Below are 69215 nucleotides of genomic sequence, written 5' to 3'. Positions count from 1 at the left end.
CAAGAAAACTGTTTGGAGTATTTCAAGTTTTACTATATTTTTCTTACAAACTCACATGGTCGTATGTGATGAATGTTACAGGAACTATCAAATCTGTTAATTTGTAAAAAATTTGTAGTAAATTAAAAGCTGTAATACTCATAACAGCACTCATTTATCAACGCACAACACGCGTACAAGCTAAGAGGCAAAAACACACACACACACACACATATATATATATATATATAGAGTACTTTTGGTCTCTCTTAAAAGGCAGCTTAATTAAGAAGTACTTCACTAATCAGCTTTAATTTATCTTCAAACTGTTTTTGGTATTTCAGCGCCAAGAGCCGTGGAGAAATGCAGGAACAGAAGCTAAACTAGTAAACGTCCACAACCTGCTCCTTTGATCTCGTCGCAGTCACCGCAAACACCAAAAAAAAAAAAACGCGTGCAGATGGATTGAGCAGGATGTATGGGAGTTTTTATGATCATTATATATGGTTTTTATATATTAGTGTGAGATTTTGAGTACTTATTGTGGACAGAAACAACAATAGTAACTCCTATATATGTTCCTAAGACTTGACTTTGTTTTGCTTGTTTAGTATTAATGCGCGCTTGCTTAATAACATAAGTACAGTAATGTACCTGTTTGCTGTGTTAATTGCGTGTTTTAATTTCTTCCTTAAATTACTTAATATTATTCTTCTTTTCTTATGATATTTATCTGAATCAATCAATGCATATATATATATATATATATGCTCTCTTTTTATTTTTTATTTTGTGTGTGTCAGTGTGTGTGTGAAAGCTAGTAGTGAGACCACGTACGTACGTGTCTTAATTGCAAATGTTTCATGGGCAAGGTGAAAGAGGGAACACGAACATGTGCATGTTGATGGAGCATTTATGCATGGCCATTTGTTTTGGTTAGATGAAATTATTATTGTAGATCCATGAAAGAGATTGGCAATATTATTTGGGCATGCTACAATGAATAGCGAAAAGGAAATTAGAGTAAGCATGCAGCTAGCAAAGCAAGTGTGCATGTGGGTGGCCGAAGGAAGGTGCCATCACATCATGATCATGAATTTGTACATTTGACCAGTGAGCATGGTCCCCTATGTGCCTGGAACTTTGCGATGATCAAGGACGTCGTTGCAGCCACTTGCAATTTCATATTGTTTTCGTATATCATCAACGTGATCATCCATGTACTTAAATATATATATATAGTTTCTTTCTTTTTCTATCTCTCTCAAATATTGGATCTGATATATATATATATATATATATGCTGGCTGCAGAGCTATGCATTTCCGCTAATGGAAACCTGGTCATACAAAAACACACAATTCTGGGGGAGATCCGATACTGTTGTCCCCTTTTAATTACTTACACGATTAATGTGAACGTATCCAGAAATGATCCTGATCTTCAATTAATTACCCTTAAGTAATATGGAGAAAGAGAGAGAGAGAGAGATTATTCTAAGACATAGATCGAGGAAGGATTAATATTATTTGGTGCATGCTTCAATGAATAAGTCCCAGCATGCAATTACATGGTTTAAATACTTGTTATCATCTTCTGTCTCTCACCAAGATGGAACGTACCCACGTTAAAGTAGGAATTAAATTCACAATTATTTATAGAAAATGATACAAATTCATTCCCTACTTATTTTTTACTCCTCTCTTTTTTAAATTCACCATTAGATTTGTGGGACCCAATATAAGTCTCACAAATCTAATGGTGATTAGGTCCCACAAATCCAATGATGAATTTAAAACTTAGTTGTATGGAAATGGGCAGGAGATGAATGTCTAACATGTCCTTAATTATATTAGCTAAAGCTTTTGGGTTGTATCATAGCAGAAGTCATGAATTAAATTGAAACTATGTCTATGTAATTTACTACTCGTTTTAATTAAATATTTCACTTGTTGGATCTCACTTATATATAATTAATGAGGAATGAGAGTGTTAGATTAGTAGTAATTGAATAATTAAATTTTGAATTTTCTACCAACTTGAGTTTTTGAGATAATTGATGATTTAACACTAATGTAATATATATATATATAAATTAATGGCGCTGAAATATGTTGGCATGCATGCATAGATCGAGGATCGGTGCAAAAATGACAAGATCGAATTGGTAGAATCATGAATGTGTAATTTAAACAATATCGTGCAATATATGTGAAGTAAATCAAGCATTACTTTGGCTATAAATATCAAAATCACGCATAAACCCCTAATCTGAAAAGCTTTTTTCAGCATGCAGTCATGGCCACAGAGCTACTATTTTCAGGCTCAAAATCCATTATTTTTCCATTCAAAAATTACTGTTTTAAGTTATTTTGTCATTTCAGGAAATATTTCATTTATAAATTTAGGAAGGTTTTTAATTTATTTCCTACGTATAATTATGTAGACTCTGAGACGCATTTGTGAATAATTTCTTCCCAAGACAGAGTTATCATGAGACTAATCATTTGATCGAATTCGAGACTGTAAATCTACCAATAAAATCATGCATGCATCCTACGTACCTAGGAATTGATTCTGCTTACAATTAATTGAATCATACCACAAACCTACGTACGTGTATTTATTTAGCTAGCACTCATTAGAGCATTTCCAATTAAGCTATTATGTTTATTTATACTGAAAGCATACGACATTTTTTTTTTTTTAAATATGACAGTTAGAAAAAGAAAAATATTTCAAAAATATGACCGTTAGATAAGTTAAATAATATTCAAAAATATAACTGTTATAATAAGACAAATATTTCAGAAATATGACCGTTAGGAAAAGACAAACATCAAAAATATAAATGCTAGAGAAAGAATAAAGAAATCTTCGAAAAAATAAAATTAAATTAAATGGAATAGTGAAGCTGGATAGATAAAATAGTAAGGCTGTTGGGGTGCTTTAAAAATGTTAATAAGTCAAATAGTGAAAAGTAATTTTACCTATTTTGACTAGTAAAATCTAATAGGTCCACTAGAAATGCTCTTTTGGGATACTTCCAATCTGTTTAATGAGCAACCCTTTCCAAGTTAGTACCATCTGAGATTGAAGGCTTAAGAAACAAAAGAAAATTGGGCATATGGCAGTAATCGGGCCTAGGCCCAATAAAAAGTTCAGTCCAACAGCCACGCCTCCAGGTTTCAGCCCCGTGACAACTCAAATCCAGGCCAGCCCGCCATGCTATGCCAATGGCCCAATCAAAGGGCAGGATCACATGCATTTTAAACACCTTGTTTAATGGACTAAATTAGACTAAATTGAAGGAAAACTTTATCCGGACCACGGAAGGAGACCCAAGCACTAATCATGTTTAGTGCAATTTTGCTTTTTTCTTCTTATTATGTATATTGCCCTGTTATTTACATAGTGGAAGTAGCTGATAGGCAGGATGAAAGCTACTAGTGCAAATGTGGGCAGCTCCTAGGACACAGCTTCCTCAAAACTGCTTCATGCATACCTTTCTGCAATACCAAACAGCAGCAACAGATACCATTGCCTACTCACCATCTCACTGGTTAATCCTTTCATTTCTTTTCTTTTTGCCAAGGATAACTCGAGGAGATAAGGGGAGATTTTCATTATGATAGGTAAAATGTAAAAATTCCCCTCAATTTTATACCAGTTTCCAAGAGTGCAACATTTAAGCCATTTTTCAAACAAAGATGAAACGTGGCCAGTTTCTTCCATTAATGAATTCAATGTATGCACATACATAACGAAAACAAATATATGATCAACTTTGTATGCTTTCCATCTTCCCCTGTTTTGCATTAACTTGATGCAAAACTGATCTCTACAAATTACTTCAGGTATAGAGCCACTTGATTTCACCTTCAGAAGTCAAGCGATTTGATTACTAAATCTACATTCTTCTTAGACTTGATTATAAACTCTGCATTAGGCCGGTCATTGTAGTCTATCTGCTGGATGAGTGTAGAGTTATATGCAATTCACCACAGAGGCAATTGAAAGAATCCACTTAAAATTTACAAGTTTGAATTTCAAAGAAAGTGAGGCTTACCCGCCATTTAGCAACATCTGGGGGCTTTCCTGTAATAGACAGAACAAAAAGAAAAAGAAAAATACAATCATAAGGCACCATTTCTTTCTATTGTCCCTTTTGGAGGAAAGTAGCTGGTTAAAAAATTAAGGACCACATACCTGTTGAAATATGTCTGTTTAGGACTCGTCGCATTGATGTGTCAATATCAACCTCAATGAACCTTGGAGATAAAATCATCATTGTTTTAAACAATAATATGTGCAATGCAACTAAATTGCATTTGTTATGTTAAAAGCAGTTTATGAAAGAAGAACGACCAAGCAGTAGGAGCATTGTGAGGCGTAAGATTCGAGCATTGTCATCCCTAATTTTGTTCCATTACTTTGTTAATATAACTCTAAATAAAAAAACCAAAGATCTTCATCAGGATGGCAATATAAACTCACCATAAGATTATAAATGAAAATGAGGCAACAGCACTGCAATCAATAATAACTTCAAAACTACAGTGCAGGCTAGTGGCCCAGAATCTATAGAATTACAATTAAAAGTAAAACTAATGTTAATTAGGGTTGAAAGGATTATCCTTTAAATACTTTAAAATGTGTATTTGTGTTTGTGATTTGGCGGAGCTAGGATCTTCTCTTTGTGGGGGTGAGACTATGGCTTGGGCGAGGGGCAGGGAGATGCAGTTGTTGGAGCAGAGAAGCAGCGGAAAGAAATTTCTAGAGAGAGAGGGAGGAAAAGAATGAGTGCGGCTGCTGATATTAAAACAACGTCATTTTCATAAGCAAAAAAGACAGAAAACTAATATATACATAAATATACGAATAAACCTTATTTTATAAAAATAATATAAGTATTAGCGAGTATATATTAGGTTGCTAATATTAAAGCGTCATTTTTTTTAAGTAAAAAGATAGAGAACAGACGCACGTGAAAATTTTATGAGATTTCTTATTTTCCATGATGGTTGTTGTGGATATTATCAAACGACCTCTTTTATTTAATTGCACTCACAACCGAGATCCAGAAACTCCCTTAACTTCTATTATTTGACTATTTGTTGGTTACATAGAGAAACTTCCTAAAAGTCTATCATACTTCACTCGTTCTCTCTGTGAAGGAGAAACTCTCTACAATACTCCCTTAAAGATTCTCAGAGCATTTTCCCTTGACCACAAATTCGAAGTAAAACCCATTGGTTTTTTCTTCATTTTCTGTGAATTTTGTTCAACTGAGTCACAAGTCCGACTAAACACATTCATAAAACTGAACAACCAAGTTTACACAAAGTCCGAAGATTACTTACTAAAACTAAAACCACTAATTCCAAGCACAAAAGTAGTTTTGGTACACAATTAGCTAAGTTGACCCACTTACCAAATATCCCCTAAAGACAGTATGAATCTTCACAGCAGCCCACCTCTCTTGTCCACCACCAAACACAGTGCCCCCCAAACTACACCATTTTTGCCAGTCTCTGCCAGAGTTGCCAATAGTGATCCTCTGTCAGTTTTATTTCAATTGACTTCATTTCACTTTGTCAACTACAAGAGACTTGGTGGGTGATGGGTTGCCACAGTGGTGGTGGACACATTGGCGGCACACAATAAGGAGGAGGAGGAGTAGAAGAAGAAGAAGAAGAAGCAAACTTTTGCAAGGGTAGATTTTTGCAATTGCAGGGGCGGGCCTTAAAACGAACCTAAGAAAAAAAAAATTCCAAATTCCCCCCCACCCCCCAACCCCAATGTGTAATCCAAGCACATCAAATGTAAAAAACAGTGCCCAGAACTTGTCAATACAAATATAAAATGTAAGCACACATAAGTTCTCAAGATCAATTTTCCACCATTTCACACCATGTAAAGTGAGTAGAATGAAACTAATATACTTCAACATGCAACTGATGACCAGAGATTAACAATATCCTTGAAGAATCCAATACTTACCACTTCTCATCAAATGTAGATGATATGTCTTTCCAAACTCCATCTTCCATGAATATATAATTTCCTTCTACTATAATCACTTTGTGCCTGAAAAGAGAAAAAACTGGGCTAAGGACATTTAGGCTTTACTAATAGAATATATAGGGCTTTTCTTTTATTAGTAAAGTAGCTTATATTCTACACATTGATAATAGCATCTTATTAGAGTGTGGGGATGAATGTGTAGAATATCTACTAATAATTAGGATTTATAAAAAATATATATATATATATAATAATTTTTTTAAAAAAAAAAAAAAATCAATAAGCCACTTATGGTAAAAACATTATCTGCATCAAGCACTAATATATTTTTAACGTTTGATTAGATCGGGAAATCATTCAAACTAAGAACAGATGCTTGTTGCTTCTTTTTTTTGTTTCCCTATAATTGGAGCCATGGGGCTCTATCAATTTATTCACTTAACCCTTCCTTTTTTTTTTTTCTTTTTTTTTTTTTGCACGTCAAGAATTCAAAGATGATTTTGGATTGATCCAATAAGATAAGAACAAAATATTCTCAGAATTGTCCATTAATACGACATGTTGCTTTTTCCATTCCTTCCTTTTAGGGTCAGTCGTGGCCAAAGTATAAACTAGAGGGTGCCAAACTCGACTAGGAGATTAAAATCATGGATATATTATAAGCATTAGATTTATAAAAGCGATTTCTCCATTACTAAATCAAACAATAAAGGATAGTGATAAAACAAAGAGAGCCTGAGCTCGATTTCGCATATTGATAGGGGATGCCAAAAATACGATAGTATAGTTCTAAGAAAACTCACCCATTAAGCATAATATTCTTAATGTTCAAATTTCCTATCAGCTCATTTACATCAAATTTAGCCTTCACAAAGTTTATTGAATTTGCTAGTTCAGTGCATAATATTCTTAATGTTCTAAATGCTGATCAGCTCGCTTACACCAATTTAGCCTTGACAAAGTTTATTGTATTAGCTAGTAACAAGCTTCATATTTCCAAGAAAATTCTTCAGGTGAAAGAAACAAATTACTCACTGAAAGCCCACAAAGATGTCATCCTCCACTGGATCTCCAATGCCATGGTCAAATGATGGCACGAAAACTGATCCCTGAAGAAACAGTCACTTCAGAGTGCAAGTTGAGTAATGCACTTATGCAGTTCTCTCACATACACACATGCATTCATGCACATGACAAAAGAAATTCCTTATTATGAAGAGTGAACAAGCTGGTGCACTAATGAACAAACTTACAGATTTGCAGTAAACAAATTAATAAAAAGTTTTCAACACCAAAAGCCAGTCACCTGCTTTCTTAAAGTCTGGAGACATGAAAGTAGTCGTGCTGGATCAAATGTCCATGGAGCTGATTCATCAATTAGAAAGATTACAGCTTTTGATGCTTACAAGGTTTTTAAATCAGTGATTACAAAATACAGAAACCTCACCTCCCCTTCTTGCATGGGCTTCCTTTGGATTCTACAATGAAAGAACATTACTCGAATAAGAAGTTATCAATATTTTTTCATTAACACAGAAGTCTGATTTGTGAATTTATGAGTATAACACGCAAGGGGGGAGGAAAAAAAAAAGGGAAAGAGCAGAATTTAGCATCTTATTTCTCAAATAAAACGCCTCAAGGAATGCTAGATACAACGTGTGAATCAGTTCAGGGAAAAGCTAGATACATTGTGCAAAATCAGGTAAATCAAATACTTATTATGATCCATATTTACATAACCAACTCGTGACTTGTCACCCAAAAGCTTAATTTTTTATAGTTTTACAGTCAGAAGCTTCTTATGACATTAAAACTAGTTCGAGCGTGTTAGCATGTTTCTCTAATTTCTAGGCTTTGCTGATTTTGTTCATGTTATATTTTTTATTCTGTTTGAAGCTATGACAGGGCTGACCCCAAAAGTAAAGCAAGGAAATGCTATGTAATCCATAAAAGAAAAAACATAAAGATTGAGTCTAGAAAGAAAGGCTAACCTCCATCTTGTCCAGCTGAGAACGATGGAGATGAAACCCATCCATGGGAAGAACCATAGCTACATCTGGAGGCTTAACTTGGGAATCAAGTGATGAAGCTTTCTGGGGCCATAATTTGTTTACACGTCGTGCTACTTCATTTGCTAGAGTGCTCTTTCCAGAACCAGGAGGACCAGCCAAACCCACAATGTATCTGTATGGTATTTTAGGGAGGTGAATTATTTTTAGAGTAATGGGCAAGACCCAAATCAAAAGAAAAGATGTTCTTTATATGAATGCCAAACCAACAAGACAATACATACAAAATAAATAAATACAATTAGCTTTTAGAAGCTATTAACTATTCTCTGAAGGTGCCTGGTCCCTGGACTACGAGAAACACACATTGAAAGGTGGAGACCCCATTTAAGAAAATATCATCAAAAAGAGTAGTGTACGGATATATACGCACACAGACGTTTTCATTCGAGCAACCAAAAGCCACTTGTATATAGGATATCGTAAGCTTTATAATAATTCAGAACTTCAAAAAATGTGCTCACTCTTTGTATGTGATTTGTCTTTGCCACATCTAGCAACACACAATTAGAAAACACCAAATTTCACAATTTTCTTTTCTGATTCGGGAAACTAGAACTTACTTCAACTTGGGATTTGATGCTATTGCCGCCGCAGTAGGAAGAAGCCGCTGGGCTAAAGCATCGTATATGTCATCAATACACCTTGAAGAAATAGAAGCAACAGTTACTACAGTTAAACAGCAAAATCAGAAAAGTAACTGATATGCATAAAAAAATATCACTTTCCATCTAACAATTCAGCGTATTAAATAACTTGTGACACTTGCAGATACCATACCTGCCCTCCACCACAGGAATTTCATCAATACACCTTGAAGAAATAGAAGCAACAGTTACTACAGATAAACAGCAAAATCAGAAGACTAACTGGTGTGCATAAAACTGGTGTGCATAAACAAAAAAAAAAAAAAAAAAAAAAAAAAGATCACTTTCCATCAAACAATTCAGCGTATTAAATGACTTGTGACACTTGCGGATACCATACCTGCCCTCCACCACAGGAATTTCTCTTATTTGACTGCACAAAACCTGCAAAACAGAAAACGAAGGTATCAAAATAGAATTACCATATCAAGAATAGGCAGAACCAAATCTCCAGATTCCAACTTTGAGCTTTAGCAATCGAAAAACCTTCACGTTGTTGGGCTTCCCAATGGGAATTCCAGTTTGAGCAAACAAAGGTGGGACAACTGCTCTGGTAGATGAAATGGACACTATACACCGATTCCATAAAGGAAGTTTCACCCTTTTCTGAAGCAGCAATGACTCTGCAAATAAATAAATAAACATTACAGAAAATTTGTTGAGCGTGAATCAAAAGAAATCAGATAATTAAGAAAAAAAGAGGACCCAGGTGCAAGAACTTTCTTGGGTGTTTATGGGTCCGTTTGGAAACAATAATAATCGTTGATAAAATTGGATCCAAATTGAACCCAATTCATTTCAACTGATTTACATGTTAAAAGAATCATCTCACTTTCGAATTGGATTGGCTTGAGTTTTGATTGAGTTTTTCATCATGCATGCATGCAAACACACCTGAATAACCTCTTGTTGTCGTCAGAGACAAAGAGACCTCCATTTCCTAATCGCAGAGAGAGAGAAAACAGAAGTTGATTTTGCCTTAAAAATAAAAACAAAGAACGAGGTAAGGAAAGTGTGCGAAAAAAGTAAAGGTTGATGGGGAAAGACACCCTTTGCCTTTTGCATATTATATATATAGAACTCTTAAATATTGGATTAAGTGCGGATAAAGATATCAACAGAGATAAATACAAACGTAAAACGTTCCAGCAAGGCACGGCATCACAGCAAGTCAGCAACTCAGCCTTATCCTTTGTAATATTTGACTTTCCTTTATATATATAATATATATTGTATAGTCATGAGTTAAACGTTATTATAAGTACAAGTCATGCCACATTCCCACGCGTATTCAGTAGAAAGTATTGCATCGAATACAATTGACTTTATTATATATTTATATGGTATCAAAGCCCAAAACCGACGACGTCGTTTTGATCCAATGGCAGTAACATCCCTCTTCCAGTCAAACGTCTCCTTCTTCAACTACCTCCGCCACCACACCTCTCCTCAACCTTACTTTACTCATCACATCAATTTCAAACTATCTTTTATGGAAGGCACAGATTGCTCAATTCCCTTATTTTCAAGGCTAAAGTCTGTTTGGCTATGTTGACGCTTCAACGCCATTTCTCTCGGACTCTACCACAGAGGTTCAATGGTCTCAACTAGCAAACCCTTAAAATATTATTCAACATTATACTATCGAAGTAAAAAAAAATTCATATTCAGTACTTGGGGCTTCATTTTATTTGAATTTAGATTTTGGGTTTCTAATTTTAAGTTTTCTAACACTATAATCTTTAGGTTTTGCTCAAATATAAAATTGATAACTCTTTCACATTACCATTAAAGTTAACGGTTTGTCATCTGCGACATGTGTCTCATTTGACACCTCAGTATCCATATCAGTACCCAGATGCAATGACGCGTCAATAACTGCTAAGGCATTCAATAACATTAACAGAAATACACGCAAAAAACCAACAAAAACCAACCAATCCGACACGTCAAACTTAGAGAAACACAAAATTTGGGAGAAAAAGAAAAATGAAAAAGAAACACCTACTTGCAACTTCTATATATTTTATTGTCCGTCGATAAATTATTCGACTACATCTTTCATCTACCTCTCCAACTTCTCATCCTACAAGTAGAATGAGGTACGGAAGATATGTATGAAAGATGAAGGAAAATAATTTCTAATTGTCGGTCTCTTTTACTTACAAATGTAATAGTGGAGAGACAAATAAATAAATTTCAAAGAAAAATGACTCCTGCACAACAGTTGTGCACATGTTGTGCAGGAGTGTAGACACATGGGTGAGACTCATGAAGTGAGTCTTATCACATGAGTCACATTCTATGTGTCTACGGTTGTGCACATGTTATATATAACTGTTGTGTAAAGATTACTGCTCAATTTCAAAAATCAAGTCACGGCGAAAACAAGGCCTTCAAAAACAATTAGAGCCCACAATCTCGTCATACCTTCTTTTGCATTTGTACTAAATTTTAAAGAAATCAATAGGCATGCCGCATGCGACCCTTCGTGCATAAAAAAAAGAAATCAATAGGCATGCGACCCTTCTGATTCTGTTGAACATTTGTCACTGTGGGTTTGCTATTTTAAGTTCTCATAAGTGTTGCATTTCTCTAAATTTCACACAACAGATCGATTGGTTTTGTGGTTTTTCTTTTTTTATTGGGGTGGGAGAAAATATAATTTTGGCCCCAAAACTACCGCTCATTACTGTCAAATGCGCTACCTAGATACGCCAAACTACCGTCTTTCAACGCACCAAAAATAAAAATAAAAAATAAAAAAACAAAAGAAACACCTTCGTCAACATTAGACGCCAAAATGTATGAGAAAGTGGTTTTAATATTTAAAAAAGCACGTAGATATTAAATAACGAGAAATAAATTTTTTTAATATTTTTTAAAACCAGTTTAATGACATTTATTATATACGTGCTTTTTTAACTAGAAAATTTTCTTTTTCATACTGAGATGATGTCGAGAGCCCAAGCTTAAACAGTCTATATTAATGATGTTGGTCGTTCAGGCGTCTCAGTCTGTACCAACAAGATGCCAGACACCCAGGTGCAAGCAATATATACCAACTGGGTGGTGTCACGTGGCCCAAATTACTACCCCAACCGAAAGCTGCCGATGACCCAAGTCATTCCCTATAAATAGGATCCCACTGTAGCAAATAAATAACCCAAGCCTTTACCATCTTTACAGCCTTATATTTCTCTAATTCTTCACCGACTTTGGTATTAAGTGTTCCTGGTCGGCTCCTCAATGAATCACTCTTACCTATTCCCTGCCTTTACAGGTGTCCTTGACCGAACTTATCTGCACACAACCAACTGTAATGACAAAAACAAAATACAATATTAAAACCCTTACTGCTACGCCTAAAAGCATAAACGTTTTATGTTAGGTTTTCACATGCGAAATTCTGTTCAAATCCACAAAAAAGGGTGTAATTTTCTCTGAGCCAGTTTCCACTGCATGGGACTTTCTAAATAGTTATGCAGCAAAAGGATCAAAAGAGAACCGGCATCAATCATTTCGCGACCACAGAAAAATTCTCTTCAAATTTAATGTATTACTTCCACAAACTCCAAGTCATGGGTTAATAAAAATTCTAAACATTGGCACTGGTAAGTTAAAGATATAACTTTATTTCATAGATGAGGAACTGATAAATCCCTTGCATAATGACTTCAAGTTCGAAACAAAAACAATTGGGTTTTTCTATTTTTTTTTTTTTTTTTTTAAGGGGAAGGCAATTATTCTACAAGGCACCAATCCCTTGCGTAATTTTGAACAAAATTACAGACTGTTTGAATACATGGGAAACTAACATAACAACAGACGAGATTGAATCATGTATAGAAGTCCAGAGAACATGTGTGATCAGTTCACAAGAACATTACACTGCCGTCTCTCGACCCTCCTTTGCTTCTTATCATCATCATATGACTGTAAAAAGAAAACATGATCATCGGTAAGATACCAAAATCCACCAAAGCAGTCTTTACATAATTAAAAGAGGTATTTTAATTTATCATCTAAATAATCTTCTAACAGCAACTTAGTATTTCAAGGAAATGAGTCACTTTATTCAAGCAGTAAGGTGAACAATAAATAAATAAAGACTATCTTTATTCTTTTTAATTCCTAAAACCAATCTCATGTCAGTTCCCCCTATCCAAACATTGGTTGCAGTTAAACACGTTTTTTCAGCTTTACCTGTGCACTGAGAAAATGAGGAACACGAACTCTTTTGGAGCCATCAGCTAAACGTTTACAGGGTAATAAATTTTCCATAGCAGAAAAATCATCGCTGACCTGCAAATAATTGCAGGTAAAAATTTAAGCTATAGTTTAACTCTACAACAGGATTTAGAAGATTAATTAAGATCATAATTTAAGACAAGAATCTTAAGTTTTACTTCCAATCTACCTCAAAGTCTAACTTGTGATAATTATGTCTCAAATAGAACATAAAACATTAAAGAAGATTGTCAATGCAAAAATGAATTGTTTCCTGCATCATGAGTGTGATAGAACTCTGCCCTTGAGAATCAGAGATTAAGAATTTTATAATATAAGATGAATGCTGCACGAAAATGAGCTTATCTCCCTAAAAAGAACCGGCATTCATTCTGCAGAATTACAGAACTTATTGTCAACATGAAACTGCAATTTTGCATGTTTTGTACTTCAATTATATGCAAGAGAAAATGCTTGCTATCAGCCTATTTCTACTATAGTGGTTTACCAACTTCGCTAGGAACCAAAAATGCAATCCCTCATGTTGGACGATCAGAGAATTTGACAATAATAAAGTACAATAATGCTGCAGTCAAGTTAGCTATGAGAGCTCTCTAGATCTATTTCCCAGATTCAGTTTTCTGAAATACAAAACAGAGCTTGTACACAAGCTGTACTCAGGTTCTAACTTACCTGATGTTCAATGGTTCCAATCAACAACTCTTGGCAACCTGAAGCATGCACACTCTCTAAAGTGGGGCACTGAAGCAACAATCTCTCTGGGAATGTAAACATAATAATGAATTTCATGTTATTTAATAACTTATAAATCGCAACAATGACCAAAGAGATCATTATCTAAGAATGACGCATCAAATAACATACCTGGATGCAAATTCTTACAGGAGTTTAGATTCAGATCATTCAGTGCAGGGCAGTTTAAATATAGAGCCTGCATTCAGATTCACAAACTAAGAACCCGAGATAAGACCATACTGATACAAGAACGCAATTTACTTTTAAAATTAGAGTCTCACATCTAAGCCAGAACAACCCCACAAACTGAGTTTTTTCAGCCGGTTATGCTTGATAATCAGCTTCTGGTGAATAAGGTGTAGTTTGGTGTTCGAAAAGTGCTTTAATTCTGAATCACTGCTTTCATCAGGGATTGGATTCTGGGAATTGGGATCACAAATGGTCATGCCACAATCCATGAGTTCAAGAAGAGGCAATTGAGCTGTGGCAAACTGAATGCCACCTGAAAATTATAAACGACAGATTAATGAACAGAAGACAATGTGAAAACAAATAACTAGGACATATATAGATCCAACAATGAATTAGATGTAGAGCCTCGAATAGGTAATTACTTGAAGTAATGTTAGGACAAAGAGCAAGAAGGAGTCTTGAAAGTGTTTCAGGAAACACATTGCAGATCATTCCAATGCCACTATCACTGATGCTTGATCTGAAATTAGGAAGTATGCGTCAAAATTCAAATCTCTAATATGAGAAGTGAGGAAGCTATCATCGTAAAGTACACATTATTTTTCCATTTTTCACTTTCACTCAAAAGCCTACAACTGAATATTTGAAGCCAACTTGAAACAGAACTCGGTAGACAAACTATGATGCAAGTTATATGACTTGAAAGTTCAAAGATTCCTCTAATAAAATGTTATTCCTCTTTATCCTAAAACAAAATTGTTACCTTCAAAACCTGGTGTAAGGATATAACGAGACTCATTTTTATTGTTATTCTTTTTCTCTTTTTTTTTCGCTTCCGCATGAAGTGCTTACAGTGCAAGCCTTTCTCCAGTATCAATTCAGACAAATTTCGCAGTGCTTGCTAATATTGGACAAGCATGTTATATGCTAACACAATCAATTATGTAACGACTCAGGGAAAGCACTAGTCACATATATGATATCACTCTAAAAGGACTATACGATTTAAATCTTCTCTATAATCACTTATAAAACTCAATTTCACTTAATAAGTAATATAAGACTTCACACCCATAAATGTTTTTATAAATCCCCCACTTTATGTAAATTACTCATGTTCCCAATGTGAGACCGAAGTGATACCATCTCCTTCCCTTAATTGTTTCCGCCAGGACTACATCATACGGTGCTCTAATATCACATGGGGTTACTAAGTGGGTCTGTTACCATTTATAACAACTCAAAGAAAATGACTAGCCACATTTACGCTATCACCCTAAAAAAGCTAGTCAATTTGAAATTTCCTTTGAATCACTTATAAAGCCAGTTTTACCTGGTAAATAAGTAATGTGAGACTTAGAACTTATTAAAATCTTTATAAACCACACACTCTACATGGTACTCATCTTCTTAATATAAGACCGGAGTGTTACAAATTAACTATGGTGTAAGTAGTTGAATAATACCAATTGAATAATTTATATTCAACTTTTTATGATATTTTGATTAGTTCAAAATAAAATTAAAAATAAAAATAAAAAAATAAAAAGGGAGATCAATGCAGCTGGACTTGGAAGGAAAAACATACCCACTCAAGTCAAGCAATTCTAAGTTTGGATTGCTTGAAGCAATGGCAGCAACAGATGCATCAGTGATTTCAGATCCGAGAACAAGTGAAAGCATTCGCAACCACCTGAAATTTTTTGAAATGAAACAATCTTCATTGAACTTCTTATTATTCTCCAGTGGTCAGAAGAAATTGTGATATTGTGAGGAATGTGGAAATTGACAGAAAACATAATTGAAGTAAAGAAAGCTAAATAGTACATTAAAGATGGCATAAACCATGGTCACTTGACAGACCTTAGCTGTGCAGCCGTAAGAGCAAGCACAACAGAGTGAGAAAGCCGAACAGATGCAATGTGTATGTTTTGCAGCCTCGGGCAGTTCCTTCCCAAACCATCAACCATGGTAGCGAGATCGGTACTATCATTTTCTTGGCAAGAAAATTCTAGGGAAATCTCATTCAGATTTGGGCAGTTGAAAACCTAATAGGTGTGAACAGGTACAACAAAATTAACTCAAATGTAGAGAAATCTCACAGCTTAAGTAAATAATAGTAAAAAAAGAAAAAAGCAATCACCGTCTTAGAGAGCGAGTATAGATCCGAAAGCCAAAGTGTAGAAAGACTGGACGAACAAAGAACAAAACCCCCAAGATTAGAACACCCTTCCATTTTAAGGCTTTTGAGACATCGTTTATCCACGACAAAACGACCCAATTCATCACTGCATTTGCAAAATCATAGACCCAATTAATCAATCAATTTAAACGAAGTTTTATCACCTCAAAGAAGAATGGGAATTATACCCAGTGATCCGATTGATCGCAGTGTCAGATTTCAAGATCTCCATAGATTCCAGATTAGGACATGAGAATGCAATGCAAGCTAGCATTGTTGCATCCACATCACTGCAACACCATAGAAAAATTAATAATGATAATATTTGGATTAAAAAAAAAAAAAAAAACAACAACAACAACAACAACAAAAAATAAAAATCCGTTTTGATCCAGTTTTGTTTTCTTTCAAAACACTTGTACTCTTTGAAAGCGAAAACCGCATTGATCACTTCGAAATCACAATCAGAAGCACTCAAAATGCTTATCGATCAAGCAGTAAAACGTCATTCATCGCACTGATCTTTAGAGATCAACACTGCGACGTCGTCTCAACAACAAAATCATAGAAAAATTAATAATGATAATATTTTTTTAAAAAAAAAAAATAACAACAACATCAAAATCAAAATTGGTTTTGATCCAGTATTGTTTTCTTTAAAAACACTTGGTACTTTTTGAAAGCGAAAACCGCATTGATCACTTCGAAATCACAATCAGAAGCACCTCAAAATGCTTATGGATCAAGCAGTAAAACGTCATTCATCGCATTGATCTTTAGAGATCAACACTACGACGTCGTCTCTCACACCGATCTTTACAGATCAAACGACATTTCATTTTTAAGTCATCGTTTCTTCTCAAAAACAATTGTTCAGTTAGTTTAAGAAACTTTTCACGTTGTTTAAGCTTAATGTCCATTAGAATAACCCGATCCGTCCGACGAAACCTTAGATCTGATAGTGTCCCGTGTCGGAGAACCCTAACCTTTCCATTCTAAGGGAGAGCCTAACGATCCCCGGGCATTTCTGCAACACCGATCCAACAAGCCCGACCTGAGCTCTGGCCGGAACCCTAAGCCTGAGCTCCTCCGCCGCCCTCCACAGCCTCTTCGCCGTCTCCCTCCACCCTTTGCACACGCTTGCCGCCGCCAAAAGCCCCGCCGGCGGCAACCTCCTCAGTATCTCCCACAAACACCCCGCCGGAAACCGGCCGGACTCCGGATCCGCCACCGGATCGCCGAGGTCCAAGTCGTCCTCATCCTCCGGGAAGCCGCCGTTGACATCGCCAACATCTTCATCGAAGGAGAGTGCCCGGCGGAAGTGGCGCGTCGGCGGAGGGCGCGTGGCGGAGACGGCGACGGACGAATCGGGTGCGTGAGTGGGCGTGCTGGTGATGGGACTGTTGGTGTCGGTGGTAATGCTGACGTAGCAGGAGTGTCCCTTCTTGGGGAGGCCACATCGACCGCAGGTGTAACTCCCGCGCTTCTTGCCGCGCTTAGGTTCCGAAACGATAATCGCGCCAGCACCACCGGGAGTGGTGAGTCTCCGGGGGAACACATGTGATTGGCTCTGGTGGCGACGGTGTTGCATTGTGTGAGAGCGAGCGAGAGAGAGTGGATGAGAGACTGAGGTGGCCAAGAAATAAATGGTGAGAGAGAGAGAGAGAGAGAGGGTGAAAGAGATGGAGGGAGGGGTCGGAAAGGCGCGGGAGATTGAGGGTATTTTCGCGCCCTATGTTTGAAATCCTAAAAAAAAAAAAAGGAGGAGGAGAAAAAGAAGGGGAGGAGCCTGCCATGTTATCCATTCTGACCAAAATGTCCCTGGCGCGGTGAAACACGTGGGATTGATTTGTTTCCGATTTAAGAAAATATTACCATTTAATTTGTTGCCTATCAATTTGGATTTTGATGGATTCTGAAAATTATTACCTAAAAATTTGCCTCCTAAATTCCCTTTAGTGTTTTTACCATTTAATTTGGATTTTGATCGATTCCGAAATTATTGGTGGGTGTTGGAAATGTAATAAATGTGGTAATGAAAACTCGGAATTGTTTGTGAAAGACAAGGAATCCATTTTAATTTTATTTGCTGGATGGACGGTCCCGATCGAGTGTAATGTGTCTCATTCCATCTCAGATGATCAGAGAAAAACATGATGACCTTTCCATATGCAAAGTGTAGATGGTCAAGAGACAAGGTAGCGCGAATATCGCAGTTCCGGAGCAAAAGAGGGTCGTTGTTGACTGTTGTAGTAATTTCAGCCAAACAACATCGTGGAGTCCCCTCTGATCCCAAAAAAAAAAAAAAAAAAAAACGTGAGTCTTTGATTTAAATATTAATTTCAAATATTTTTTGCAATTCTTTAAACAGATAAAATGGACTTATATGATTTATAAATTGTTAATATTTAGTGTGGCGTTGAGAGAGGTCATTTAAGATCACATTTTTCACATATATTCGGTATGCCAACCTTGATCGGCTATTAAATGCATATAAATAATTAAGGATGTCTAGAGAGAGAAAAATCTGAGAGCTTCGTTCATCGAGAGGAGGCTTTGCGTCTCCTCCTCCTAGTGCTAGTGGTTTCCTCATGGCCTTTAGGGCAATAGTGGTTTTTGTCTCCAAACCTTTAGGCTGTTGGAGTTTTTTATCCTCCCGGTGCTTAAACCGATGAAGGTTGTTGGATTTTTATTTTTTTTTCTGTAGTTTTCTTGTTGCAAGCAGTGATTTTCACATGCTGGCTCGTGAAGAACGGTGGGTGTTAGTAGATTTCTAGTGGAGATATGTTCAAAGTTAGATCTTTTATCCTCGGCTGGATTTTCCCCAACAAGAATTGTCAAGGTGCGGTACTCAGCCTTTTATGGTTAGGATGGTCACTTAATGAGGTCATGCGGTTCGTCTCTGGTCAGTGTTTAACACGCACGCACCGGCGGTTTAGATCTTATATTTCATGTGCGTGTGGACTACAGTTGTTTTCTCCAGTATCGGAAGGTGCCGATCTAAGCTCGTAAAGGTCGTCAATTGCTAAGGGGGTTCCCAAAGAAGGCGCATGCTTTACACACGCCAACTCCAGCCATCGTTTCTTTCTTGGAGCCTATATGCTGAGTTTTCTATTTGCTTTTTGTTTGTATATTCTTGTTTGTGTTCACAGTCTACTTTTTGGTAGCTGATTTAAGTCAGTTTTTTCTTTATTTTGTGGTTAGAGAATATGTACCTCTAGTTCACTACGATGGCCTTTCGGACTCTGTTTCTCAATTTTGGGCGTTGTGATTGTATTTCGTGCTTTGTTATTGTATCATTTTTCTGTGATTGTATAACTCCTTTAGGGAGTATTTCTCATAAATGAAGAAGAATAAGGCACTGTGTTAAAAAATAAAATAAATTAAGGGTGTCTTAAAAAATAACTAAAAAATAAAAAAAGAATTAAAAGTCGACTTACTTTTTAGTATCTTTGGTTTAATGCGAAATCAAACAGACTCTTCAGTTCTAAACTATTGCATACAATACATGTGGACATTTTATAAACATATTTGGTATTTCCGTCCAATAATTTAACAGTGTGTCACGTCAAGTCCAATTACAATTTGACAAGTGTTCTATATATATATAATTGTTTATCTTCTTTTATTTTTAAATAATACTTATGAAGCATATAGGACACATGACAGTCATTGAATGGTTTGATGTGTTGCGCAGTTAAATTATTGGACAAAAGTACCAATTGTGTTTATCATTTGTCTAGAAGTACCATATATGATACTTTTTTAAAACTGAAGGGTCCGTTTGATTTCATGTTAAATCGTAAGCCTATGTGAAGGATTAAACCCAATATATTAATTTTGATTATATTCAACCTTTAAATATTATATTTGGCAGCCGACCATAGACTTCACCCTAGAGAAAACATATCTTAAAGGAGGAAGGAGCAGATCTGTCTCTCCCTTTCCTTTCTATTCCCCGCTCTTACCCACACTCTCCCATTGTGGTTTTTTCTTTTGTTTGTAGGTGTTCTCCGACCAAATCATCAATTTTTGCTTATCCACTATGGATTCGTCCATCTATTTCCGTGATTTGCCATTCATCTCTTCCTTGGCCGCTGTTGCTGTTTGCTGGTTGTATTTTTGACTTGAATAATAATTTTATTCTCTTTCTATATGCCCTCATGGGCGATTTATGTGATGAATGTTAGTCGAGTGTGAGGAGTTATCTCTTACGGCCTTGATAGTTTGGTGTGAGAGGTTATCTGTCGACTGTCATAGTCGGTTTAAATAAATTTTTAGGATATTTGGTTACCATTGTCTTAGATCTAGTATTCTCGGAGCATATTTGCTATTTAACTTTTTTCTGTACATGGGTTAGCGGAAGATGAAAGTCATAAATAATATTTTATTTTAATAATTTTGTTTGTATCTATGACTATGTAATCTCATAGCATGTGGCTATAATTTTGTTGAACTTTATGCTTTGTAATGTAATAATTTTATACTCGTGATCTTTGATCAATTAATGAAATGAAATATTCAGAAATTCAAAAAATAATAATAATATTTGTCACCCCCTGCTTTCAAACTATTTATATTCGATTCTCTATTATAATTTTTTACTTTCATTTAAATATTTTTGATCAATGATTTCGTTATTATTTCATTGTTATTTATTATGTGGAGAGACAATAATAGAGATTAAAAAAAAATGTTTGTTTTTTCATTTGTTGACCAAACAATGCTCACAAACTTTGTTGAGCACTAGTACCGTAGTAGCTCACCAAATATTTATGTAAATTACTGAGCTAGATGCAATTCATTTCGTTCATATTTTAGCATATCGACTAGCCAAAATAACATTTGGCTAGCCCGATGAGAATGCTCACAAATTGTATATATGCATTTACATCCAGCCGGCTAGTAAATTTGCTATTTATTTTAGCTAAAAAGAAAATCATGTTTTCTATACAAATCGCTCCACCAACTAAGAACGGCCATGCACCATATATGGAAGCAGAGGAACGACCTTTTGCACAATAACACTCCACGCACGAAGGAAACAATTTTGACTCGTGTTAGGTGGGAAGCTCGAGCGAAGATTGTAGCAAAAGGGAAGATCAGCCATTTCAGGAAGTATATGAACCTTGTTGCTAAATGGAATCTGCATTTTCTGGAGTGATGGGATGTTGTGAGTCCTATGTGTCTTTGAGGATTGATGGGGGTTTGATTTCTTTGTTTTGATCTTGTAGATGGGTGTTTATTTTTTGGATGATTGCTTTAGTTGATTGTGTCTACTAATAGCAGGTTCTGGTGGTCTTTGTATTATGCTGTTGCTTACTGTGTTCTTGGAAGCAGTAGGGTTGTCGTTGTTGTTTTTTTTCTCTCTCTTGGTTTCCTAACTAGGGGTTTGTTGTCCCTATGCAGGAGTTGTTTCCAGTTTTCACTGGAGTGTATTGGTTGCTGAGTTGAGCCTTATAAAATCTTTTATTCATCAAAAAAAAAAAATCATGTTTTCTATTTTAATTGCCAACTTTTTCAAAGCACTTATATCCGACTCTCTATTTTAGCTTTCACTTTTTAATATTCCATTTAGATACTATTTATCAAGGATTTAGTTATTCTTTATTGATAGGAGAAATAATATTAGTTTTTTATTTATTTATTTAAAAAAAAAACACTTAGTTTTTACATTTGGTGAACACTATAGCAACTCACCAAAATGTTTCTCTAAATTACTAAGTCGAATGTTGCTCCATTTGCTTCAATTTTAGCATACGGTCTAACCAAAATAACAACTGATTATCTAGATAATAATGCTCTAATTATTATTTTTTTTCGAACGGATAAGCATGTGCTACCCATAGATAAAACAGCCCGAAGGCGTACATGATGAGAAATGAGGGACAGACCCCTCACACTCTAAGCCAGGAGGATCTGGCTTAAAAACAGCTGCCAAGCAGAATCTCAAATTTCACTAAAATTACATAAAGCCCCCCAACTAAAATATTATAGTAAAACTTGAGCCACACAAAGGCAAACTGTACATAGAAATAAGAAAAAATACAACACAAATGCAGAAAACCCTAAAAAAAGTCGCCGGCACTGGAGTATGGAGGCTGCTTCGTCGGAGTGACGACGCGTGTAGAACACGCACCGCATCCGGACGCACCCGGCTGAAGAACCGACGCCGGAGACCTTAGACGCCGCCAAGCACGGCCAGAAAGTGCGGAGCGTGGCCTACATGCGCAGATAGGAAACAAAAACGCCCTGGCGCGTGAGGGCCACGCGCCGAGCTCCGGGGACCTGCACGACCGCAGCTTCCAGCACCTAGGGCGGAACACGGCAGGGGCCTCGGCTGGGTAGCGCGTGTCCATCAGAAGTCGACGGACATGCGTAGATCTAGCTTCAAAAATTAGAGAAAAAACCAAGAAAATCCGACCAGAACACGCCGTCGACAACACCAAAATCGGCCTCACTCCACCTTAGACTTCTTAAGAAGAGTCATCTGCCAGAAACAGAAAGAAAAACAAGAACAAAACAAAACCACCATAGCCAAAAGAGCTAGGGGCAAGACAACCACCACTGGTTTAACCGGGGGGAACCAAACTCTACAGTCCTAAAGACTGAGAGGAACAAAAAAACAGCCAGAAGGAGGGAGGTGGGCCTCCCTTCGCGGCAAAACGGTTATGCAACGGGGAGGCTCTATGGGTTTTTCTTGAGGAGGAAATGGGGAGAGAGAAAAGTGTGTTTTAGTTAACGGTAATAATGCTCTAATTATTTTATGTCTTGAGAACGCCAAAAGTTAGTCATAGCAAAGTGATAAAGATATCAACAGTGTAGTGTTTTTTCTTTTTCTGGCCATATGTCGCTAGGGTACGTACGTAGTGAAAGTATATAGGAATAAGTGGAAGTATTTATTAGTTTCAATTATTTTCATTAAAAAGAAGATTGAAACGTAATAATAAATATAGCTATAAGCAATATTAAACCATTGGTGATTCATGCTATGACAATTCCGATCGAATCCGAGCTATACGAGACCAACGCAAAAGGTTTTGTTTCCATCCTTAAGGGGTAGCTCAATCGGATGGGGACCACGCCTTATGAAGTGTAGGTCACTAATTCGAATCCCCTTCTCTCATCTTGTGTAGATATGTCGAAAAAAGAAAAAAAAGAAAAAGAAAAAAGGTTATGTTTCCACCATTAGAGGGCAAAAATCACGATGCTATGAAATAATAGTGTGAATTAATACGGTTAATTACGAGGGTGATAGATATAAAGTGTGATATTCGAAAAAGAAGTACAGAAAATTATATAAACTTAGAGTGGACATGCAATATTGATCGATCTCCACCATTTCGCTTCAAATTAAAAGAAATTATTTAATGATCAAATTTAATGTTGTTGTATCTGATGGTGTAAATGATAAGTGACACTAGAAGGGTTTTTTTGTGTTACTCTTGCATGTGTCCCTAAAAAAATTAGGTGGCTTTTAAAATTACCATTGGACTTGTGATGAGTAATTCTATATGTACATTAAGTGTTTATAAAAAAATAAGGTAGCTTTTAAATTCATCATTTGATCAAAATCATCATTTGATCAATCACACGCACAATGGTGATTTTTAAAAGCCACCTAATTTGTTGATAGACACTTAATGTACATATATAATTAATTGCTTATGATTGATCATTATTGAAATTTGATTAAATGATGATTTTAGAAGCCAACTCATTTTTAGAGGGACACGAGAGTGAAACATGAGAGACTTTTATAATTACTCGTAAATGATGGATAAAGATCCCCCGGACATGTGAGAGAGTTCACATGGGACCCTTCAGTCCAAATAGGTGGCCGAGTAATCTAAAATTTATTTGAATAAATAGATTTCATATAGATTATTTCACAATGTGCTAAAAAAATTATTAGAAATCTCAATATATAAATGATGCCACATTATTTAAATTTTTTAAATAGTTTGTCAACATATTTATTATGTGACATTGGCTATGTTTGATAATCACCATCCTCACCCCTCCCATAATTTTCACTTATCCAAAAAAAAAAAAAAAATCAACTTGACAACTTCAAAATATTATTTTTTATTTTTTTACTTTTTATATAATATCACTAATTTTTTATTATTATTTAACTAAATAATTTTAGTACAAAACAAACTTTTTTTTTTCCACTTTTTCATACAATTTTTTTTTTTTTTTAAAAAAAAATTTTATATCACATCAATCACTTTTTATTACTATTTTTTTAAAAAAGATAATTGTACTACTAGTCCCTACGGTTGGCCTAAATTACAAATCACTCCTTGAACCCGTTTTCTGTTCATCAAGTAAACAAAGTCTGTTAGTAGATTACAATACAAATGATATTTAGAGATTGTCTCACTATTTATATGGCGTGACAAACTAACAGATTCTGTTAACTTGATGGACGAAAAACAGATTTAGAAAGTAATTCGTAATTATAGTTTACCATAAGGATCATCTACGAACTTTTTGTACCATATAAAGTGTTCGTAATTTAAGTCAATCCCAATACTGATAGTGCAATTATTAAAAAAAAAACAAAAAAACAAATACAACAATATTAAATTTAACCATAAAATATTAACACTAAGTAACCATTGCAGTCTCAAGACTCCGGCTTAAAGAAGTAATTTTTTTTTTAAAAAAAATAATAATAAATTATGAAGCCCGAGTCATGAGCAGACTAACATCATGACATATAGGCTGGATTATCTGTGTGAAAAATAATTGGGAAACGCAATCTCGTGGCTTACCTAGATGGAATAAGCATAATTAATTAGAGAACATATTCCGAGATTATGGAGATCGATGCCTCATGCCACCATCATAAACAACATTCAGTTCCGGCCAGCTTTTTGGAAAAGAAACGCAGGTTCCTTACAAGTTGCTGTCAAGCATATGCGCGTAAACTCAGAGAAAACTTTTGATGCAATGAACTTTGTAGAGTGATTTCAAGCCTCCTTCAAAGGGATCTACGAGAGAGAGAGAGAGAGGGATTTACAAGTAGGAACAGGTGAATTCGCTGCAACGCTCAAGTGATCAGTGAAAATAAATTAGCGAAAAAATTAATTTAGACAGAATTTGACTATGGTCAAAATTGCATACCTGACTGATCATTCATTCTTTCTTTACATTATATAGGCCGTCGCCTTTGCGCTCTGCCTTTTCTCTTTAGGGTTATGGATGAATGTGCACTCGAATTTTGGCAGCAAGTTGGTTGTTGGCTGCTGCCTGCCGGATCTTTGGTGACTCATGGTTCTCAGTATTCTTCAAAATCTGTTGGGCCCTTTGACAGATAGATCTTTTAGTGCCCGTGGATAACCGGTTCCTCGAAAAATGACTTCTACCTTCGGAAAAAAGTGAAAAGGACAAAAAAGAAAAAGTACATATATTAAAGAAATATTTGCAATGTCCCTTCAAATATTTAATTTGAGTAATAAGATTTACCTCATACTTTATGGGGTTGATTGTTGAAGGGGAAAAAAAAAAAGAAAAAAAAAGTACATATATTATTAATTTTGTTAATCTCTCTCTAAACTATCGAAATTGGTTAATGTCTCGTCTAATGATAAAAATACCCTTCTTAAAATTATTAAATTCAAAAAAAAAAAACTAAAAAAATTATTAAAAAAAAACAAATTTTTTTTTTTAAAAAAAAAAATCATTTATTTTTTAGTTTTTTTTTTTTTTTTTTTTTTTAAAACTTTAATTTCGTTTTTTCTTTAATTTTGTTTTTAAAAGTTTTTTTTTTAGTTTTAGGTTTTTTTTTTTTTTTTTTTTCGTATTTGTAAAGACAATTTTGTGTTGTTGAAAAAATAATTAATTAGGGTCATTTTGGTCTTTTGGTTGGTTTTAGGGGAGACATTGACATTTTTTGATAGTTTGAAGGAGGAATATATATTTACTTTTACCAAAAAGAAAAAGAAAAACCTAAATTAAATTAGTGACTATCTTTCTACATAGATTATAGCTTTGCCTTCATTGATATATATATATATATATATATATATATATATATATATATATGCACATATATGACTTTTAAGAAGCACCTATTTTAAAGTACTTGATTCTCTCGTTAGAAGTCTATTGTCACAAGTGGTATAGGAAAGTAAGCTGAGCGAAGCAAAAAGGAAGGACTTTGAATTGAGTTGAAGGGAAGAAGAAGCTGCATGAAGATAAGATATGTGGCATCAAGAGAATGATGCTTAACAAGTGGTGCGAAACAGCCAGAGGCAATTGGAGCTGATCGTGTGTACAGCGGGAGATCGACAAGTTAAAAGGAATTAAGCAACGACGTGTTGAATGAAGAAAACAGTACGTACGTTTGACGGAAGGCTAGAGAGTAGAGAATAAAGTATAGACGATGTTGTATCGTTTTACATTTAGTAGGGTGCGTTTTGTTTACTTTGGGTCAAAGTCTGGCTGATTCAGCCTGATTGTATATATGGGCAACTAATGCCCCAGCCCGTAGAATAAGGCAACTTTTGAATTGTATTGTTCTGTAAGAACTTGGAGTGAAGGCATCATCGAATTTGCCAAACAATTTCCAATTCCATTTCGTTCATTAATCTATTCGATTTCACTAGTTCATTCCTATTTCTATTCCATAACCATTCCTAAATCCAAACACAATTTATTAAATTGTTACACCTATGCAAGGGCGGAAAGCAACTTGATAGCCATTTTCTTATTAACAAAAATGAAGGGTGCGTTTGGGATTGCGCTTTCGTAGAGAAAAAGTACGATTTTAAACCAAATCCCAGAAAATAAACAGTTTACGAACTGTGTTTTTAAAAAATTACGATTTAAAAACGCAGTATTTTAAAAGGTGGCCAAAATACTACGATCTTGCTAAACGCTTAATTGCGTTTTTAAAAATTATTTTATCAAATCGCACATTTTAAAGTCGCATACCTAAACAGATTCGAAATATAACAACACGCAAACATTGACATCAACATATTACGATGGTCTAGAATCTTTCTATCCATATTGTAAAAACTTTTATTAAAACTATAAGAGCCTATGATAAAATTCATTTGTCCGAAGAGAAAATTAACAGTCTAAACACCAATTGGGACGAGCAAACAAACCAATCAAAAATAAATTCAGAATTGTCTGGTTCATTGTAGAGGGCAATTAAACAATGATCACCCCCACCCCCACCCCCCTTTGAGATAAGTGGTCGTAAAAAGATAGGAATTATGAAAAAGAAAGCAACCAACTTTTTCCATAACTAGCATCCTAAAAGTCAGCCGCCCAACACCATGATTAAGAAAGCGAGTGACCTTAGACCATATGAATAAGTGCTGATAAAAAGCTACGAGGTAATGAAAAAGAAGGCAAGTTACCACTTTTTCCATGATTCATAAAAAAAAATATCAGATTTTACGGTGCCACGTAGTAAATATTTTATTATATTATTTAATATTTAAATAACAGGACATCATGTATATTGTTAAATATAACAAAATCAGTTTAATAGACAAAATAAGAAGAATTATTTTGGATTTTGCTTAGCTGCTGTTAAAAAAAAATTCTGGACCGTTGAAAAAACTACCAAAAAAAAAAAAATGTTGTAATATCTTTTTTTCTGGCAAGTTCTCCTTTGCGGGTTTAAGAAAAATTTTAGGGTTAAATGCTTTTAAAAAACTATCACATGTGGTATTCCGCATACATCATATAAACACAAATGATAATTTTTTTTTTTTCTTCATTATTAATGACATTATCACTACTATAAAAAGAAGAAGGTACATAAAATTTAGAGGAAGAGCTCATAAAAAACGAAAATTAAAGGAGATTCACATTAACGCTTTTCACCCTCATTTGGTAAAAGGGTGGTTTACTCCCTTAAGTTTTATTAATTTTTTTCACTTGGAGGTGACTGCAAATTGGTCATAAATGCTAAATGGGTGCGGCGGAACCACTCAAAATGCCACTACCTTTTCTAAAAAAAAAAAAAAAATGCCACTACCTTAGTTTAGCCATTTGAGAGTAGTTGAAGTATTATTATTATTATTATTTTTTTAAAAAAAAAAATGTTTAAATAATATTAATAATTAAGATATAAGAAACATGTATTATTAATAATTAATTTACCCCTTTTTTACAATGACCCTGACAGGCGACAGCTAATTATTGACCACCAGCGCTTTGTCCCTTTTTTTTTTAACGGTGACAGTGACCGTGACAGCTAATTATCTACCACAAGCGGTGATCACATGCTTCTCCGTTGCAAAGGGCCCATTCCTCAATAATAGAATGGAGAGGATCTTGTCCGTTTAGTGTAACAGTGATGTGAAAAGATAATTATGTTTTCACTGTTATACTAAATGAAGAGGTTTCAAATCCAGTAATTTGAACCGCCAATCCCAGAATCCCAGAATTTTCTTGTAATCATGAAGAAAGACCAGGCCCCTTTCGGCCTTTGATGACCAGACTCCCGGAGTCCCAGACCAAGCCCACATGAACAACGCGAGCATTAAACTAATTAATCATGATTATATAAATAATTAAGATAGCTTCATAGGAAATGGAGACCCATTTTCTATTCAATTATATCTGTCTCTAAATATCTCGATACCACCCACCTTCTCCCCCATCTTCACTATTTCACGATCGAACTTATTCACAGTCTCTTCAATGGCGGCCATTTCCCTATCTAACACTCTCCTACCCAATCCCTTCCCCATACGCCGGCACACCCTCCTCCAACAAAAATCCCAGCTTGGAGTTCCAAAAGTAGCCACAAAAACACCAACAATATGCAAGGTACTATCCAAAACCAGCGACTCCCTATCGACCGCTATCACCGAGCAACTAGAAGAGGACGAAGAAGCTTGTGACATTACTTCCCAACCGGAGCGCCAACTAGCCGATGCCTGGCGTGAAATCCACGGCCAAGACGACTGGGTCGGCCTGCTCGATCCAATGGACCCGCTTCTCCGATCGGAGCTAATCAGGTACGGCGATATGGCACAGGCATGTTACGACGCCTTCGATTTCGACCCCTTTTCCAAGTACTGCGGAAGCTGTAGGTTCATGCGCCGCGATTTCTTCGACTCCCTAGGAATGAAGTCACACCAGGGCTACGACGTCTCTCGCTACCTCTTCGCAACCTCAAACATCAACCTACCAAACTTCTTCAAGAAGTCGCGGTGGCCTAAAGTGTGGAGCAAGAACGCCAACTGGATCGGATACGTCGCCGTTTCCAACGACGAAACCACAAAACGTTTAGGTCGCCGTGACATAACCATAGCATGGAGAGGCACAGTGACACGGCTGGAGTGGATTGCAGACCTAATGGATTTCCTCAAGCCAATCTCTTCCAACAAAATCCCATGTCCGGATCCAACGGTGAAAGCCGAATCTGGGTTCTTAGACCTCTACACAGACAAGGACGAGGCCTGCCGGTTTTGCAAGTACTCAGCGAGAGAACAAATATTAAGCGAGGTCAAAAGGTTGCTTAACATGTACGCAAGCGAACAAGTGAGCATTACCATCACAGGGCATAGTCTAGGGGCGGCGTTGGCCGTTCTAAGCGCGTACGATATCGTCGAGACGGGGTTGAATGTGTTAACGGACGGCAGCGCTGTGCCGGTGTGCGTGTTTTCGTTTGCCGGTCCGAGAGTAGGGAACGTAAGGTTCAAGGAGAGGCTTGAGACGTTGGAGCTGAAGGTGTTGAGGGTGGTGAATATTCACGACATGGTGCCAAAGTCGCCGGGGCTGTTCTTCAACGAGCAAGTGCCACCGATGGTGATGAAGTGGGCCGAGGGGTTGCCGTGGAGTTACTCGCACGTTGGAGTCGAGCTTGGATTGGATCACAAGAACTCGCCGTTTTTGAAGCAGACCGGCGATCCGGTTGCTGCACATAATTTGGAGGCTCACCTACATTTGCTTGATGGGTAATTATTATTTTTTTATTATTTTGTTTCTCTTTTAGTTTGCTTACAGGCTTTGCTAGCTCGGTAAAGGTTTAAGATGCTTTAGAAATTGTGGTTTGTAAATAAAAAATGAATCGTTTAAAAATTAAGTAATTAAAAAATTATGATTTAAAATTGTAGAAAAGTGTTTATTCAAATTACAAGTGGAGAGGGTATTTTTTAAAAAATATAAAATTTTAAAGGTTAACTTATAAAAATTATAAGATCAAATTGCAATAATTTCAAACACTTAATTATATTTTTAAAAATTATTTTTTTAATTCACATATTTTAAAATCGTTATTTTTAAATTACATTTCTTATTACTATTCAAAAACAAAACTCACCTAAAAAGACATTTACCAAACAAGCCCTACCATTTTTCTTTTTCTTGGTGAATGCGTCAATATATAATTTTAACTAAATTAAACAACATCCGCACCATTGCATTAATTAATTATATATATATATATATATATATATAAACAACTAATTAGGCTGAACAAACGTGACAAGAAACTATAAGTTAAATGTATGGAATCTATAGGACTCAGATATGTTATTCAAACATGGAGATCTCTTTTCATTTGTATTAAAACTAGAACTTGCGTGGAAGTCATTAAAAAAAGAGCCAATTAAGATGATTAATTAATCACACTAGTTTCTATCGTCAATAGTTAATTATGAATGGGGATGGTTGTGACACAATATATAATATATATAAGATTCTTACTAAAAATACTAGACATTATACTATAATTAGGATCGTAGTCAGAATAGCTTACAATCGATTAATTTGATGCTAGTTGATTATAAAGAATAGTGGAGGTGGCCCGTTAATTTCTTTCTTTCGAGTCTTTAATTAGTTTAAGGAACAAAGTTTTTATTCAAAAATATTTTGTTTTTTAGTGTCCAATTTATTAAAATGACTTATATTCAAAATACATATGATTTTGATATGTACTTTTAATTATCACATTCATTTAAATTTTTTTAATAGAGCACATGAAAATTACTTGTAATTTTAATAAAATATATGAGAATTACTTGCATTTATTTACGAATACATGCATATCAAATTGAAAGAAAAAAAATTCAGACCCAATTAAATTTTTTTAAAAAAAATTGTCCACATTAAAATGAACCCGTGTATGCCTAGAAAAAAAAGGGTTCGGGTCTCAAACTTTTCATTAAAAGGAAGGTCAAATCTTTACCGCTCATGGCAACCATTTTTTTCTACTCATAAGATTCATGGCAATCTGTCAAGTTCTTTGAATATCGAGTATTTGTCCATTCTTGTTAGGTGGACTTTGGATTCAGTGGGGTCTTGGAACGGGTAGTACACCCCTACATTGGAAAATGTCCTAGGAACTTAAATTGACGAAATAATTTATAAACAACTGTATAAATAAGAGATAGTTGTATATATAGCATATAGACTTATAAATTATAAGGTCGGCATCTGAACTTTTAGTAATTTGTTGTCTGAATTTGGGTAGCGAATGTGAGATAGCTTCTTCGTAGATAGGCTGTCCGAAACTTGCTCGAGCATACTAGTAAACTCTATTAGAGCTCTCTCATATTTAGTGTACGAATTGCTAGCAATTTAAACAACAAAATTGGTTTGAATGGAATGGAGGAATGGTGGTGATTAATTTAAAGATTTGTAACGAGGGATCCTTTAATTTGGTTGAGTTATATGTGCAGATACCATGGGAAAGGGCATAGATTTGTGCTAGCAAGTGGAAGAGATCCTGCACTGGTGAACAAGGCGTGTGATTTCTTGAAAGACCATTACTTGGTCCCGCCTTACTGGAGGCAAGATGAGAACAAGGGCATGGTGAGGAGCAAGGATGGGCGTTGGGTGCAGCCTGAACGCCCAAAGCTCGATGATGATCACCCTTCGGATATCCACCACCACCTCAACCAACTACGCCTGACTTCTCATTAATTAAACTTTTTCTATTTGTATATTAATTTTATTTATTTATTTATTTAGAGGTATATTTTTGTAATTTAAAATAACTATGTCATGGGGTAGTTTTGGTCAACTTGTGGATGAATATTATTACAAGTGTTTTGAATACTTTGCAATTTTGGTAATTTTGCCATGTGAAGAGGGAAGTTAGCGTTGTAGTTGATAAACTAGCTAGATATTAATCAAAGGTTGGATGAAAGAGATTCCAAATTGTGCCATTGATTGGGTTTGTTTGGTAAAAAAAATTTGGAGTAGTTTTTTATTTATTTTTTCTTAGTTGCGATGTGAAATAAAAGTAAGAGTAATTTACGAGTATTTTGTGTTTTAAGCGATTTATTAATACTTTTTATTTTCTGCTAAAAATAATAAAAAAAGAATTGTCCTAAAAATGTTACAAAGCGAGCTCAACATAATAGCGATGCTAACAATAAATTGTTGAAAATTTATATCGTAAAATTATACGTCGAAAAAAAAAAATTTTATTGGAAATCATGGTTAATTGAATTTTGATTGAGAGTTAGGGTTTTGGAATAACTAGTTGTTATTTAGAGCTCTATGAGAGGGTATAAGGGTCGATAAATTTTGACATGAGTCGCGAATTCGACATGAACACGATGCAAATTTATAGGGTTTATGTAACACGCAGATTACTGAAATGGAAATTGAACAAGGAAAATGGAAATGGAATGGAAGAAATGTAATATCAATGAAAAACAATAAAATTGGAAAATGATATTATACTGAAATTATGCAAATTCGAGGATGCCTAAAACCTCCGTGAGTGATTCGAGGTACTTCCCCTCCATTTTCAGCCAAGACTGAATTACAACTTGAATGCCTAAAACTATTTACTGGTCTTGTTTATATAAACCTATTTAAAGGCTTACCAAACTAATAAGGCCAAAAGCCCATTATATTACTAAGGCAAAGGCCCAATGCTATTATGCTCATAACACTAAGCCCACTACTAATATACCTATGACACTACCCACCCCTTTAAGCACTTTGCCCACAAAGTGCGATTATTATGATGATTACATTTAAAAGATAAACTGAAAAAATAAGCCCACTATACCACAAAAACAGCTCCTTCTCAATGCTGCTTCTAGAGGCTTCAGCATCATGATGATGCAGGATGACACGTAGCAATATTGGTTCCTTATCCTTAACACGTCACTTTATCTCCTGATGAAGCTTCATGCAATTTCCAGCTCTTCCATTACTTTACCAATCTGCCCTTCAGCCATGTTAGAGGAGTGAAGCCCATTCAGCCACGCAGCCAAGTTACCTCTTGCTTTTCCATGCCAATATCCAATTGCCACGTAGCCATCTTCGAGGTACTTCAATGAACGTTTCTTCCCCATCCATCTTCACGTACAAGTTGCAATGTGTGCAAGAGAAAGGCTCTGGTGGTGTTGGTGGTGGTGCTGGTCCAAGTTGTCCGCCCCCAACCCGATTTCTCGACCTCCGGATCTCTGTCCAGCGCGGCTCCGGCAACAGCGGCATGTCTGCGCTTCCCCTTCAGCCACCACATCCCCTTCTTTTTTTCACACATTTCCAACGCCAACGGTGTTTGAAAAGAACAACATCCACCGCATCCTTAGTGGAGGACAGAGATAGAAGCACACTAGGCACTCCCCAATTTGAAAATGGCATCTCCACGATAGAGTCTGAAGTTTGTAGTTTAGGAATTAGCTCATATGTTGCTGTAATTTCTGTTTGCAATGGATTTCCAGCTTGATCAGGTTCTGGAATTAGGATGTGGTTTGTGGCGCCAATCGGAGCTGGTTCTGGAATGATTGTGTGTTGTGGATCAACGTCTTTCTTCTCTTCTTCATTTGGATCGAAAAAGTGAATGAGGGCTAAGTCTTCTAGCTTCTCATGAACCGAGTATTTTGCGTGAATAGACCGCACCAAACCTTCCCAATCAATCACACTTTTTCTAGATCGTAATTCCCTGAACCATAGATTAGCCTCGCCGACCATATGGAAAGCAGAAATGGATAGTCGTTGCTCTGCCGGAATATTGTAATACACAAAAAATTCTTCGGCTCTGCAACACCACGTTTCTGGATCTTCCCCATCGAATAGGGAAAAGTCCAGCCGAACAGATATCGGCTTCATGATTTCCTTCCCGGACGTTTCACCTCCTTCTAGACTTAGAGGCTGAGTAACCAGCGGAGGAAACATTTCCTTCTCCTTACCCCGCGCATTGAACCCAGGAATTCCCGAGATCATGTCCTGAATACGCTGAAATTGAGTCTCAAAATGGAGCTTCATCTCCTCCTGATTCCTCTGCAGTTTCAACATATCCGTTTGCAAATTCTGGATCTGGGTAGTAGTCTTGTTGTTCCAGTCAGTTTGATGAGCACTGTGAGCTTGCAAGGCTTCTTCCGTCAATTGGTCACGGGTAATGGTATCAACTAGAGATCGAGCTTGATTTTCTTCAGCCATGGTGTTAAATCGGGTTCTCACAGACAGGAAATCAGAGTGGGCAGTTGGTTCAGAGGCTCTGAAACCAATTTGTAACACGCAGATTACTGAAATGGAAATTGAACAAGGAAAATGGAAATGGAATGGAAGAAATGTAATATCAATGAAAAACAATAAAATTGAAAAATGATATTATACTGAAATTAGGCAAATTCGAGGATGCCTAAAACCTCCGTGAGTGATTCGAGGTACTTTCCCTCCATTTTCAGTCAAGACTGAATTACAACTTGAATGCCTAAAACCATTTATTGGTCTTGTTTATATAAACCCATTTAAAGGCTTACCAAACTAATAAGGCCAAAGGCCCATTATATTCCTAAGGCAAAGGCCAATGCTATTATGCTCATAACACTAAGCCCGCTACTAACATACCTATGACAGTTTAACTTTTGAGTCTAGGCTTATTTGGTTCGGCCGTTCGGGTCATAAACGAACACAATTAGAAGGAAAAATAATTTTTTCCTCATTATAGAAGCCGCACGAAACTCGAAAGAAAACCCTAGCCGCGTCACTTTTTCACTTTTCTTAGAAAACCGATTTACTTTCCCGCCTCTGCGCCTCACGGATTCACAGTCTACAGATTCACACTTCACAGCTTCACCTTCGGAGCTTCGGTCCTTCACTCACGGCTTTCACAGTTCCCGCGGCCTTCATTTCACAGTTCAGCCGTCGTCGCCCGTCGACAACACACCGTTCGTCCGTCCGTCGACTCCTTCCGTCCGACCGAGCGACACCAGGGTATATCCCTCTCTCTAATCTCTGATTATCTACGCAGCTATGCTCTCTCTTTTGTGTATATTATAGAGGAAATAAGAGTTGTTATCTTGATGGGTTTTCGGCTTATGTTGGTGTTCAGAAATGGTGTTTCAGAAATGTCAACTCCGATTGTAAAAGAGGCTCAGCATTTTCAAATTTTAGTTTGAACTTGATATAAATAAGTTTCAGCCTTGTCTGAATATGGTTGTCGAAAACTAGTCTTCAGTTCTGACTTATGAGGGAGCATACTTATTTTGTGTTTCTGTTGTTATATTAGTCATTTGTGTGTGTGTGGTGGTGGTGGGGGTGGAGTGGGGGAGGGATTAACTGAGTTGATTCGGTCGTCCTTGTGTGTGTGGACTTTTTGTTGGTTGCCAGATTGTTGCTCCCGATGATTGAACATGATATAAATAAGTTTCAGCCTTGTCTGAATGTGATTGTTGAAAACTAGTCTTCAGTTCTGAGGGAGTATTTGGGGAGGGATAGGGTTTGATTCTGCGTGTAGGGTTTAGGGTTTGGATTTGGGTTTGGGTTTGGAGTTAGAAGTATACATCTGCTCAACCTTGGCGGAAAACTTTGACTATTGATAAAGAGACTGTGATTCAAGAATGATGCTGTGATTTATTTATTTATCATATAAGTTTATTAGCCCCTCTATCAGAAGATCTTCCTATATTAGAGACTTTGAAGCGTGAATTTGGGGATATCTCTTTTGTCATTTTCTGTTACGTTCCTATCATTATCAGTTGTCTTTCTCATTTTTAAGTTGTTTTCTCAGTTCTTCAGTTATTATAATTGTTTTATCATCTCTATATTATGTGATGACTTACCTTGATAAAGATTTGCATTGCGTGTCAAGTGTCTAAGATTCATGGCTTCACATGTATTGACCTATTGGATAAATGGCTGTCGCAATGCAATAATAGTTTATTATAATAGGTTAATCCAACACGAGCTATCACCTATTTATTAAATGTGTTATGCGGGTCAAGTCGTGTCACTTGACTATTTAAATTAGTCGCATTGGAGGAAGTAGGTTTCGCTTGTAAGAAACCTGACCTGTTCTAGGTGTGTTGTTCAGAACTATAAATCTTTACCAGTGTGTGTTTTCCATCTTGCTGTAGCTTTTAGATGTATACAAGTTCTCTAGGTTTTGTACAGGTTCAACTATACAATGCCCCGTATGGCAGCCTTTCTGACCTGTATTTTGGTTTTGGCTGTGTGTATTTAATCGGGAATGCTCTAAGAAATTTAGTTTCATATTTCGTAGTCTGGAATTAATATTTGTCTTAGTTGTTCAAAATTTTACGTAGACGGTGGATCAACATGAAAAAGAATTTATGTTTAGCCCTGAGCACTAAATTTCCATTACTTGATATATTTTTTAGAGTAAACTATGATTTATTTACTATAAAATTTCCAAAGCTACAAATCTTTTGGCTGTTGAATTGTATGTCAATCAAATTGCACTTTGGTTTTGCAGAGGCAGGATTTGTCTTGTGAAAGATGAGTTTAATATCTCAAAAGATTCTCCCTAAAAGTAGAGCCAACAAGACAAAAAGGGTGGATGCTGATGAGCCTTCATTTCTGCCAGGGAATGAAGACACCGGAAATGGAGATTTGGATGTTTTAAGGGTGAATAAGAGAAAGAAAGAACGCAAGGAAGAGGATGAGAAGTTGGTAATTGAGCAAGAAAGAGAAATGAAGAAGCTGGAGAACTCTTTGTTTGGTTCTCTGTATTCCCCTGTTGAGTTTGGGAAGGAAGATGAGGACATTCAAGACAGAGCTGAGAAAGGTTCTGCTTTGTTTTTCATGGACCGTTCTGCAAATAGTATGCTCTCTGTTTATGAAGAGGATGGAGAATTCTTAGAAAGAAGTAATGATGAGGAGGAAACTAAGCCAAGAAAACCTGTATGGGCAGATGAGGAAGAGCAAAAAACCAAAATAAATATTGCTCAAGTTAACAGATTAAGGAAACTGAGGAAGGAAGAGGATGAGAGTTTAATTTCTGGTTCAGAGTATGTATCGAGATTGAGGGCCCAACATGCTAAGCTGAACCCCAGAACAGAGTGGGCCCAATTCGATTCATGGGCAAAGCATGATTCATCTTTTGATGATGAGTCATCGGATGAAGAAAATGGGGCAGTAGTGGCCCGTGGTTACGAGGATGTTGAAGTTGTTGAAGATATCCTTCGAACAAATGAAGACCTTGTTGTGAAAAGCAGTACAAAATTGTTGCCTGGACTTCTTGAATACTCAAGACTTGTAGATGCAAATGTAGAGGATCCTTCTAAGGGTCCAATAAATTCAGTTCAGTTCCATCGAAATGCTCAATTGCTACTTGTTTCAGGATTGGATCGAGGGCTCAGATTTTTTCAAATTGATGGCAAACGCAATACCAAGATACAAAGTATCTTCCTTGATGATTGCCCCGTTCGAAAGGCATCTTTCTTACCTGATGGGTCTCAGGTTATTATAGCAGGAAGGAGAAAGTTCTTCTACTGCTTCGATTTAGTAAAAGCAAAAGTCGATAAAATAGGTCCCCTGGTTGGCAGGGAGGAGAGGAGCTTGGAACTCTTTGAGGTTTCCCCTGATTCTAGTACGATTGCCTTTGTGGGAAATGAAGGTTATATCTTGCTGGTTTCTACCAAAACGAAGGAACTGATAGGGACACTAAAGATGAATGGAACAGTTCGGTCTTTAGCTTTTGCTGATGATGGGCAGCAATTATTGAGCTCTGGTGGTGATGGCCAGGTGTACCACTGGGATTTGAGAACGAGGGCTTGCTTCCATAAGGGTGTAGATGAAGGTTGCATGAATGGTACGGCTCTCTGCACTTCCCCAAATGGCAAACTATTTGCAGCCGGTTCAGACAGTGGGATTGTTAATATTTATAACAGAGAGGAGTTCTTAGGGGGCAAGAGAAAACCTATCAAGACCATAGAAAATCTAACCACCAAAGTGGATTTTCTGAAATTTAATAATGATGCTCAAATATTGGCTATTTCTTCTAGCATGAAGAAGAACAGTTTAAAGTTGATCCATGTCCCGTCGTTTACTGTGTTCTCGAACTGGCCTCCACTTAACAAGTCCCTACATTATCCACGCTGTTTGGATTTCAGTCCCGGCGGTGGTTTCATGGCCATGGGAAATGCTGGTGGAAAAGTGTTGTTGTACAAGTTGCATCACTACCTTCATGCATAGAGCGAATGTGACATATTCAATGTCTGGTCGCTCAGCCCTGCTTTCATCCCCACATATCGGAAGCATCATTTGTCTGAGGCCCCAATATGAAATGATTGTATCTCTTCTTTTTCTTTGCTCGGGTTTTGGTTGGGTGAGGTTTCAGATTATTAGTGGATGGAGTAATGTCTGGAATTCTTTATTTATTTGAGTAAATCATGGCTTATGTTTAGAATCACTTGATAATTGCCACAGGCTACAAATTTGTGATTTCCAAGTGAGGTTTTTGTGCCAGGATTTGTACCTGGCGGATTTTCTTTTTTGGTTGTTTTCTTGTGAGTTTAGCCTTGTGAGCTAGCCATCATATTTGGCTGAATTTAGAAGTTGCCCTTTCTGAATTAAATCCAACAGACTGGCCACACTTGCTTATACGGAATCATCTTAATTTTTTGTTTGTTTGTGTGGAGGGCATCGGGATTAATGAAGTGTTTAAACTAATTTTTCAATTTGTTTGTATCGTCCTTTTTCTTTTTCTTTTTTGAACAGAGATTGTATCATCCTAATGTCTACTGTTTGAACTTTGCCAACTTCCCCCTTATTTGAGGTTCTTTTAGCACAATAATCTGAGTAATTTTATTTTTCATAGCTGCAGTTGTTTTCCTTGAGAGAAAGAGAGCACTCTTAGACTTGTTAATGCGCTGACCTGATGAAGCATCATACTTGTGATGAAAGCCAAATAGGTTTGAGATAGATCTCTTTGAACCATTGCAGAAAACAAGAGTCTTGTCTGCATATAACAAATGATTTCTAAAGAAGAGAGATGATCTCTCATTTATTAAATCGGCTGATGTAACATTTTTTAAGTGACTTTTTATATTCATCCACTCAAAAAAAAAAACAAAAAGTGTAAGTAAGTTGTATGTGAAGAGTAGCATCGATGAGCTGCTAATCCTACATTTCACTTAAAAGCATTAAGTTTAGAGCAAATTTCAACACCCAACACCATCCTACGTAGTTAAATTGCAAACCTATATTTTATAGATATATTTTTGAGAGAGAAGAAGACAATGACAGAATCATAAATCTTCCAACAAAACATCTTTGCCGAACATGTAAAATCATAAGTTACAAAAGTTTATTCTTCAACTAACATGTTTTCCACTGATAATGTACAAAGAGGTATAGAAAGAAAAATAATTTTTTTGGAGGTATCCACCACCAAGCAGATAAGTGCAAAATTATAGGACAGCGTAATGGAACCATTACTGTTTAAGACCCCTCTCTTTTGCTTAATTTCTTCGATGTTCCCGACATGAAACTTTAAAAAAACTGTTGATGCTTCCCCGAGAAGCCCAATCACTATGACGAGTCAGCTTCTAAGTTCTCCAACTATCCTCCTACTATTATTCCACAAATACGATTTTACCTGCAATCTTCCAGATGACAACCTACCCATGTAGCTAAAATGATCAGCAACCTTGCACAGGAGTATAATATAGTGACAAATTAAAAAGTTATAGCAGCATACATAATGATTATTTGACCCCTACCCTATGGAAAGTTCTTAGTTAAGCAAATAAAAACCAATGGCCCGTGAGGGTTAACTTGAATGGTTGTTCGTTTGGTGTAATACCACGAGGTTGGCTGTTCTAGTCTCCTCAATTACCTAATATACGGTTTTTGCAGGCGAGGTCGTGTATCTGGAGTTTACCAGACAGGAATGGGTTCCAAAAAGGACCTTGCCTTGACGGGGTTTCTCGTCATTAAAAAATAAAAAAACCAATGAACAATGAACCTCTCATTATATAGTAAAACCAATAACATGAGTACAAATTTCTGTCTACATCGTTTCTTTTTTATAACTTCGTATTGATAAGTTGTGTTTATGTCACTGTTGACATAGATGATGGCGTGCAAAATACAGCAATATCTAGCCTACTTTTATAGAAATCTCGTGTCTTGTTGTGAAAAAAGTTCCTATATTTCTTCTTAAAGAAAAGGAATATGAAGAACTCAAACAAACTTTTTTTTTCTTATCCAAGTCAGAAGAACAATATAACTGTCGGTTCACACCTTAAGAAAAGCAGCTACACTGTGCAATCAGATTGATCTAGACCATTGCTAAACGCCTGCTGGAGCTTTGGCCTCGGAGTCTATCTTTTCCTGTAACAAATTTAAGCAACAATAGTAACTAGCCAACACAACTCATGAACATTGAAGACTAGTACGAGATTAGCAGACCACATTCCATGTTATATATTTAAAGCACATAACAAAAATTTGGCCTTCAATATCTTCACTACGTTGAGACCGATGAAAACTATGCTCACGAATATATAACAGTTAATTTTTAAATGAAAAATCTGCTTAGCCAACAGCAGCAAGAAACTGATTTATGAAGGGAGGGGGGGGGGGGGGCTCAAGGGTTACATGACTATAGATCTATCATTAAAAAAAAGAAAAGAAATAGGATCTTTTGACAAACCTCAGATGTCTTTCGAATCTTCCTAGTAGGAGTCCTCATTGTGACAAATTCCTCAGCTGCTGTTGGGTGAATACCCACTGTGGCATCGTAGTCTGCCTTGGTCAAGCCAGCTTTCACAGCAACAGCAAATCCCTGTGAATTTAATGAATTGTGAAGCCACATGAATGACCAAACTTATAAAAACAAATGAATATGAAGAAAGAACCCGGGGGGTGGGGGGAACTATCAGGGGAATAGGCAGAAACCTGGACGATTTCTGCTGCATCGTCTCCACACATGTGCAACCCCAGAACCTTGTTTGTTTTTGCACAGACCACAAGTTTCATGAAGACCCTGTCTGGAAGTCCTGAGAGAGTAGCCTTTAAGGGCCTGAAATTTGCTGTGAAGATATCAACGTCACCATATTCTTGTATAGCCTGCAAATATCCTCAAATGTTAAGCACGAGAGGGCAGTCTCAAAAGTTGCTGCTATGCCAAAGAAATGTCACCTGTTCTTCACTAAGACCAACTTGTCCAATCGGTGGCTGAGAAAACACAGCAGAAGGGACAGCTCTACTCCAAAAAAAAAAAAAAAAGCAAGATGCCAGGTCAGATTACATAGTCATATCCTAAACCCGTCCAAATTTTAGTAAGAAAGGAACAAGATTCTACACAGGAATTTTTATTAAAGTGGTCAGATAAATTTAACCACATAGAACCAAGTAACCAAAGTTCACAAGCAATGAAGTTCAGGCAGTAGGACCCATGTCTCTGATATTTTCTAATTATCGTTTAAAACCAACTTAGTTACTGATGCATAAAGAGTGAAGTGCACTTTGTAGATATTCATTAGAGCATTTCTGAAATTATACAATACATATAACTTATCAACCGATTATCACATGAAGGGAGATACCTATAATCAGGTTTTGTTGGCTCATTCTGAAACAGAGTTTTTGCCAATGCCCCTCCTTCCATCAAAGCAACCGGAGTCAGGTTCAATCTATCTGTAACATCTCCAACTGCCCAAATGGAAGGAACAGATGTACGGGAGTATTCATCAACCTGAGGAAACAACGTAGAGGAAGATTATATCTGAAGAAATCAAACTAAATATACATAGGAGATCACACAAAAAGAAAAGAGAGGGGAAAAAGAAGAAAAAAGAAGAAAAGAGTACCAGAAAAGACTACCTCTATTGCTCCATTCTTGGTCATTTTCACCCCTACTGTCTCCAATCCTAAGTTCTGCAATCAAATTACATTCTTGATAATTGATTTTTTTGCTAATTCCACGTGAAACTTACAGTTGCTTCAAAAGGGAAAGTATGAGTTTTACAAACTGGCACATCTTCAAGTTTGCTAAGTTACCACTTTTCCAGAACCCACATCAAGGCACAAAGCTAGGTAGCAACACTTCAAAACAGTTATGAGAAGTGTGGAATAACACCTATGCCTTGACGTGACACTAACACAATGATAACCTAAAGAACCTGAAGAAAGCTGTAACACTGAGGAGCAGAGCACAGAAAAAAAATTTAAAGACCTTTGTATTAGGCCTCCGTCCTGTCGCAAACATAACATGTGAAAATCCTTCAACTGTTCCTTTGTTGGTCTTCAAAGACAATGAACCATCAGCAGATTTAATGATAGCTTGGGGTGACTCCTCTGTGTGGAACTCGATTCCTCTTATAGACATTTGTTCTGCAACAAAATCTCTGATCTGCAGGAATAGAAGACAGAAATTGAATGCGAAAACTCTTGCCTTGACTACAAAGAAATTAAATGCTCAAAACTACGAGTTCACAGTTTCTCACCTCTTCATCAAAACCCCTTAAAACCTTTTTCTGCCTTATAAATACGTGGACCTCAGTTATCAAGCCATTAAAGATGCCAGCAAACTCCACGGCAATGTACCCACCACCAACTATTGCTATTTTCTTGGGCTTTGAGGGCAAATCAAGGGCAGCATCTGAATCTATTGCATATTCACTTCCTGGAATTTCAGGAATGAAGGGACGGCCACCTACTGAAACTAGTATGTGTCTTGCTGAATATAGCTTCCCATCTACGTCAACTGTGTGCGGGTCCACAATCTGTAGGAATTTATTCTGATTAATGCATAAGCTTGCGAAAAATCAAAGTACAGATGCATATTACATGTCCTAATAAGAAATGAAAAAGACGAAAAACAAAAGAAGAAAAAATATATGTCATATATAAATATGGACTCAAAGCATCATCCCACCTTTCCACGACCTTCAATTAACATAACACCAGCATTTGTCAGAATGTTCTTGTAGATACCAGTAAGGCGCTGCAACTCAGCATTCTTATTAGACATCAAGGTGCTCCAGTCATGTTTGGGTTCAGCATCATATTTCCATCCAAAACCATGACTCTCTTCAAATTCATGAGAATATTTTGATGCGTATACTAGTAGTTTCTTTGGTACACATCCGCGAAGTACACACCTGCATTAGAAAATTCCATGGAAAATTATAACTTGCATGCTTATTTCATTATATAAGTAGATCTTAAAAGAATAATGAAGAGGAACCACAGCCCAATTACAAAATTATAAAGAAAGAACCACCACAGTCGAAAGAAAGACAAAAGGAAACTTAATCTCGGGCAACACTAAATCCAAAAGTGAAGAGGAGGTAGCTTTGCCAGCAAGGAAGTAGAGTGCGAAGAAAATATACTATGAGCCCTAGAATAGATCATTCCACCCACTCAAAGGTCCGGTTATACCTCTCTTTCCAAATGCACAAAAACAAACACAGGAACTGCTTTTCAAAGTGGATGGCAGCTCTTATTGCCAACCCTCCCATTCCAACTTGAGAGCACCTCAAAGATTGACCATAGCCAAGTCCAAGAGAGATTGAGGCTCTTTGCAATTCTCACAAATTGCAGGTGCCTGAAATTCTTTCAATCCAGGTTGTTCATTCAAAATGAACGATCTGGAATCAGAGCAAAATAAATCAAAGTAAGTTGAGGGGTGGTCACCCCTGCCCCTTAAGGTGGTCGACCACCCCAAGGGTAGGGGTGGGTAGAACCCGCCTGTACCCGTGAAACCGCCCTGACCTGCTCCCTCAATAACGGATATTAGGTTGTGTTTGAAAATCATGGATCTTAAATCTGCTGATCCGTGATTCAAGGGGCGGGTTGCGGTATGAGATTTTTTCCCACCCGCAAACCCGCCCCGCCTCGAGGTCCCTTTGATACCATCTGATTTTACCCCAAAAAAAAAAAATCCTAAAATCAGACCTAGGCTAAGAGTCACAACTCAACCCAACTCTTTATCGTGAAACCTCAAACCAAAAGGTGCATCCCCATCCTTCCGAAGATCAAGGCTTGAAGAACGTCTGAGAATGAGTGGCCAGGAACGTGAACAGGCACATCAACGGCACTCCCGGCTGGTGGATCAATCCAACGACGGACGCCCACATGAGGAAATACCCAAAGAAGCACTGGATCGCGCTGCCGCGTGGACCACCCATGGCCCACCATGTACATGGATGAGTAGAGGAGGCCTGATAGGACACCGGCGTTGGTGCCGATGTCCATGAAGACAGACACGGTGTCGAGCATTGATTGGTCGTATCCCTAGATTGATTTCAATACAGAGGAGTAGACGTTGAAGGTGTAGGATGAGCCTCAGCTGCTCTGGATCCATATGCTCGCCACCCATCTTGTGCTCAGCCTCTCCATCTCTCTGCAAATCTCTCTCGTGCTTGTTTGATCAATGGACTACGGGAGTGCCGTTGATGTGCATGTTCAACCCAGCCCGACCCGCATCCGGCCCGACCCTTGACACCCAAAGATTAACGGATTGACATCCCTTTGTTACGGGTTGCGGGTGCTGGATTTCAAACCCGTGCACTGCAGGTCGGGTTTTAGAAAACACTAAAATCCGGCCCGTGCCCACCCCTACCCAAGGGGTGGTTGGGGTGGGTGGGCTACCCCCAATGTAGTGGCCGACCACACCCTCACCGAAGGGGTGGTCAACCACCCTAAGAGGATGGTTGGGGTGGGCCGACCACCCCCTCACACCTAAGAGGTGGTTAGTGGTCTGCCACGTCCTCAAAGGGTTGGTCGTCGACCACCCCCAATCCGTTCATTCAAAATGAATGGCTTGAATTGAGTGAATTGCAGGAGAATTACAGGGAACCTCAATCCGTCTAAGACATGGCAAAGAAAGAAAATGTTAAATTCCAACCAAAGCGCCCATACCATTGTAAAACGTATAAAAAAAGCAAAGATCAGACTCGACATCCCCGCTTAGACAAACAACACCAGCTCACCAAACTTCTTTAGAGCATCCCTAGTGAGCTCTTCATTTCAAAATTTTCACCAAAATTTGGTGAAAAACTCAAAAAAATCCACTTTAACAAACTCTATAATTTCTCTATTTTGTCTCTTGTCAGAATTTCACTCCAAATTTGGCTCACAAATTTCATGAGCTATTGAATATTTTATCATCTCTCTCATTTCACTTCACTTTTCACTTTTCTCTCTCTCCTCATTTGTTAGGAGTGGCTGGTTAAAACCAATAAAAAAATTAATATTTAGTTGAAATAGAGAAATATTTGGAGAGTTTGGTGTATGAAGTTTGTTAAAAGTGATAGATAAAATAACAAACCACTCACAGCAAGTCAAACAACCCAAACTGTTAAAAGATCCTGATGAGATAGTCTCCAACCAGGAACAAAGACATAGGAACTCAAAGTAATTCATATTCTAGTAAACTGATACTCAAATGACATCGAAACTAAAAGTTAAAGCATTAAAAAGATCAGAATGAAGCACCATAAAGCAATATCATATTCCTCCAATCATTTCCAATGGTAAGTCTCCACTCAATTTGCTATCAGAAGCAAAACACTAAGCCCATGGAGCAAATGAACTTACATTCAAAATCTCACATACCCAAGAATGAACACAAACAAACAAACCCCAAATAACAAAAACCCAAATTTTCCAAAAAATATTGAACCTCTAACTAAATTCCCAAATCCCAATATTGCTTCCTTCATTAAGACATAAACCCAAAAGGCCATATATGATATACCCAAAAGGAAGGCTGTGACACACACACACACACGCATATACACTAAAAACTTACGTGCCGCCGAAACCGCCGGTGGTGTCGGAGGAAATGGTGGAGAAGGGGAGCTCACAGACGGCGACGGAGGCGCCAAAATTGGAGGCGAAGCGGGAGGCGCGGACCCCGCCGCTGCCGGCGCCGATCGTAAAGAGGTCGAAGTCGTAAGGGCGAGCCGGCTCGGCGCCGTTCTCTGACTCCGCGCGAGCCGCGAAGGCGCGGCGGTGGCGGTGGCTGTGGCTGTGGCAGTGAGAGAGTAGACCGCGGTGGTGGCGAGAGAGAGACGATAGGGTTTTGGGATCAGAGAGAAAGTGCGAAGAAGAGAGAGGAAGAGAGAGTGAGAGCGGGATAGAGAGCCTTGTGTAAAGGGTTTGGGAAGCAAAGGTGAGGCTCGGGGTGGTGGCACTGAGAGAGCTGGCCATTGGGCTCTTTGGCTCTTTGTTCTATCTTGGTTGATTGAAGAGGAAATATAAATATACCTTTTGGCTTTGTGGGTGGAGACAATTTCAGGCCGTTGGATGAGGAATGTGCACCAACAGTTTTCAACGGTGATGATAGCAACCAATATTTATGAAATCCAAATCCAAATGCATATATATATATCTCTATATTGATTGGCCATCTGGGGATTGCTGAGTGCTCATATTTGTTTCAGTTTTGAAGTTTTGAAAGTGAAATTATGAGTTTTTGGGAGGTTTGAAATAATTGAGCAGTCAATATCAAAATCCGTAAGAATAGGAGAAGAAAATCACTCCTATGGACGGACATGCACATGCACATGCACACGCACAGGACTCACTCGTATTGGGACGCAGCTTGGATAAAATCAAAAATCAGTACATTTGTTTGACCTAATTGCACAAGGAGTAACACTAAATTTGTTTCCCATTTCCTCCACTCCACGAGCACATCATCCTAAAATGTCCACAAATGCAATTTATACCAAAAGAAACAAGTAATTAAATTTGGGAGTAGGTTAACCTCAAAAATAATTTCATAAGTCTTCAGAAAAGAAAAAAGCAAGGGAAAAAGATGAGAAAACAAGTGTTGACCACAAAATCCTTCGGATGTTTTAAACTCACTCACAGAATAATTAGATCCATAACATTAGTGTTACAATTTGACAAGAAATACGCTTCACCTAGAGCTATTTGTTTTCTGCTTTGCCTTCTCAATAAGGGGCTTTAACTGCTTCTTTTCAGCAAGAATCTTGAGGAAGTTGAACAAAAATGGTATGTAATTGTGTTTCCTGCGGATATTTTCTGTTCTCCATTTCTTGAACTTTTCCTCCTCCACTAAAATCTTCTCAGTAGCAGCTTCTATTCCAGCATTCACTTCTGAAAGAGATTTGTTCAGCACTTCAACATTACCATTGCCAACCGGCCTCTCTGGCTGTAAGGCAGCCAGTTGCTGCAAGATCCGCTCCCTCCTCTTCTGGAGCTCCTTGAGTTCTGCAGTATACATCTCTTTCCTGTTCTTGATGACTGCCATGAGATTGAATCTTATCTCACTCTGGCTATACCTTTCAATGCGTTCCTGAATCACTGGTTGCACCATCGACAGCCAATCCATGTCACCTTGGCCACCAGAGTACTGACCAAGGCTGATGGGTCCTTCCTTTAATCCGTCAAGCTCATATAGTATTCCATCAACAGGTAAATAGCTAATAAAATGGTACACGTCATCATCCTTGCCTGCAGCCTTCTGCTCCTCTTGGACAAAAGGTTCAGGCCTTGCAAAACTATTATGAGCCGTGCGTATAGCTTCACTATTATTGATAGCCAAACCTTTGAGTTCAGGTGGAAAGTTCTTGGTGAATTCTTTCAATTTCGACAACTCTGGGCCAATGTCAATATCTGGACAGTTCATGAGGATAGACAAGATTGCTTGTGTTGCACAAGCATTATTGATAACCTATGAGTGATCAACAGAGATTAAGATAAGGAAAGCTTGCAAATAATTATGGACAAGACTGAATCCCAGGGAAACTGACCTGGCTTGCAAAAAACAAGTTAGGGTTTGGATCTTTGATTACAACACGGTCATCCTTTTCCCCTGGACGCCATTTGAAAAGAAAAATCAACCCATATACAGGCCTGAAACACACCAAAAAGAAAGAGCAATGACTTTAGACATAAATATTACAGCTAACATGTGTGTCTGCAAAGCAATAAAAAATAAAAGGGAAATGAGGCGGTAGAACCTAAGATTGTTAAGAGAATCAAGGTCCAACGAATACAACTCCTCCACCTGAGAAGACAGATTAAGGCATGCAAATTGAATACAACAATACGGCTAACAAGTAAAAAAATATACGGGGTGAAAATATAAGAAATAGCACATTAACAGTTAATAAAAATGGATTCTAAAATAAATAATTAGCCTCATTGAAATATGCAATTGGCATTCAAACTAAGTTAATCTAATGCTTCCAACTCCTTGATCTAATACATCGTAAATACATGAATCCCCATCAATTTGTTTATTAGTTATTTACAAAGATAAATAATAAGAAATGACAAAACAGTAATTTTACAATTATTTCTTTATCTTTATTTCTTTCACCTCTGGTCCTTACTCATCTACCCATGTGTACCACTTTATTGTGTGTGCCAATACCTAGTTGATGGATAAAGCAAAAAAATTGCATTGACAAGATGTACAAGCTGTGCATCTAGGAGAAGAAAACTCAGAGGCATATAAAGAGCTCAGAAACCTATAATGAATGTGAAAAAAAACAGTTAAACCCATGGTCCTGGATAACTGAAAGAAATGGTGCTGCAGGATAGAAAGGCTTCTAAGTGGGGCCAAGGTGAACACTGCTTTTAGGGCATGCTTAAATTAAGCATCTGGGATTTCCTTGAGAAATTAGAAAGAACAATGAAACATAAAAATCCCTTCATTTAAATTATACTGTTTGAATGAGAATATAAAGTTCAACTGACTGGTGGGTGGTGGTAATGGTATCAACTTCAACGATATGCAGTGGTGTCAGTATTATTAAAGGCTCAAGACACGCATATCTAGAGAAAAACGTCAAAAAAGAAAAACTAAAAGGATGGTTTAATATGAAAGGAAACAACGATGGTGGTGCGACAGTGATAAGGAATTGTGTTGTTATGGTAGTAAAATAGAGATGGTGGCAGTGCCAGTGGATAACCAACTTCAAAGTGCGATTTTTGAAATGCTCTTTAGTCAGAATCTGAAGTGAGAATACAGCCCTCCAACCCCTCAAAATTCTGAGGATTCTTGAAGTTCTCTCCAATTTACAAAATGAGCTAATCATTTGGAACCCCAAATTTTTTAGATCCAAATGTGGTTGCTAATGCCCTTCCAAATTTTCTCTTACCTTTCCTTTACAAAAGAACCACCAAGATGCAGACTGGATTAATGTCCATACCTTTCCTTTCTTACTCCAGACCTTGATTATCCAAGACAATGACCATCCCCCTTACTGATTACTGGAGCAGCTAAAAAATTCTGAGTGGAGCAAGCTTCCATGAAAGGGCAATGAAGCAAAAGGATATCCATACACACGTTCCTACAGAATAGATGATACCCTATACGGCAAAAAGTCCAATTCCTAATAGAAAGGGCCTCACTGAGAAGGTGCCTAAGTGGGAACAGCCCAGATTTATTTTGACCATTTGGTTTGGCCTGGTGGACGCCTCATACAAAAAGCAAGCTCTCATAATCTAGTCCCTACTCTTGTAAAATTCCCTTAACCTAAGTAAACAGCACTTTTCACCATGAAAGAACAGGTAGAACACAATAGAAACTCCACGAAAGGTTCACAGAAAATTGAATCCCTCATGAAAACGCGTAATTATCATTAAAAAACATAGGAGAAAGGCCACATTTAGCAGTACTGAACTACCTCCAGAACTCATCCATGGGGGTTAACTACTTTCGGACACTAAACTCTCCACAAAATCTTGAATCTATTGCCTGGAAAAATCTTTTAAACTCCATCAAACATCTCACCCCCAAGGCCAACTTTTTCATTTTATTAAAACAAATTTCACTAGCATACTGCTAGGTTATATAAACTTCTTCGGGCACATACAGCCTCTCCAAATTTTCGTTCTTCATGGAGCTACAATGAAATATTACTCAAAAACAGGTAGTAGGTTGCAAATCAATTTGGACACCCAGTGAGATGAGCTTGCCAGGAGACTAGCCACTTTTAATACCACTACACAGTTGAGCTATAACAAAAAATGTCATAAATCGAAAACATTTACCTGCAAGCCTTTTACTTGCATCTGCTGTATAAGTTCCGTAAAAACACCTGGAATAAATGAAAAGGATCTTCAAAACAAGGTTCCCATTCCAAAAAAGAAGGGGGGCGCGGGGGGGGGGGGGGGTGGTGTTACAAATATCACCCTTGACCTTTAAGTTGAGAGTCAATTGGTCCCTATGTTTTTAATAAATCAAATCCTAGTGAGGTTAACATGCCACATCAGCAATAACTCCTTTTCATGTTAAACTATAGAAGTACTGGCCATAAAAGGAAAAAGAAACAAGAAAATAAAAGATGGCTTGAGCATTGAAGGAAATCCTAGAGATCCTTCAAATCTAGAGCCCAGAGTAGACATGGTTTGAGCATTAACAGAAAAGGAAATCATCAAATTATTCTAAAGGGAATATGTGGCATGACAATATGCGATGAAGAGAATAAAACAACAATGAACTGAAATTATTTACAATAGATATCCCATCCAAAATAATGCATGTCTTTAAGGTTTGGGAATATGTGACATGACATTTTGCAGTCTATAAATGATGAAAATAAAACAATAATGGATTTGAAGTTATTTATGAAAGATATCCCATCCAAAATGAATGTGTTGAGGCTTCTTAACCATGCACAAATTCAATTTGACAGCAACTATATAACACAAAATGTTTGGATCTCCATCCAAGCAACAAGCAAAACCCTGATGTCCATCAAACACAGAGACCAAAGTAGACATGGCTTCAGTATTAAAGGAAACAGAAATCATCAAATAATTCTAAAGGGAAAATGCAGCATGACATTATCCAGCCTATAAATGAAGAAATAAAACAAGAATAGATTGGAGTTATTTATCATAGACTTTTCAACCAGCAAGACTAAGCTTATTCTGCAACCTAGTTTATTTCAATTGAACAGTTTTAAAAGCAAAATTTCATGTACTCTCTTAAAATGAAGGAAAGAGAATGCCAGATTTACTTAACCATGCACAAACTCAATTTGCGGCAAGTATATGACATAAATATTTGGACATCCATCCATGCAACAAGAAAAGCCCTGACAATTATAAAGTCCAAAGTGACGCGGCTTGAGTATTAAAGGAAAAAAGAAATCATCAAATTATTCTGAAGGGAATATGTAGCATGACATTATGCAGTCTATAAATGGAAAAAATAAAGCAAGAATGGGTTGGAGCTATTTATCATAGACATTTAGATTGGCACAATTAAGCTTATTTTGATTACATATACTATCTAATTTCATTTGAAAAAGAATCTTATAAAAAACAAATTTCATACAAAATCTCTAAAAATGAAGGAAAAAGGAATGCACTATTCAAAAGCATACCAGGATCAGACTCAATTGTACACCAAGACATGACTGGAACTATATAAGCTGCAACAACAAAATGGAGAACATAAACCATTAAAATAATCTTAAGTAAATCAATTTATTTATGATAAATAATAAACTTATTCAATAAAAACTAAGAATTTTCTTTCTCCTCCCCCTACGCGGGTGTCTCTCTTGTATACTCTCTGTATATTTGGGTTGCGCCCATTTGTGTTTTCTAATAAAATCAATTTACTTACAATTAAAAAAAAAAAGAAAAAAAGAAAAAAGAAAATCGAAGAAGTAATGTAACATTGGTGCACAAAAGGTATACAGGAGATTCACATAAGAAAATAAAAAGTTAAAATAGCACATGTAAGACTTAAAATTACATAGATCCACCTCCTAGAAAGATAGCAAAGCAAAACCCCAATTATCCTCATCCAGATATATCAGAAATAAAGAGTGAAAGGTAATGTGATTATCATGTCAATTTTAGCGAACTTAGAAGGCTAAGATCTGATGCAATTGTGATCAAGAGCTAGGATTGTAGGGTTAGCGCAGATAGCCTTTTAAGGGGCCCTCTATGCAGCCTTCTGCCATCTAATAACATGGGTTTCAAACTTGAGTCTTTTTGGGGTCTCTTGAACCCTAAAATTCATAATTTTGATTTCCAACTACAATTCTATCTATGCTATCTTGGTTTCACTAGCAAACCTTCCTCTTCTACCTATCTTTGCATCAAAAAACAAGTAAGGTGATGTCTTTTTGCTACATTAAGAGATCTAAGTGTTAAATCATCACTTATCTTAAAAGCTTAAGCTGATATGAAAAGATGAATTTAATCATTTAATATATTCTAACACTCCCCTTACGTGTGAGCTCAAATTCCTCTTTAATAGGTAATGCCCAATACGTGAAATATTTAATTGGATTGGAGAGGTGAATGATGAGGGCAGGGTTCGAACTTAGGACCTTTACTCTGTTACCATGTTAAATCATCATTTAAAGCTTAAGTTGATAGGAATGGATGAATTTAATCATTTAATTTATATTATAACACTAAGCTCTCGGTTCCTCTTCTTTTCATATCATATATAAAAGATTTTTCTATGTAGAACTAAAAAAAGTATCATGTATCTTCCACCATTTCATGCAACTTCAAGGATAAAAAATCAATGGAAATTAATCATGCATTTTCAATTAGCCTTGCGAACAAAAACGCTTTAACACCTATCACACATTTAAGAGAGAGAGAGAGAGAGAAAAATTGTGGAACATTCCTCAGAGGAAAAGAAGTGAAGCTTAAAAATATATTTACTGAGCAAAGGTTGTCTATGCTCAAAGTTATAATTTTAACACTACCCATTAACGTTAATTTTGCAGCATGGGAAAACCCTAACTACAAAAGAGAAAATATGAGCGCTTTTGGGAGTAATAAAAAAAATTGGCGATAGAGTTACAGGAGCTGGGAAATCAGAGAGGTAAAAGGAAAATCAAATTTGAGAAATTGTCGGAGAAGGTGAAGAGTACTATAATGTTACCCGTGGGTAGCACAATCGGGAAGAGTTGCTTCCAATGCAGAGAATAAGCGGGAATGGAGGTTGCGAGCGATTGAACTTCTCACGCCCCCATTTTAGGGAAAGTATGGGGAGCGCAGTGTTAGGCATAGATGATCAAGATATAAAATATCAATCACACAAAACCCAGGGCAATCAAAGTGCAGCAGGAAATTTAAACTTCATATTTATATTTGATATAAATATAGTTGTCTACAAAGGCCAGTGACCCAAAATACATTGTATGTCCTACTACACAAAATTCCAAGGGCACAATATAAAGGGAAACAATTCTGCTCAAGGGAGGTCGTCGCCAACCCAATCCTTGGTCCCTACTATACAGTGACTGTCCAAAAGCTGTACAAATTATCCCCGGCCACACTACTCTAACCCAGACAACAATAGGTCCAGGCGTCCTCGTCAGCCAGCCAAATTAATGTGTCGGTCACTAGAGCGACCACAATAAAGCCTAAATATTCACATACAAACAACTTTAAAAACATGCTAAATTTTGAAACAAAATCAAAATCCTACCATTTCGGTGGCTCCTCAACTTGACGGAAATTCTGTGGAACATGACAGTTTCTACAGTGCTTAGCAGAGATCATTATCCATGACTTTAATAAGCCTTATGAGTCTATGACGGTGGTCTCTACTACACTCACTGAACTAGCCTATATTCATCCCCATTCATATCCATTCACAAATTTTATCCCAAAGCTACACGGTTACCACACACACACCCTTAATCTTGCAGCAAAATTTCGTTGAGTGCAAGGAGGGTTTTCAGTTTTTAAGCAAAATCCAAAATTTACAAAGCATCTAGCCCCATTCTTCAATTAGCTACAAGAACCCCTAATCTACAACACCAAAAGATTAAAATAACCGCAATGGGTTCGGTGAAGGGGAAAAACCGAAACATGCAAGAAATCCCCAATTTTCTACTCGAATTTCCGAAATAAACCTAATATCCTAAAAACGTCAAACGGGAAAATCATCAGGAAGCTTAAACCTTAAATTATTCACCAATTTCGGAATTACAGAAAGATAAAAAGAAGAATCACAACTTTGGAGAGAACCTCATACACACTAACGAGATGGAGAGAGAAGGACGAGCTTCCTGGATTTGGGTCTGCAACGACAGAGAAAGGAAGCTGAATGAGAAAAAGAGGGAGGGAGAGAGAGAGCGTCTAATGAGAGACAAAAAAAAAAGAGTGTGAGAGATAACGTGACAGAGAGGGCCAGAGGGGGGAGAGACGAGAGAGAGAGAGAGAGAGAGAGAGAGACGAGAGGAAAGGAAAGGGGGAGAAAGTGTTTACCTGAAATTTCGTTCCTGCAGTGAGGCGAGGGTTGTGCGTGATTTGCAGAGAGGTTTATGTGGTTTTTGTAGAAGAGAAGAGGAGAGAGAGTCGAGAGACTACCTCTCGTGTCAACAGAGGGGTTGAACGTTTGATTTGAGAACAAATGTTAGACACTTCTTTTATATATATATATTTATTTCTTTCTCTCTCTTTTTTTTTAAAAAAAATACTACACATCGTAACACTTTTTTTCATAATTTGATTTCAACACGATGTGTCACAATTCTATGAAATTATGACGCACTTTTTAAAATAATAGATCTCATGAAATTGTGACATATCATATTAAAATCAAATTTTAAAAAAAAAAGTATTTAGATGTCTAACATTCTCTAACGCAAATAAGCAATGTATTATATATAATAATAGAACAGCATAAACATTGGGAAAAGAAATATATAGGGTTCTTAAAATCTTGACAATGGGCATCTCTTATTTTTATTTTTTTTTTTATTTTTTTAAAGATATTGACAATGGGCATCTTAGTAGAGTTAAAATTGTGACAAGTGATAATGTTATTTTGTCACTTCATGTTGCACTAAGAATTAAAAAGAACTCTCGTTTTTCCTCTGTTTTTTCCTCCGTTAGCAAAGGTCTTTTTTGAGTGTGATAAGGGAGGCCCCTCCTCCCCAGTAGGATGTGGTAGGTTTTTGTTTTGTGAATAAGTCTCTTTTTCTCTTTGGGTGTCGTCGGCATCCGAAGCGGTTTAGGGGAAAAGGGATCGGTGGTTTCAGCGCTTTTGTTTCCACCGGTTTTTTCGCAACAAGGGCGACGTGCGGCACTAATTCCGGACCGCACTTGCTTGATTGTGGGCAAATTTTTTGGGTGCTGATTAGGGGCGATTTTCTTGGAACGTCTTAGGAATCATTGGGAGCGATTTTCTTGGAGTCCCAGAACGTGCATCAAACCGTTTTTGTAGTTGTGAGAAGTGGGAAAAATGGTTCGGCTTTTGCATTTGTAGTTGTTTTTATTTTTTGTTTGTCCTGTTGTTATTTCCCCTTAGCCTTTTGAGCTGATGGTGGAGTTGTTTATCCCCTCGGCGTTGATCCGGTGGGGTTGGTTGTTGGTGTGTTATTTTGGTAGTTTGCTCTGTGCTGATCAACTTAGTCATTGCTTTCGGGCCAGAATGTGTGACTGACTCCTTATTAAAGCAAATGTTTATGTCACCGTAGATGCATCATTCTGTTTGATTAGGCTTTTATTTGTAGCAGTGCTGTCTGTATTGATCTGAGTATTTTGGCTCAGGTGGGGTATTCCCCTGTTTTGGGGTGTCTTGTGTACACCTATATGATGGTTTGGTCTGTATCCTTATTTTGATCAATGAAAGATTTATCTTTCCTTAAAAAAAAAAAAAAAAAAATTAAAAAGAAGAAAAAGAAAACTATAGATGACATATTAGCTTGAAAATTGAAACTAGTGAATCGTGAAAACAAATAGATTAAATAGAGTAATTTATTTGCCATAGATGTATAGGATAAGCTTTGAATATGGGTAAAAATTGTTTCTGACCAAAGTCATTGAAAAGTGATAAATACTTTAGCTCTTTTTAGTTTTTTTTAATGTCATTTTGAATGATATAGATTTAATAAATAAAAAAATCTCAAAATGTGATCTACGAAAAAAAAAAAATCTCAAAATGTGATCTACGAAATGTAATCCACATCATCTAAAAGGACACCAAAAAAATATTAGAAGGAGCTCTAACATTTCTCTTGAAAATAGGGCGGGAATGAAGATTAATAGTTAAGTTAAAAGCTTAAAGAACCTTTTAAAGGCTAAATATTTGAATGACAATAATAAAAACAACAACACTAAAAAGAAATTGTTATATAGTGCACTTAAAAACAATAATATTATATTCTCAATAACCAAAATTTAATATTTTAAATAGTTTTAGGGTGGTTAAAATTGTTAGAGCTAACAATAGTTGTTCAAAATTTGTACTAACAAGGGTTAATAAAAATTAGTTTGAAAGAATCATATTTTAATATTTAAAATGGTTTTAGGCTAACTAAATATTTGACAAGTAGCATTTTTATGAACATTTCTTCATGCTTCCAATCACTATTTCTATTCTTAAAGAAATCAACTGAGTAGGGGCGAGCCATAAGAGGATATGATAGAACTTCTCCAGCCACATAACTAGCCCATAATTAATTAATTAATTCATCAATATTATCATTAATATAATATTATAATTTTACTATTATCACTACTTTTTTTTTGATAGTGCATTTTTAAAAAAATTGAGATTTGAAAATGTATGCATTTTCAATTCGTAGGCAAAGAGATGCGTTTTGAAAAACACATTATTTTAAAGACCAAACTACGATTTTACAAAACGTTTACTTGCATTTTTAAAAATCGCTATTTTTAGATTTTACGTTTTGAAATCGCAAATCTAAACGGACCCTTAAATTGTGTTTGGCACTGCGATTTCACAAACCAAATGTGGGATTTTTAATCAAATTGCAAAAAAAATTATTGTTTGGAAGTCATTTTTTTAAAAATAAATTGTGATTTTATCTAATGTTTAATTGCATTTTTAAATCGCAACTTTTAAATCAAACATTTTGAAATCACAAGCTCAAACATTCCCTTAATTCTACTGTTCTTATGATTTGATTATCCTAAATTAAGGGATTTAGTTTGTTTTTGAAATTATTCAAATCTCTATAAAGCTCTATAAATAGCATTGTACTCGAATCAAATATTAAGGAAATAAGTAACCTATTAAGCTTTAACGTATGGATATAGGTCATAGGCCGAACCGCCTTAATCTCTGTGTCTTTCTCTCTTTCATTTATCTCCTTAAATTATTATTAGTTTCTATATATAGCTACATCCATCCCCAAGTTCTAAGAACTCAGGGCGATCAAATAATTAAGCCAATGTAAACTGATTGTATGGTGGGCTTCTCGGGAGAACACATTATACTAGTAACACAGGAGAATCAATATTATTGGACCAGCTCTGCACTTCATTTGAACTTTTGCATATAGCCCATCTATTAGTTTTCAGATTTCCATACTCTGCTGCTTCTCCCTGTTGGTTGCATTTTGATTTAGTATGTATACAAGTATGAATCTGATTGGTGGATCTCTCAGTTGCCAAAGATGAAACGTTTTTGGACTTGGTAAATACTCTTTTAGGTTGAAGCAATTTTCATAAATATGATGGGCGTTTTAAAATAGGATGATTTGGTAGATTTTTACTTCTGTATCAAGAACAGGGTTTCTGACAGACTAAAGCTCTTTTGGAAGTTTCAGCTTTTATGCAATGTTCTTTTGGATGCGCATCAGAGAATCAAACTCTGCTAGATGAATTTATACATACAATCATCATAGAATCAACCACAGGAAATCTTTGAGATGCTGAAATCTTTAAGGTTTACATGCATAATAAAACACAGCATTCATGATAGTGTCAAAAACAAGCACAGATGAATACATGGAAACCAACAGAGGTCCTTCCCATAGGCTGATTCCATTGCACATCCTAAACTCAAACAAACACTCAACTAGTCTAAGACACATATTGCTCAACAAAGCCATAACCAGAGCTGTTTGTCGCCTTCCTTCTATGAGATTTCTGGCTTTCGATAATGATTCAAACCCAGAACAACCTCCCTCCAATACAGATAAAACTCTTGCCAGGTCCCCCACAACCATAACATGTGCAAATGCCACGCAAAAGGGTACTCCTAGACATCCTAGGACACCCCAAAGTCCCAACATTTTGGAGCATACACCACATGCAAATAGAATCTTTGGTGCTATTGCCAAACTGGCGACCAGAACTACAAATAGGCTGGATAGAATAATGAACTCACAAAAACTTGTATGGAGAAGCTTGATCCAAGCAGACCCACTTCTCATAAATAGCCTTCTTCCATCAAGGTTTATTCCCTTGTAACTGTCTGAGACTGCTTGAACAGTGGCAGCTCTTCCAAGGAAAGAGAAGGTGATGGATGAAGGAAAACATATGATGAAGTGAACAATGCTTTTGGAGAGTAGTTTGGGCAGGGGGTATCCAAGTAAATAATCTGGGAATTTAATTATAGAGGCTGCAGGTATTTGGGGAAAACGATGAACGAGGAAGTGGGAGATGAAGAGAGAGAGAGGGAGAGGTGAAAAAAGGAAGATGGATATTGAATGGAAATGGGTTGAATGAAGAAGAACAAGTCTGATAGATTCCCTGAAAATATGTGCTGCGTTCATTAGATCGGTTGACTGAAGGAGGGCTTGTGCAGTTCTTGGCATGCCGTGTGGAAGAGTGTCTAATGGAAATGATTTAGAGCATAAGACTCTTTAGGCTTTAGCCGGGGATCTCTTAGATATAAGAGGAGGTGTCATGGTTAATTAATTAAGATTAACATAATAACAAGAGCTTCGGTTGCTTGTGTCTTAATATTTCATGATTGCATAGATTCGTTCAAGGGTTTTTATACTATAGTCCAGAAGTCCATGGAGTGGTTTTTGGGGCTTTGGATTATATTTTAAAGCAATCAATCAATGGGGTGATAGACTATTCTGTAATAAGTTTGATACAATAAACTTTATGTGAGAGATAGTTCGAGCCCTATCTGCTCGACAACTCGAGCTATCTAAATACCTATCCGAATAGGACGGGCTCAGGTACCCTCTCACTTAACATATCATGAATAGTCTCATTGCACTCGATCTCCTTCTCCCATGTAGAATACCCAAAACTAGAGAATTATATTACATTACCCATGTTAATTATCGTTGATCATATAATTGACCGTGACAGGAACTGTAGCACAGATTATGATACTCTTGTTTGCAATTTGATCATTCTATAGTTCTAAGATATTAATGTCAATGATAAACAGTTTGCTAGATTTTGGAACCTCATAGGCTCTATGATGGGTCCCTACTTAGCTATGATTTATTTCTTTTGAAAATATGGGGAAAATGGGCAAGAAAGAAATGATTGTGGTTTGGCTGATTTGAGTGTAGTTAAGCTTTTCTTTTACTATATTCGAGGGTAGTTTGAGCTAAATGCAAGGTTTCATGATTTCCTTGAATGATACATCATGATTTTGCCTTCTCTAATGAGCTCCTCTATGGGGAGAGCTACTGTGTGGATGAAATCATGTGTCTGTGTGTGTGAAATAAACATCTCTCTCTCTCTCTCTCTCTCTCTCTCTCCATGTTTTTGGTTCTTTTATTTCTTTATTAGGTATGCAATTACTCCTTTGTGCTTCTTTTGATTCTTGACAACGTTTGGTATCTAATTTTAAAACCACAAAAAAAAAAAAAAAAACCCTTTAAAGTACATTAATAAATAAGAAAATGTAAAATGATTGTATGGTCGGCTTCATGGGAGAACAAATAATGTCATTGTTGTTTACCAATTACCAACCCATAAATTACATGTTAATCTCCTTACGCAAAATTATTGAGGTACTACACATGGGTGGCGGAGTTAGCATTTAGAATTTGGGAGACCAAAATTGAGAAAAAAAAAAAAAAAAAATTAGGCGGTAAAATTATAATAATATTTTCAAAAAAAATTTATAGAAAACATGGTGACTTGGGAAGGCCAACCATGTAGCTCCGCCACTGGTACTACAACTTTCACTACAAATCATTTTACCAACTGGTGTTTGTCATGATTGATAAAATTAATAAAAGTGTATAGTTGATAAGTCAGTAATTAATTAATTAAATTAACAATTTAGAATTTTTTTTTCTTACTCATTTCATTAATTATGGACCTCTACATCGATTTGCAAAAAACTTTCTAGTAAAACTTGTAATGTCTCCATCAATACTTCTCCATTAGACATTCATTTATATCTTTCACCCAGCTCAATTTGAATCATATGCTTTGTATGGTCCGAAAAGACGAGTAGATTTCAATTTCTCTCGTGGTTAATTTATTGAGTAATATTACGCACCACACATTTATCTCGCTTTTATCCTAATTACTGATGTGGCACTGCCAATCAATTATTTATTTATTTGTTTTTTTTTTAAAACAAAGATTGATGATTAGCACTACTACGTCAACCTAGCGAGATAAAAGTGGGATAACTTATAGCAATTCTCTAACTCATTTTCATGTCATTAAGGTAAAGCATTAAGGATGGAGTATTATGGAAGTTAAATAAGAGGAAATGAATAATTAAAGAAACAAGTAGGTGTACACATTGGAAACATAGAAGGTAGGTTTACTACAACAGAGGAAGTGCCAAACTCTTGGCTTTTTCTACAACATTCCCTTCCACATGAATTTGGCTTAGAGGGACAATCCTGACTCCTCATCCTCTTCAAGAGAAGATGTGTAAATAAAATAGAGTGCCCAGATCAATCCAAACACACCAAACAGGATCCAACCAAGAAGGTTGTTGCTCAGACCAAAGGGAAGGCCTGTCCCCTCCGTGCTCAGTCTGTCATCCACCAGAGCCATGGCCGGGCTTGACATGGTTGTCGCGCAGGCCGCCGCAATCAGTGATGCACCCATGCCCATCTTTTTCCCACTTTCCTGCACACAAGGCTTCCCCTCCATGGAACATCTCACTTTTCCCACCTTTGCCATTGCTGGCAACCCTGGAACCATATTTTGCAAGTTAAAAAGGAAAATAAATCCTTTCCTATTCCACTAGGACCTTTTGAAATTGAGACACGTGTTCTAATCTTGACGGACGGAACTAGAACTAGTAGACCCATGCCATAACTCATGTTATAAGACTGTCATACAATTGAAATAACGTGGTACAAAGATTGACTTTTACTGTTCTGTCATTCCAATTCTATAACGGTTTACTAAATAACATTACTCATAAATTATAACAAACAAGTTGAGTTGAATCATGCTTCAGTCCTCATGCATTGATTAAGCATGTGTAACACGAAGCTGACTCTTTCTTGCATATAGTTGAACTTGAACATTTGTTAAGAGTAAAATGATCAAACTGCAGTTAATTTTATTGATTGAATAAGTAATATTCGTATAATCAGGCAAGAAAAGGAGAGTATTTTGGAGCTTTTTACTCCCAATTGAAAGCGAGAGAACTCTTACCAAGAACAGGCGAGGATGAAACCCCAACCAATGGCCTGTGTAAGAGACCTGCGCGGGTGACTGACGAGGTTGAAGGAAAAGCATTAATGGCTGCCATCTCTCTTCAGTATTGGGCAGAAAGTGGAGTGGAAAATGAAATAATTTTTGTGCGAGGGCTGAGTTTATTTCATATGCAATTTGGTAAGAATTTACAAATTATACTATTGCACCACAGAAACTTGGATAGATACCTAGCCCCTTGTTAGATATCCCCTATCCTCATAAACCCAACCAATTTTCTCCACGTGTCACATAATCCATTCACAACCACATATTGCCCTCAAAAGACAAATTAAAGCTTGTTTGAGAAAGATAAATTAAGGCCCCTTTTTCTTTTTTTCTTTTTTCTTTTTTTTTTTTCTGGGGAAAGTTAGAAGGGGGGTCTTTTCCCACAAATTAAGGAATTAAGTAGCCCAAAATTAAGCCTTAACTGCTTGAGAAAGACAAATTAAGGCATGTTTTGTGTTTTAGAGCATTTTTACATTAGGCTAATCAAAGGTTATTTTAGCTCTAGCTCTGTAATAAATTTAGGTGAAAAATCACGGGTAGATATTTTAGCAAAAATAAAATAAAATCTGATCTGATCTGATAAATTTGGCGAGCACTGTGCACCCATGCACATTTGTTTATTCTATCATTCACTCTCCCCTCATTTTTTTTTTCCGTTGCACTTTTTTCCTCTCCTCTCCTCTCTCTTTCTTTCTCTCCTCTCAAGCATATGACTACCCCTGTACAGTATAAACCTTTTTGAACGGAATACTCAGTTCATAGGCTATCATCTACTTATCGGGAGCTACACCTAATGAAGAAACACACCACATTCACACAAACATAAGACAATAGTTGGACAAAACAATTAGGCTCTTTTTGAAGGGATATACATAGAGCATTAACAGGCTTTGATAGACGGATATATATAAGTAGTGAAAAAAAGGGTACCAAAGTAAATCTGTGTATTTGGAGTGTTTGAAATCAAATAGAGAATCTCAATTATGTTATGTATGTACATGCAAGAAGTAACCACCATTACTACATCCCCCAGGGACTCTTATTTTACTTCAAATATTGCTACTAATGGACTCAAAACTCCTAGAAGATTGCTGCCGGAAAATTTTGGCCAAAAAAATGAGTTGACCTTTACATGAAGAATTGCTAATAAAACAAAAGAATCGTGTGAAGACCACGTGCAGATCCTAGAACAAGAAGCAATTAGTGGAACTTATCAGTGTATAACACTATCGTATGCAGTAATTTGCCTACTCATGGATATTGCACTGTTGCAGATATGGGTGGTCATACTGGACATACTGGCTCCAGTAATCCTTATACTTCCCAATCGCAATGTCCAACCATGGCTTCATAACCCCGTCATAGTGTATCACAGCTGCCCGCTCGATGTCACCTCGTTTGACAGCCAAGTCATAACCCAGCCCTAGGACATGCCATCGCCGGTCCAAAGCCATTGTCTGGTTATAGAAGGTAATCCAACCTAGGGGCAGACTACCAGCCTTCCACAATGGCCTCTTATTACCCTGCAAATTACCACCCATCAAAACATTTGTTAGAATAAGCTTCACATATACATTAATGGAGGTATGCTATATACTGTTAACCCTCTTATTATTATGGTGGATAGAAAAGTTTCATACTTCAATTTACAAGACTTCCAATGTAAAAATCAAGTTACATGGACATATGCCAATCCTCGTTAACCTAAGTCCTAAAAGAAACTTCCAGTGTACTTGGCCTAAAAAGAAAGTTGATCTTTTTTTTGTTCATACCTTAACTTCCCCAATAACTTGTACAAGTAAACAAGAAAGTTAAGAGTTGTGGCAGTATCTTCCTCAAATAATAATCTATTTTTATTTGCTACGAAAGGAAGGAAGAGGTAAAAGAAAAGGATGTTTAAAGATATCATTCGAATAGGAAACCTAGGTGACAACTTTAATCATGCAAATGAAAGGCCGTATCAAAAGTAATAGGCCGTAAGGGGGTCAACTGTATATAAGTATTTTATATAGTGGTCATCTGGTGAGCTTTCCATAGCACAAAACATTGAAATAGAAAACAAAACACAATCCACCCAACCGGCGGTTGGAGTGGGGGTGAGGGAGAACTAATATTAAGAATTCAAACACATAGAGGCCAGAGGAAAAATCTCAATAAGAGAGAAGATAGCAGTAGCTGATCAGGAACTTCCATAAATAAATAAGTAGGGAACAAAAATAAACATCTTTCAAGAAGACAGCATTGGTAGATATGTTCCTAATGGAAAACAAAGAGAACTTAAATCCACAACATATAAGCACACATGCAAATGCGAGGACAAACAAAACATTTACCAATTGCAAGTATTTATGGTAGACATCAGTTAAATTTTGTCGTCTCCACTCTTGCAGATCAAAGAAATTCATCCCAAATGCCCAAGTGCATGCATTGACATCAAACCTCTTTGCAACAAGTGGGTCTGAAAAGTTGATGAGCAAATCCATCCGACGGGATAGAGCTTCATTTTCATGACAAGTCTCAACAGCTCCATTTACTTTCCCCTTCATATTAATCCTCCATAGTCCAGTTAGGTCCCTTTGCACCACCACATCATGGTCAAAAAGCACAATCTTATCTAGTGCAGGGAAGACATCTAGCAGATAGAAACGGAGCTGGTTCAGTTCCGAAATATATCTTGGGTCAACGGCACTTTGCTTCTTCAATGTCGTATTATACTTGGTGGACAACCATTCAAAATTGTCTATGCTCTGGATCTGGATGGTGGCTTTGCCAGGAGGATTCAACAAGAACCACATTGAGATTGCTGGAAGATTGAGAGAATCAGTGACCACATGAAAAACAATTCTCTCTGAGTCCTGCAAATTGTTTGGCAAAAATGAATATCAGGGTTTCTTGCAGCTATTAGTAACTGATTCATGGCAGGGCAGCCACTTTGAATAGCTTGATGTGCAGGTGTTCATGACAACTTATCACAGCAATGGAGGCATGCACATGTAACAGAATCCTATAGAGTCTGATATAAAAATCTATTCAATAATCCCTGTTCAGAACATTCCCCCCCCCCCCCCCCCCCCCCAAAAAAAAGGAGATTATGTGCACATAAAAAGGAAGGGATTACTATGGTAATGTTTGGGCTGGGATGAGGTTGGGAGTGCACATATTGTTGTTCCACTCAACAAGGTTCACCTAACTTACCCTCTTCACCTTTTATTCTTTACTTCATCACTTTTTTTAAAAAATAAAATTAAAAAAAAAAAAATTCTTTTTTGCTTTCACCTCTCTTCTTTTTATTCTGTTCCTCCTTTTCTTTTTCCCTTTTGCTGCTTTAAATCATGTACTTTGGTATAAGCCAGTTGGCATGCAAAACTAAAACTGAGAATCAAGGCAGGCTGTCGCATAAAGAGGTTGAATATGCATTGTATAATTACAAAAGGTACATTTGAGTAAAACCCATTCTAGGTCCAACATTGGATTGATGCAAATGTTTCTAACTGGGAGAGGTGAGGGTTGGGAGAATTTTAAGTGTCTTTCAAAAAAAAAAAACTTGATAAATAACCTCAAAACTTTTCAAATTGTCCTTTCAGCAATACAGAAAATTATCGCTTGGTAAATCAAAACCAAAAAGATCTTAGTACCAGAAAACCTGAGGCAGTTTACCATAGCAGTGGAGATAGTGGAGTTCACAACAACTGCACAAGCCAGAACATTGTCAGAGAAGACAGCATAATGATATAGCTCTGTATCTTGCAACTTTTGCTGGTTAGGGAGCAGCCTCTCCTCAGGCTGCAGGGCAAAGTAGTCAGCAGTCAGCCGCATAGAAAGGCAGTGAAGGCCTTTTGGGGTCGTCCTTGCAGCAAGGCGAACAAGATGTGCTGCTTGATTCCTCTGTGACTGAACTAGTTCTTCGGTATTATGAGTCATTGAACGGAGTTTCGTGGCCATATCAGAACAGTCGGGGAACACATGGCTAGCTTTCAACAACGTGGCCTCCATGCCTCTCATTTTCTGCAAAGAACTGCAAATTTCACCGCTTTTTAGATCGAAAATAGACTTATTTAAACCCTTCATTCCTAAATCAGAACTCCTCATGGTTTTCCTTTTCATAAAGTCTACTGATAGACAAGCAATCATTACATTCTTATTTGCTGATCGATATTTCAAATTCCCCTTCCATATTCATTTTCAGTATCAAACATGTTTGATAAATACAAGCAAGGGAATAAAATCAGTGGATTTTTATACCTCCTTGACAGATTTGAATCCTTGGTGGCTTGACCAACTGCTCGTTCCACCTCTCTAATCCTCTGTTTCAACTCTTTCACGAAGTGGGAGTTGCTGCCTGGTGGTGTGAAACTCAAGTATGCTTTGGCTCTAATCACCTGATCTTTCATCTCCGTTACTATCTCATTTGTCACTTTCCGTGAGTGAGAGCGTAGATTCTGATCAAGCCAAACTCTTGTTCCATCTTTCATCTCTGTAATCTTCTCATCGGTTATTCTCCAATGCTGAGAGTGTGCATTATGATCATGTTCAACTGTTGTTTGGTTAGAATGTTCCTGCAACCATACCTATATTAGAAACAGAGGTAAAGGGTACTGCTAGTGTTTTGTTCAACTCAACAATAATGAACAGATACCCATGCTTGAATATTACCAAAGCTACATAAATCTAAATTATAAGCATAAGCATATTAGGTTCAAGGATGACCTGGTTCTCTTAACACATCTCCATCCTTAAAAATTTGAATTTCCAGCCAAGAGGAGAATCAACCCACGTGACGTTCACATTACACTCGGAATTTATAAACCATATTCCTTAATTTTGGAAATCTAAATCTTGTTAGATATTCTTCTATCTGATATTTTGCATTCTTCTTATTCTAGGAAAAACTAATAAATTCGAGGGTAAAAAAAATATCCATAAGGGTTTTGTAACTAACTTCAGTCAGCAAAACCTAAATTGTCTTTTTTCTTTTCTTTTTTTCTGAAAGTAACCAATCCATGAAACTAATGCTTTATCTAGAATCTCAGACATTATAAACTTGGTATCATATAGAGCAGAACAAAAATTTGACCTTTTTTTTCTGAGCAAAGTTTGACCTTAGTTAAAAGATAAAACTTCTTTTTAGTACCAGGATGATGGACCCAAGTAACAATGAATATCCACGCCAATCATATTGTTAAGTTTGTATACACAGATATTCTACACCTTATTATATAGTGCACAAAGTTGATAAGTAATACCTCTATCTCAATCATCATTCTCTAGGATGAAATTTCTACAATATAATCTTCGGAAATAACAGCAAGGGTTATTCCTTAGTAAAAAGCTAATCATGAGGGACCTTCTGAATAGAAGAATATAGGTGTCAATGCAACTTCCTTTACTATGATCACAATTACAAACCTCCTCTAAAATAAGCACAAATACTTGTACAAATACATAAGCATAAACACTTGTACAAATACATACCACTTCCCCATCCGTGGAAGATATTTCTCTCTGCTGTAATTGCTGAGATTCTGTTCTTTCATGATTAGTTTCTGAAACTTGATATACATGCAAATTAGAATCAGATGCACTGTCAACACAGAGAAAAAGCAAAAACTTAAAGAAACAGGATACATAGGCCTAGTGATACCAACCATTTCTCTCCAAAATCTTAGCTGTGTCTCCAGCATTTTCGGATTCATGAATATCCCGATTCTTATTAGAACTATAACTAGCTACAGAACCCAAATACCTATCTTCATAAACAACTTGTTTTGGCTCTTTCAAATCTTCACCTGATTCCTAAATCAAAAGCGGAGACCCAGATCCACATACATAATTAATAATAGACAAAATTTAAAAAATAGATCGTTAAGGAATAACTGCAACTTTAAACTACCTGCTCGATGGCGTTAAGTTTCAAAGCAGCATCTGCCCTATATTTCTGCACCAAACAAAACAAAATCTCTCTTCAATCTCCATAATAAATCACAACATCCACACTCCACTCAATTGTTAAGAAAGTCTAGTAGCAGAAAATAAATAAATATATACATAATTAAATAAAACAAAATTATAAACCTCATATATTTCATAATGTTCATCCATTTAGACTCAGACGAAAGTAAAGCCAAACCAAACAAATAAAAATCAGAAATCCTGCTTTCATTTTCATTCCTTTTCCTCGTTTCCTCAGCAGCCAAACAGAGCATAACGAACATTAAAGTTCTAAATAAGATTATGAGAAGCGATATACGTACAATATTTGATAAGTCCTGAACAAATTCTTTCCGTCCTGCAAACAAAAATTAAAAAAAATAAAAAAATAAAAAAATCACAAGTATCCAGTCAATCAATCACGTACATACATACATATACATCCATAGACACGTACAAAAACTCGTGTATTTGAATATAATGTGTGTGTGTGAGAATAACAATAGAGCATACCGATTTGAGAGAGATGTTTGAGCCTGTTGGAGAAGAAAACGATGGGAGCGAATACAGTGACAGAGAGCAGAGCGAGGATGAGAATCCTCAAGCACCGACGAATCGGCTTCATCAATGAGGCCCGTTGACGATCAAACTCTCTCCCACTCTACTTGTCCAAACACGCATTTCACGGACTTAGATCACACTCGGATTCGACGCTTCCACCACAAGCAACTGAACCCAAAAAAAAAAAAAAAAAAAGCATAAAAGGAAAAAAGCAAAAGCTAGGGTTTCAGATATTTCTTTTTTGTAGTTTGAGTTTTAGAGAGAGAAATGGATGGAGAGGCGGCTTCTGCCATGTTCGGCTCTGTGTGAGCCGTGAGGCGGTGACGTTTCTTTATTTTTGTTTTTATTTTTTATTTTTATTTTTATAATAATAAAAATATTTTGTTTGGAATTTACTGGTTATTTGGAGGGGATGTATCTACGACTCTACGTTACAATATCCTACACCAAGGATTCTGGCTGATAGAGGAGTCAAGATTTTTATATATTTTTATTAAAGAAAAAAAAAGTTAAACAAAAATTAATTAAAAAAATTTTACTAAAAAAAATTAATTATTATTTAAAAATATAAATATAATATATAATTTATTCTGTCACGTCTAGCCTAGCCTGTTACTTTATTAATTATCTACCGCGAGTCTTCATAATTAGTTAACAGGATTTTTTATTTTTTATTTTTAGATATGTCAATTGAATTTAGTCTCTATCACTATGATAGTAATAAAAAAAATTCTTAAGCAAAGGTATTTTTTATATATGTTAAATCTGATTTAGAATTTAAATAGAGCATAATGGAATTATTGTTCTTCTTGATAATTTCAGGTACTACGATTATATATTTCATACAATTAAAATATATAAAAAAATCTATATATATACATATATAACAATTAATTTAATTAAGCAATCTAAATTTAAAAGATTAGTGAAATTTAAAGTTTGATTGTGTACTTTTAAATTTTTTAAGAAACAGGAAATTTATTTATTTTTTTTAAGAAATAGGAAATTTATTTATTTATTTTTTAAAAAATCAATTGATTTAAATTGTTAAAGGTTTGAATAAAAAATAATTCACAAACTAAAAGAAAAACTTTAGAATTTCGAAAAAGTCTCTATCGC

At 36.5% G+C, this 69215-nt stretch overlaps 9 protein-coding genes across 15 annotated transcripts in view; 3 read left to right on the top strand and 6 right to left on the bottom strand.

Moving 5' to 3' along the window:
* LOC133857921 (auxin-induced protein AUX28-like) overlaps positions 1 to 649 on the top strand; it is a 2783-nt gene extending 2134 nt beyond the window's left edge. The window contains exon 5 of the mRNA XM_062293309.1: positions 324 to 649. Within this exon, the coding sequence (XP_062149293.1) occupies positions 324 to 361 (38 nt within the window). The 3' untranslated portion in view covers positions 362 to 649. The remainder of the gene's footprint in view (positions 1 to 323) is intronic.
* Positions 650 to 3675: 3026 nt separating this feature from the next.
* Positions 3676 to 9772, bottom strand: LOC133857099 (putative uridine kinase C227.14). Of its 2 annotated transcripts, XM_062292222.1 has the most exons (13): positions 9617 to 9772; positions 9209 to 9345; positions 9063 to 9106; positions 8856 to 8888; positions 8639 to 8719; positions 7998 to 8190; positions 7454 to 7484; positions 7313 to 7371; positions 7042 to 7115; positions 5983 to 6069; positions 4189 to 4250; positions 4049 to 4077; positions 3676 to 3947 (listed from the first exon to the last, which is right to left on the bottom strand). In XM_062292222.1, the coding sequence occupies exons 1-13, from the start codon at positions 9657 to 9659 to the stop codon at positions 3861 to 3863; spliced, it is 960 nt and encodes a 319-aa protein (XP_062148206.1). In that variant the 5' UTR covers positions 9660 to 9772; the 3' UTR covers positions 3676 to 3860. The 2 variants fall into 2 exon arrangements, with proteins under 2 accessions (XP_062148206.1, XP_062148207.1); XM_062292223.1 differs by lacking the exons at positions 3676 to 3947; positions 4049 to 4077; positions 4189 to 4250 and adding an exon at positions 4309 to 4427 and having other exon boundaries at positions 9617 to 9766.
* Positions 9773 to 12337: 2565 nt separating this feature from the next.
* LOC133857098 (F-box/LRR-repeat protein 17) lies at positions 12338 to 17811 on the bottom strand. Its single transcript, XM_062292221.1, has 11 exons — positions 17069 to 17811; positions 16271 to 16372; positions 16044 to 16188; positions 15764 to 15948; positions 15489 to 15593; positions 14323 to 14420; positions 13990 to 14210; positions 13838 to 13904; positions 13646 to 13731; positions 12929 to 13027; positions 12338 to 12658 (listed from the first exon to the last, which is right to left on the bottom strand). Exons 1-11 carry the CDS (start codon positions 17671 to 17673, stop codon positions 12593 to 12595), a joined length of 1779 nt encoding a protein of 592 aa, XP_062148205.1. The 5' UTR covers positions 17674 to 17811; the 3' UTR covers positions 12338 to 12592.
* A 10692-nt stretch (positions 17812 to 28503) lies between these two features.
* On the top strand, positions 28504 to 32143 carry LOC133857662 (phospholipase A1-Igamma2, chloroplastic-like). Its single transcript, XM_062292956.1, has 2 exons — positions 28504 to 30022; positions 31748 to 32143. The coding sequence occupies exons 1-2, from the start codon at positions 28761 to 28763 to the stop codon at positions 31989 to 31991; spliced, it is 1506 nt and encodes a 501-aa protein (XP_062148940.1). The 5' UTR covers positions 28504 to 28760; the 3' UTR covers positions 31992 to 32143.
* Positions 32144 to 34937: 2794 nt separating this feature from the next.
* On the top strand, positions 34938 to 38886 carry LOC133857546 (U3 small nucleolar RNA-associated protein 18 homolog). Its single transcript, XM_062292810.1, has 2 exons — positions 34938 to 35249; positions 36751 to 38886. Exon 2 carries the CDS (start codon positions 36774 to 36776, stop codon positions 38469 to 38471), a length of 1698 nt encoding a protein of 565 aa, XP_062148794.1. The 5' UTR covers positions 34938 to 35249; positions 36751 to 36773; the 3' UTR covers positions 38472 to 38886.
* A 637-nt stretch (positions 38887 to 39523) lies between these two features.
* Positions 39524 to 46482, bottom strand: LOC133858148 (glutathione reductase, chloroplastic). Its single transcript, XM_062293602.1, has 11 exons — positions 46042 to 46482; positions 43162 to 43387; positions 42731 to 43009; positions 42460 to 42636; positions 42108 to 42161; positions 41831 to 41979; positions 41424 to 41487; positions 41181 to 41351; positions 40936 to 41067; positions 40524 to 40613; positions 39524 to 39898 (listed from the first exon to the last, which is right to left on the bottom strand). The coding sequence occupies exons 1-10, from the start codon at positions 46440 to 46442 to the stop codon at positions 40572 to 40574; spliced, it is 1695 nt and encodes a 564-aa protein (XP_062149586.1). The 5' UTR covers positions 46443 to 46482; the 3' UTR covers positions 39524 to 39898; positions 40524 to 40571.
* Positions 46483 to 46996: 514 nt separating this feature from the next.
* Positions 46997 to 54602, bottom strand: LOC133858149 (ubiquitin carboxyl-terminal hydrolase 2). Of its 5 annotated transcripts, none has more exons than XM_062293606.1 (7): positions 54468 to 54602; positions 54228 to 54302; positions 51605 to 51652; positions 50265 to 50311; positions 48224 to 48270; positions 48014 to 48116; positions 46997 to 47934 (listed from the first exon to the last, which is right to left on the bottom strand). In XM_062293606.1, the coding sequence occupies exons 3-7, from the start codon at positions 51633 to 51635 to the stop codon at positions 47158 to 47160; spliced, it is 1005 nt and encodes a 334-aa protein (XP_062149590.1). In that variant the 5' UTR covers positions 51636 to 51652; positions 54228 to 54302; positions 54468 to 54602; the 3' UTR covers positions 46997 to 47157. The 5 variants fall into 5 exon arrangements, with proteins under 5 accessions (XP_062149590.1, XP_062149591.1, XP_062149587.1 ...); XM_062293607.1 differs by having other exon boundaries at positions 54235 to 54302; XM_062293603.1 differs by having other exon boundaries at positions 54228 to 54280.
* A 6029-nt stretch (positions 54603 to 60631) lies between these two features.
* On the bottom strand, positions 60632 to 61744 carry LOC133857071 (photosystem II reaction center W protein, chloroplastic). The gene is made up of 2 exons (XM_062292188.1): positions 61560 to 61744; positions 60632 to 61087 (listed from the first exon to the last, which is right to left on the bottom strand). Exons 1-2 carry the CDS (start codon positions 61654 to 61656, stop codon positions 60777 to 60779), a joined length of 408 nt encoding a protein of 135 aa, XP_062148172.1. The 5' UTR covers positions 61657 to 61744; the 3' UTR covers positions 60632 to 60776.
* An 819-nt stretch (positions 61745 to 62563) lies between these two features.
* LOC133857070 (probable galacturonosyltransferase 6) lies at positions 62564 to 68423 on the bottom strand. Of its 2 annotated transcripts, none has more exons than XM_062292187.1 (9): positions 68049 to 68423; positions 67859 to 67893; positions 67498 to 67542; positions 67253 to 67400; positions 67080 to 67150; positions 65850 to 66163; positions 65265 to 65622; positions 63941 to 64462; positions 62564 to 63130 (listed from the first exon to the last, which is right to left on the bottom strand). In XM_062292187.1, exons 1-9 carry the CDS (start codon positions 68158 to 68160, stop codon positions 62855 to 62857), a joined length of 1881 nt encoding a protein of 626 aa, XP_062148171.1. In that variant the 5' UTR covers positions 68161 to 68423; the 3' UTR covers positions 62564 to 62854. The 2 variants fall into 2 exon arrangements, with proteins under 2 accessions (XP_062148171.1, XP_062148170.1); XM_062292186.1 differs by having other exon boundaries at positions 67080 to 67156; positions 68049 to 68422.
* Between the last annotated feature and the right edge of the window lie 792 nt (positions 68424 to 69215).

This window comes from Alnus glutinosa, chromosome 14 (assembly GCF_958979055.1).
Source record: "Alnus glutinosa chromosome 14, dhAlnGlut1.1, whole genome shotgun sequence".
Lineage (NCBI taxonomy): Eukaryota > Viridiplantae > Streptophyta > Magnoliopsida > Fagales > Betulaceae > Alnus > Alnus glutinosa.
This window is presented reverse-complemented; position numbering and strand designations above follow the sequence as displayed.

Bases quoted from the DNA above. Each gene is read 5' to 3' on its own strand.
- LOC133857099 (XM_062292222.1), bottom strand. From the start codon at position 9,659: ATGGAGGTCTCTTTGTCTCTGACGACAACAAGAGGTTATTCAG. The intron at 9,346-9,616 runs GTGTGTTTGCAT...ATTTATTTGCAG, and splicing joins GACAACAAGAGGTTATTCAG to AGTCATTGCTGCTTCAGAAA. The intron at 4,251-5,982 runs GTAAGTATTGGA...TTTATCTCCAAG, and splicing joins TCTACATTTGATGAGAAGTG to GTTCATTGAGGTTGATATTG.
- LOC133857098 (XM_062292221.1), bottom strand. From the start codon at position 17,673: ATGCAACACCGTCGCCACCAGAGCCAATCACATGTGTTCCCCCGGAGA. The intron at 16,189-16,270 runs GTATAATTCCCA...TTGCAAATGCAG, and splicing joins GCGATCAATCGGATCACTGG to TGATGAATTGGGTCGTTTTG. The intron at 15,949-16,043 runs GTGATTGCTTTT...CACACCTATTAG, and splicing joins TATACTCGCTCTCTAAGACG to GTTTTCAACTGCCCAAATCT.
- LOC133857662 (XM_062292956.1), top strand. From the start codon at position 28,761: ATGGCGGCCATTTCCCTATCTAACACTCTCCTACCCAATCCCTTCCCC. The intron at 30,023-31,747 runs GTAATTATTATT...TTATATGTGCAG, and splicing joins CACCTACATTTGCTTGATGG to ATACCATGGGAAAGGGCATA.
- LOC133857546 (XM_062292810.1), top strand. From the start codon at position 36,774: ATGAGTTTAATATCTCAAAAGATTCTCCCTAAAAGTAGAGCCAACAAG.
- LOC133858148 (XM_062293602.1), bottom strand. From the start codon at position 46,442: ATGGCCAGCTCTCTCAGTGCCACCACCCCGAGCCTCACCTTTGCTTCC. The intron at 43,388-46,041 runs GTAAGTTTTTAG...TTTCTAATGCAG, and splicing joins ACCGGCGGTTTCGGCGGCAC to GTGTGTACTTCGCGGATGTG. The intron at 41,352-41,423 runs GTGACATTTCTT...GGATATTTGCAG, and splicing joins TTGGTCTTAGTGAAGAACAG to GCTATACAAGAATATGGTGA.
- LOC133858149 (XM_062293606.1), bottom strand. From the start codon at position 51,635: ATGTCTTGGTGTACAATTGAGTCTGATCCTG. The intron at 48,271-50,264 runs GTAAATGTTTTC...CTGTCTTCTCAG, and splicing joins TGCAAGTAAAAGGCTTGCAG to GTGGAGGAGTTGTATTCGTT. The intron at 48,117-48,223 runs GTTCTACCGCCT...GGTGTGTTTCAG, and splicing joins GATTCTCTTAACAATCTTAG to GCCTGTATATGGGTTGATTT.
- LOC133857071 (XM_062292188.1), bottom strand. From the start codon at position 61,656: ATGGCAGCCATTAATGCTTTTCCTTCAACCTCGTCAGTCACCCGCGCA. The intron at 61,088-61,559 runs GTAAGAGTTCTC...ATATGGTTCCAG, and splicing joins TTCATCCTCGCCTGTTCTTG to GGTTGCCAGCAATGGCAAAG.
- LOC133857070 (XM_062292186.1), bottom strand. From the start codon at position 68,160: ATGAAGCCGATTCGTCGGTGCTTGAGGATTCTCATCCTCGCTCTGCTC. The intron at 67,543-67,858 runs GTACGTATATCG...TGTTTGGTGCAG, and splicing joins TTCAGGACTTATCAAATATT to AAATATAGGGCAGATGCTGC. The intron at 63,131-63,940 runs GTAAATGTTTTG...GGTAATTTGCAG, and splicing joins ACCATAAATACTTGCAATTG to GGTAATAAGAGGCCATTGTG.